A 72,089-nucleotide genomic window follows, 5' to 3' on the forward strand; every position below is an offset into this window, starting at 1 on the left:
CATACTCCAATCGCAATCCGTTGAAAGACATTGCCACGTTGATACTAAGAAAACACTACTACAAATTCGAATTCCACTAGCTCAAAACTCACCCGCCTCTGATCTAGAATTCGTGAGAACAAAGTATTTCTCGTACAGAGATTGACTGTATGGGCTCTTACCAGATATCTCACCTTCCAAAGGACGGATGAATCTAGAGGCTACCTAGCCCGATTACAGACTCTGCCTAAAGAAATAAAATGTAAACACTTTCTGAATAATAGATTTGATGATCAACACTGCTCGGATACCATGTAGAAATTTTCCTACAAAATTCTTTACAAATCTAGCTCTGATACCATGTAGAAATTTTGAATAATATAACACTTATTCAATAGAGATTATCTCTATCATGCACTATTGCGGAATACATGCACAATACATAAGCTCCTCTACATTGATCATCTATTTAGCAGCATCAAAAACAATGAAACATCAATAGCATGCACACATTAACACAGTATCTAACCCGGGGAAAGCTTATAGCTGAAAACCCCACAATATCTGTATATTAATGATTGAGAACATGTAACAATACATAGTACAATACTCCTCACTAGTACTCAGTACTATCTCCACCTGTTACACACAAAACTAGCTCAGATCTTATCAATCACTGCTCAAATCTCCTCCACGGCTTTGTCTGCCTCCACTGCACAACCCTGTAAGAGAATGAATGATGAATGGTTGATCCAAACTCCTATTTACCTTGTGAAAATCACTCACACTAGAAATCACGTGAGCACAGGCTATTCTACTGGGCATATGTTGTGCAATTATCATGGGCATACTCAATACATTGCTTATGCAAGATCTCATGCACAACTATAGTCACAACTGATAGCAATCTCAACCTCTAACACCTATCCCTGTTGAACTGTACATGCACTGAGTTAACTGATGTATTCTTCAGTTGCATTATGAGTTAATAATTAGTGAATTAATTTAATCAATTAATTCACATCACTCATCACTAGTCTATTTGCAGTTAGACTAATTACAACTAGTTTAACAAAGTCAAACTGAACACAACTCCATCAACTCCACATCCAACTCCACAGAACTCACATGCATTATTTCTAACTGATGTCCTGCATGAAATAGCTCAACTGACTCATAAGAAAAGTGTATTTCCTTCTGACAGCTGCATGTGCGACATCTGTAGCTCAAACTGAAGTGCTCCAAGAGGATAAGGTAATGTTTATGGTCTAAATATTATTATGAGACAATAATATTTGACTTTTCTATTTTTGACTATCAGTCTAAAAATAGACTCTGATCACTCCTACTGTGATCCAAAAATAGAAGTCCATCTATTTTTCCCAACATGACCAATCATCCATAAACAACATCCTGCAACTCATAGACCATGATCCATATGTCTAAAAATAGACATAGTCTAAAAATAGACTTTGCGCCATAATTTGCCTGCAGGCCCACTTAATGAAGGCGACTCCTTTCCACTAAGATCCATCATCTTGTTGCATTTTCAATAGGATTCAACTCAACCCATGTAAGGTTTAGGCAATCATTGACATGCCTCCGCCTTCAAATTTGCTTCAGATTCAGAAACTCCAAGGGAAAGCAAACTTTCTAAGGAGGTTCATTCCAAATTATGCCGAACTTGCTAAAGGTTATACGCATCTTTTGAAAAAAGAAGTGCCCTTTAACTGGGATTAGGTCGCGCAAGCTTCCTTTGATGCTCTAAAGGAATCCCTAATAAAATCATCATTAATGTACACTCCTTACTATCAAAAAGACTTTAACCTGTATTTTGCTGCAGCAGATACAACCATCGCAATGGTTTTAGTTCAAGAAGACAATGGAATCGAACATCCTGTCTACTATTTAAGTCAAAACTTAAATGATATAGAAAGCAAGTACTCCTATGTTGAAAAGCTGGCACTTGCTGCTGTTCAAGCAATACATAGATTTCGACACTATATCCTCTTTCGTAAAACTACCATTTTGTCACATTGCAACCCTATGACTTACATTCTGTCGTGTCAGTTACTTGGGGGCAAATATTCAAAATGGATAGCCATTTTGTAAGAGTTTGATCTGGAATTCATAAAATCCAAATCGAAAAAATCTCTAGTATTCGCGGAGTTACTATGCGACTTACCATCATCGTCCAACGATTCAACATCTAAAGCATCAATCATGGATGAATCTTTGTTTCTGATATCGTCAAGCGATCCATGGTATGGAGATATATTAATCTATCTCCAAACCCAAACAGTTAGGCCTAATACCTCTCGCTCCGAACAATGATGTGCTCGATACCAAGCAAAAGACTACATGATCGTCAGTGATACACTTTACCGTCGTGGTATCGATACAGTTCAGCAAAGGTGCCTCACCCATGAGGAGGCCGAAAAAGTCCTAAATGATTTCCATTCGGGTGCGTGTGGGGGCCATCAATCTGGTTACGCTATGGTGCAAAAGATCTTACGAGCAGGTTACTTCTGGCCTACTATGTTCACAAATTGCATAATCGCAGTCAAAAGTTGCCATATTTTTCAAATCTTCGACCATAAAACCATACTACCACCCACACCTATGCATCCAGTAGTTGTTGTTCATCCATTCGCCAAATGGGGCATAGATTTCATGAAATTTAACCCCACCTCGACCGAGGGGCATGGGTATATCATAGTCACAGTTGACTATTTTACAAAATGGGTTGAGGCAATGCCTACATTAAACAACAACAGCGAAATGGTTTCTCTTTTCTTTTTCAATCATGTAGTCTCTAGGTTCAGTGTTCCATAGGCTATAGTCACAGATCATGTATCACATTTTTGCAATCACATGATGGTTGAATGATTGCCAAATTAGGACTGTCCCACCACAGTTCTACTCCATATTATCTACAGACTAATGGACAAGTTGAAGCGATCAACAAAGTCCTCAAGTGCATGCTGCAGAGAATGATTGGAGCCCACAAATGGGATTGGCATTTAATATTGTACTCAGCTCTATGGGCATATAGAACCTCGGTGAGAAATGCGACCGGGTTTACACCCTTTCAGTTGGTGTATGGCCTGGAAGCGGTCTTACCAGTTCAGTGTGAAATTTCATCTCTCAAGCTCGCAGTCGACCTACTCCATGAAACTTCAGAGGGAGAGGCTCATTTCTTGGAACTAATCTGCTTGGATGAAACCTGTCGTGACACCGCCTTGGCTAACGAGGCTCATAAAAAACGAGTCAAGGCGCAATTTGACAAAATTGTCAAACCCTGTGTCTTCTCAAAGGTGACCTGGTCTTACTTTACGATCATGAATCCTATTGGGAGAAGGTAAGTTCCAATCATTTTGGATGGGTCGCCACATTTTTAAGTGAGTATTAGCAAAAGGAGCCTACGAGCTATTAGATTACGATGGGATTCCACTATCGCAACCCCGAAACGGGTTGTACCTTAATCGTTACTATGCTTGACTAAGTATAGTAATCTCTTTATATGCTTTTGTTACGTTTTTGTTTTCGTCAAGATTGATCATTTTGGTTAGGTAAACCACTTTTTCATTTGTTGCATATGTCGAACCTATTGGAATCATTTGTTGGATATGCCAACGGAGCTAGTCGTAGTACGCAGAACCTATCTTCGGCAGCCTAGGCCATTTTTTATCCAAGCAGTGAGTTAGTGAGTTTCAGATGGGTATGTATTGGTCAGTCAACAAACAACATCAATGAATACAGAGTGTTGATAGAGCCTCTCTCTGATGCCATCGCACATGGCATATGTCAACTTGTTGTCAGGCTAGACTCACAACTCGTCATCCTACAGCTTACTGGCATCTATTCCGTTTGGAATCTAGCTATATATCGTATGTTCCTAAGGGTCAGGATTTTGGAAAGGTAGTTTGATTCTATTCAATATCAACACATTTCCAGAAAATTAAACACATTAGCTGATTCATTAGAAAATTATGTGTTAGATAGACATTTGCAACATTTATAAAAGAAAAAGCATGTCAATCAACATTTGCATCAGGATCATATAACTTAACCAAAATAAAGCTTCGAAAATCAAGAATATATATAACTGTTTATAGTATTTTACAAAATGTTCTGTGTCCAGGACAAGATCAGTCATACAACCCAAAAACTGAAAAATGCAAGGAAGCACCCTAGACTAATGGTGCTGGTGATAACAAATCATCGCTTGTGCGATCATACGTAAGAGCCTAGTCCACCGAATCGGCACGCCAGTGGGATGGCGATGTAATCTCAGAGGTAACTCGTCGGTCCTCACATCCTGAATACCAACGGTGAGACCCTCTATCTGATCCTACAATACTGCAAGGGTCTCTGCTATGTCCAAATTGCAAAGGGTAGCCCTCCCTACAGCCTCTCCTGCTGGAACGACAGCTGCTACCCTCGAGGGCGTTGCTGGTCACACTGGTCCAATATCTGCACAAATATATGGGTTTTATTAGTCTTGATAACATTTAAAACACACAAGAACATTATAAAAGAAAGAAGCAGAGATATGGTCAAATCGTTTTACCTATAACACCCCATTTGCCAGCCGGCAGCACGAAATCTGGGTCACCTCGGAAATGCATCCCAACATATGGGTACTCAGCAAAGACCATCTCCTGACGGTCGAACCACTCAAATAAGGCATCAGAGAATGAAATCTGTGACTGACCAGCATGTCTGGCCATGAGATCAACCCATCTCTACATCCGTGGTTCCCTCGGCGCTGGCAGTCCAAGTGAAATGTACTGTGGTTGCATCAGTGGTATCCTCTCCAAAGTGAAAGCGGTCAAAATGGAACCATAACCAAAGTTCTTGGATCTTTCGTTCTTCACCTTGGAAAGTTGTTCTTTTATAAGTGGAAGTACTACATCACACCAGTTGAATACCTTTGGTTCAAGGCATTCCCAGAGCATACTGCATATAGGACCTGTTGGCCAAATGAAGAGACGCACTACTAACCAATCTAGTGAAGGTGAATAAGATAGTCCTCAAGGACCGGTCAGTGACATCTCGAATACTGATCTTGCTGTCCCTGCTCGACTAAGATCCATCTCTACAGAACTGGTGAATATAATCCCTGACGAATTCACCCCCACGGGTGGATCCTGATAGTGAGAGAGGGGCACCACGCCTCGATAAACCGGTTAAGAAGTAGATATCCTCAACTGTCAATGGGATAGATTTACCTCAAATCTAGAACACTTGGCTGGTAGGATCCCATGCATCGAGAAAATATTGCAACAAATTGATTTGTTACCTCATGCTGGATATACGGAAGAATTTGAGCAAGCCACAGTTCCGCAATGCAGTCACCATACCCGGATCATGTAAGGAAATCATATCCTCTTCTTCATGCTCATGTTCATGCCATGTAATGACCATCTTGATCCGATGAATCTCTAAAAAACAAACAAGAGAAGAATTAGGATCCTGATTTGGGAAAAAACAGGAAAAATTTCCATGAAAAAACAGTGCATAAACTTTCCTCCTTGCACCCATCGCACCCTAGCTGTGTACTGGGTGGGATGCATACTAACTGGCCAATGGCTAGCTCAGTATGCATCGCACTTTTCGATGTATACTAGGTGCGATGGGGAGAGAATGAATTTTTCAAACCCTTGAGGCCCAGAAAAACAGGAAAAGATACTCAGAATCAGAAAAGGAAAGAATGCAATTGAAGAGCTTAGGGTTAGCTCCTACCTGGTCCAGACGGCGCCGAAAATAGTCCACTGAATCTCCCAGAATCAGCTGATGAAAATCGAGGGGGAAAATACCTCCAAAGCTCCAACAATCCCAAATTTGAATGAAATGGTAAAAATGAGAGGTAAAAACTACTTTTATGTTACTATTCACGTAATTCAAGTAAGATGTTGGTTTTTAACTCATTTTTCAAGCATGTATTTACATTTCTAATCAATTTGATGGAGCAATTGAACAGGTAGTATGACCATCAAGAGAACATAGTGTTAATGGTGAATTGAACATCTCTAACTATTATCAACGAGCACGTTTCTGCAAGTTCAAGCTCATTAAAAAATGAACCCACCTTCAATAAATAACCTTTGTGATTGCATTGCTATCAGCTTTTGAGCCTTGGTCGTGTTTTTACCATCACCTCCACCTTTTTAGCCAATCATATGCCTCCACTTGATTGTTTACCCTTTTGAGGAATAGCTGTGATGAGTGATTCTATTAGCCACCTTCTTTACACTGCCATGATTGAAAAGTCCCAAACTTACCTGGAACCAGTTGCTATTTGAAAGCAACACTCGTTCCTCAAAAATGAGTCTCCCTTAAGCTCTTTTTAGATTCGTAAAATATAAAAATATTGTCGAGCAATTGGCCTCTCCAGATCGTTAAAGTGATTGGAAGTGCCATCCCTCCTCTATATTTTAATCTTTTTGGACCTGAGGGATCATTACACAAAAATATTGAGCGCTTATCTTTTTCGGCTCGCTAAAGTGATCGGAAAAGTCATCCCTTTCGTATTATTTTATATTTTTTCAGACTTAAGGGATTATACTATGAAAAATGACTACTGGAGTTTCCTTTCCGTCTCTTTTTAGACTCTCTAAAACTAAAATGGATCGAGTTATCTTTGTCATTAAACTCGTTAAAACAATAGTGACAAACTTGTCCATACGAACAAGAGCGAGTTTCACTATCTCTAGGCTCGCTAAAACATAGCAACAGGTTTGCCCGAAGGGAAACTTATAGAAAAAGCATATGTTATCCTCCTCAAGCTTGACAAAAATAAAAAGGTACTGGTCAACAATGACTAGGGAAAAAGGGAAGAAAACTTGAAGAACTTCATTGGTAGCAGGTCGCTTTTGAACATGACACTTTCACTCCATCACCATGATTGAGTCGGGTTGGTTTATTCCGTTCACTGGTCATATCACCATTGGTCCTCCGTACCATCCATTTTGGGGTTGATGCTACCAATCCATTCCAGTGTCGCCGATATGTTCAAGAGAAGTCACTCAGAGAATTCACCAACCCAGCTAACACGTCATCGGCTGCAATACCTTCGCGCTCCATTTTTCATGACTGCCACCCTGAACCTTGCATCATCAAATCATTTTCACTTCCACAAAATCATTTTCTCCGTTCCGTGTCATAGATGCGGGATTCATTAATGCCCTCCTATGACGGGTCACTTCTTGTTGACATCAACTCATTATCCAAGAAGTTGACTTAGGAACAACCCTTTTAGTACTTTGAAGCTTGCATGCCTCAATGGCAAGTTTCTCACTTCCGGTGACAGGTTTACATCAAAGGCCTTCAACCGAAAGATTTTACATGGTGTTTAACATCGACTCATGTATTAACACCACATGAATTGTATTGCAGTACCTTGAGGATCATTATCATTATCGGTGATTCCTCTCGCACCTGTTAACAACTTACATCACTGGCTGGTAATTAGGCGATGTCTTTCCATGTTCGACACCAGAACATTTTTTCACATAGATCGACTTGTACATTGGGCGAAGATTGAACGAGTTTGAAGACCCTGGATCTAGTTTCATCCATCCAGGCTGCGATATATTCAGGAAAATAAAAACATCAGGTGTACTCCATAGCTGCACAGATAATAACCCAAGCTAAGGGATGATGGCTCTACCAGAATCATCAGTCTGCCACACAGACAGTTGTTTGTCTTATGTACATCAAAATGAATTTATAAAGCTGAGCATGGGAATGCCTGCCTTAGCTAGATCATGAAAATATTATGAAGATAATGTATTGTATTGTATCTTATTACAAGTCACCTTCTAGTTCGAAAAACCTCGGATCCTCATGATAAAGCATTTCACCCGACATCAAAAGATTTACGACCTCATGCTTTAGGGGGCAACTGTTATAGACATATTTGGGCACTGAAAACCCAATCACATATGTCAATAAACCAAGGGCTCTCAAACCCCTAAAAGTGTTGTTTCATACCCTAAAGGATCAAGGTCAACTAATTACATCATTTCCCAGAAGTTCTCCCTGAAAAACTACTTAGAACTGGTCAAAACTGGACCATATAGACTGTTCCATGCTGAGGGTGCGATCCATCTAACCTGCTACACACAAAGGGTGCAATGCATACTGAAAATCCCTTCTGTAGGGTGTGATGAGCGAGAGCAGACAAATGGTAGAGGCAGTTTTCTAGGTGGAAACTCAAAGAATCTTCTAGAAGTTGCTCATATGACACTTGCCTCTCTGAATTCGCCTAGGGATGAGTAAGAGATCATGAAATCTCCAAGTGGAACCAAGAAGTATCTGTGAAATGACACTAATAAAAATCCCAGAAGCTGACTCACCCCCCTGCAAATATCTATATATGGATCCCTCATCCTAGAGATCCAAAGGCTGGAATTTTGTAATTTGTAAGGAAGTGTTGTTGGTTTCTCTTTGAGACATTGTATTGTTGGGTGATCTTTCTTTTCATGAGGTGAAGATGGCTTTCATGCTGGGAGGATGGTGCTGGATCAGACAACTAGGTTGTAATCCTCTCTTATACTACTTCTATCAATAAAGCTATTTGAGTTTTCCTCCATATACTTGTATATTTCTGAATCTTGTATTTGTGTATGCATTTGTATGGTTAATGTACATCTGATTCTACATTTTTATAGTTATAGATCTCTATGCTTTGATGGTATTTTTCTCCTTTGACTCTACAGGTGTTCTTTGAAGCGGGACAAGTGTGAAAGGAGTGGTGAAGCTCTATCAAAGGAGAGAGGAAACAAGCAAGGAGCCAAGCGAAAGACTGAGGTTGGTATTCTCTGCTTCTCTCTCATCTATCTCTCATAAAGGAAAACGCAAGTTACTTTGAATTGTTTGTTTCTAAGATAGCTACCTATCTTAATGGGACTAGCAGCTCTAGATGGACACTAGTTTTCCTGGAAACACCCCCCCACACCGTTATCTCGTAATATACCGAGGGGGTGCGAAGAGGCTTCCCCGTCGTTGATCTGGATGGGGAGGCGAATCACCATCAGTTCTTGCTTGAACTTTATCACTTGCCAACAAACCTTTTTTTCATATTTGACTTTGGTTAAAGAGAATATAAACATATTTATTTACAAATGAATTACTCACCCTTTAAAAAGGTAATTAAGTCATAATTAAGGATTAATCTATTTTGGGTGCGTTTAAACTAGCAGCCCCTATTTAACTTTTTTACTAATTTAAACCTAATCTAATATAACTTAGGCCAAATTTTGAGCCTGTTAGGACTTTTATTTGTCCTAATCTATCCTAATTTCTTGTGTTCAACCAAGATTAAACTGTTTGATTGAACTTATTATCTAATCTAAAACAAAAATTTAAATGATCTGACCAAGATTAAACAATTTGATTCAGATCAGAAGAAAATGTTGTGGCATAAAAACAAGCTGCACATAGACCTTTATTTATTACAAATGGAATTTATTCATGAAGTGGCATTTAAAAAAGCACACCTATACAATTTTTTTTATTTTCTTTTAATGGGGTTTTATTTCATATCTTCTTTTTTTATTTTCTGTCTTTTCATATTTCCATTTTTTCTTTATTTTTTGATACCCTCTTTTATAAACAAAAACTAACTTATCAAAAATAAAGCATGTTACAACAACGCATATAGTTGGTGATGATAGTCATAACATTCCTAGGATTTATGCATATGTGGACAACATGCAAGTGGATCATCAATCATCCATAGTTGCGATGAACAGTAAGCTTTGTGATCAAGTTGTTTCTATTTTGATTGATCCTGAATCTAACTATAGTTATATTAATCTTGACCTGGTGGATAAGTATGGTTTTAGAAAAGAAGTGCATGAAAAATCTTCATTGGTACAGTTGGCTACAGGTACAAAGAAGCGATTTCACCATTGGGTAATAGCTTGTGCATTTGAGTTAAATCGTATGCCTACAACGGTGCATTTGAATGTATTTTCATTGGGATCGTATAGTATGCATTTGGGTATGGATTGGTTATATCTTCATAAAATGAAAGTGGATTGCTTCAATAAGGCCATTGAGTGTGTGGATGATATAGGGGGAAACAGGACCTTGAAGAGAAAGAAGAATCCTACATCAATGTGGATGGTTACCACTATGCAGGCTAAGCGTAGTTGCAGAAAAGGTTGTGTGATGTTTGCAGTACACATTTCTATTGATAAAGGTAAGGAAGTTGAGGATGTCAATGTGTTAAGCTGATACCCAATTTTCTAGTAGTTTCAAGATGTATTCCCTTAGAACATTACAGAGGTTCCACCTCATAGGGAGGTAGACTTTTATATTGAGTTAGTTCTAGGGGCAACTCCAACATTGAAAGCACCTTACAGGATGGGCACACCTGAGTTGGTAGAGTTGAAGTTGCAGCTAAAGGAAATGTTGGACAAAGGATACATGAAACCAGTGCATCAACTTGAGGCGCACTAGTGTTGTTCTTAAAGAAGAAAGATGGTGCTCTCATATTTTGCATTGATTACAGGAAGCTGAATAAGATAACGATCAAGAACAGGTACCCATTGCTGAGGATTGATGATTTGTTTGATAAGCTAAAGCGAGCAGCAATGTTCTCTAGATCAACTTGAAATTGGGATACCATCAAGGAAGAGGATATCTTGAACACTACATTCAAGACCATCTATGGGCATTATGAGTTTGTTGTTGTTCCATTTGGTTTGACTAATGCTCCAGCTAAATTCATGTGTTTGATGAATAGTGTGTTGTGTCCTTATTTGGACAAGTTTTTTATTGTATTCATTGATGACATACTGGTATATTCTAAGAATGTGGAAGAACATTCCAAACATTTAGTAGCAGTCTTGATATTTCTAAGAGAGCATCAGTTGTGTGCTAATATTAGCAAGTGAAAATTCTTTCAGACTAAGTTACACTACATGGGACATGTTGTCTCTAGGGAAGGCGTAGTAGTAGATCCATAAAAGATAAGGAACAATATGAAATGGGCAATTCCTAAGAATGTATATGAGGTGATATCATTAATGAGATTGACAAGTTACTATAGGAGTTTCATTATGAAATTCTCATGCATTTCCTATCCTATCACATCATTACATCGAAAAGTTAAGAAGTTTGAATGGAAGGTGGAATGTGATGATAGTTTTGAGCAACTTAAGTAGTTGTTGACACATGCACAAGTGCTAAATATTGAGGATCTAGACAAAGAGTTTGTAATGTACAGAGATGCTTTCAAGAGGGGACTTGGTAGAATTCTTGTGCATTAAGGATAAGTAGTGTGCTATGAGTCACGAAAACTAAATGAGCACAAGCAGAACTATCCAACACATGATCTTGAGCTAGCAGCAATTATACATGCATTGAATATGTGGAGACATTATCTTCTGGCAAATAGGTTTACATTGATGAGTGATCATAGTGGGTTAAGGTATTTGTTTGGCCAACTGAATCTAAATGCCAAGAAAGCTAGCTGGTTGGCTACCCTTAGTGATTTTGAATTTGATTTTAGATACATGAAAGGGAAGGAGAAGTAGGTTACAGATGCTCTTAGCAGGAAGGTACAGGTAAATCATATAGTAGCTATAATCTCCTATGGGACATAGTTACAATATAGGATCTTGTAGGCAAGAAAACGGGATGACAAATACATGGAGATTATGCACAAGTTACAGTAGATTACAAGCACAGGTTCAGGTTTAGGTGCAGGTATAGGTACATGGAATCAAGATGCAAACTATCACCTCACAGTAGATGGCTTGATGAGGTTTTGAGACAGGATCTATGTGCTAAATTGCAGTGAGCTAAAGAAGCTTATCTTGAGAGAGTTTCATGTGAAATTGTATTCGGGTCATCCAAGATATTAGAAGACATTGACAGCGCTGAAGAAGTTTTACTATTGGCCAAATCTAAAGAAGGAAGTGGAAAATTTTGTGGCTAGATGTTTAAAATGTTAGCAAGTAAAGGCAGAATGCAAGCATCCAGGTGGCCTACTACAACCTATTGTGATTCCGGAATGGAAATGAGAGGTCATTTCCATGGATTTCATCACAGGTCTTCCGAGGACAGTAAAGCAACATGATTCTATTATGGTCGTGGTTGACAAGTTGAGCAAGGTAGGTCACTTCATTCCACTAAAGACTACATATTTAGCCAGTGAGGTAGCACAGGTTTTCATCAGAGAGATAGTAAGACTATATGGTGTTCCAAAAAAGATTGTGTTAGACAAAGATGCAAAGTTCACTTCTAAGTTTTGGAAGGAGTTATTTGCAGGCTTTGGTACAAAATTGTCCTTCAGTACAGCTTATCATCTACAGACAGATGGTCAGACAAAGAGGGTCAATAGGATCTTGGAAGATATGTTGAGGATGTATGTGATGCACCGACAAAGGAAATGGGAGTATCTTCCATTAGTTGAGTTTGGATACAATAATGGTTATCAGAAATGCTTGAGCATGAGTCCTTTCAAGGCATTGTATGGACGAAGTTGTAAAACTCCCATCAGCTAGAGTGATCCAATGAATAGCGTAGTTATTGGACCAGACATGTTGATAGACATGGAGTAGGAAATGCAGGTTATAAAGAAGAATCTAAAGGTTGCATAGGATAGACAGAAGAGTTATGCAGATCAACATAAGGTGTTCAAAGAGTTTCAAGTTCGGGAGCATGTGTATTTGTGCATCAATCTCAAGAGAAGTTCTTTGAGGATTGGTTCATGTGCCAAGTTGGAACCACAATATTGTGGACCTTTTGAGATCCTTAAGAGGATTGGACCAATGGCATATCGACTTGCACTTCCTCCAACAGTGAAATTCCATTATTTTTTCCATATTTCATTTCTTAAGAAGTACATAAAGGATTTTGATCGTGTTATTGATTGATCTGTATCGTAGTTGGATCGAGAAGGGGAGTTCTAGCCAGAGCCTCAACGCATATTGCAACGGAAGCATATCAGACTCAGGGCCATAGCCATAGATCAAGTTAAAGTGTAGTAGAATTACTTTGGGCCTGAAGAAGCTACATGGGAGATGGTGGATCAGATGCGAGCCCTATATCCTTCATTACTTGTCAGTTGAGGCAAAGCAATTTTGGTTTGATGTTGGTTTATGTTTGGAATATATTTTGTTGATGTTTTGATATTAGTATATATATGTATATATGGATGTAAATACCATCGTGAGCTAAGTTATAAAGCTCCAATATGCGGTACAGTTATTATCTTGTCATGTTGTCATGATGTTTTGCTTTTGAGTAGGTCCTTCATTGTAAATACTGCAACGCGCTAAGTTATAAAGCTCCATAGGAAATATGTTTTTTTTTAGTGGTTTTTTTGACGTCTTGGTGTGGTTTAACAATGACGACAATGTTCCCCAAGGGGGAGGGTTCTGTAACATCCTTGGTGAAAAGTTCATGTAATAGAATTTAATAAAAGAAAAATAACACCATGGTTAAGGGAAACTTATTCCAAGTTGAATGTTGGGAAAATATATCTTAGTGGGCTTCACTGGATGTGTGTTTTGCCTAAGGAAAATTGGCAAAGGCTAAGGCTAAGGAATTAAAATGAAAAAAGGCATTTCTGGCACATTTATTTATGAAAATAAAGGAAATTTGGAGAAAAGGAAGGTAAAAGGTCACAGATTGCATGTGAGGAGGAAATTGAAGGAAAATAATGGAAAATGAAGAAAATAGAGGCCTCATTGATAAAAAGGCTTCTGAGGATTAGTTGGCAAGCTTTTGTCAGTTCAAGTTTGGAGCTCTCGCATTATTCTCTCTCTCACACTCTTCATCACTTAGAGTTTTCTTGGAGCACTCTAGTTTGGAGCAAAAGAAAGGAAAGTAAGGAAAGGAAAGGAAAAGAAAGCAATGATTAAGGAAAGGAAAGAAGGACTCAATAAACTTCAGCAGAAATACTTGCAAGTAACCTTTTGCATGTGTGATTTCCTAGCTGGTTTGGACATGCATGGATTTTCATGTTGGTGTATGGTTCTCTTGTTGTTGATGGCATGGTTTTGTCGAGTTATGACAGTGGATTTCAGCCTAGCCTAGCCTTTTTCTGGATGTCATGGTATGTTTGGATGTTTATTTTGGCTTTGAGCTTTGGTTTTCTAAATGGATTTCGGAATCCGAGGCAAAGGTGGTCTCAAGGTTCATTCCCAAAGGCCTAGGAATCCCTTGACCGGTTTTGGCGGGATATGTGGTAAAGCCTGAGGTCTCAAGGATAGTGATGGATTCCAGATGGCATTCCAAGTTTGGTTTGGTTATGATCAAAGCACCGTTTTTTGTGTGATCATGGTGTGGTGAGGGTGGAGGTGATTTAACCTTTGGATTCCCTTGGTTGTTCTTGGATTGGTTGTTATATGAGATCCCACATTCATGCTTGGAATATGGCACAGGGGTGATTGGTTGAAAGAGAGAGTTTTCCAACCATGTCTGTGGTCGGGTGGTACGTGGAAGCCCTAAACCCAGTCGGATTTACCTATGATTAATAAAAGCTAAGTTCTCTTACTTTTGCACTGATTTATATGTGGATTTAATGGTTGTCATATCCCTTATATTTATATGGTTTTATGTTGGTTATAAACATGGTTGAATGACTAGTTTATGTCATGGTTATGTTATATATTTACTTATAACTGTTAAATGGATGGATGCAAGACCTAAATGATGATGTAGTAGTTCAATGGAGAAGGAGGTGATCCTTTTGGTTATGTTTCATAAGTCGTTTCAGTCCTTTATGCTCTGTCTTGTATCCTAGACCTATAGATTGCATTGATGTCAAGTGTTTGATAGAATATCAATCCTGATTGCAAATTCTTTGGCCTAGTCCTAAGGGTGATTTTTTATTAATCAACATTATTATCATGATTTTAATGAATTATGGAAGTTACAACAAGTTCTAGGCAGAGGCTAGGATTCTAGACTATAAAATTGGCTTAAATCCCGGGGTCATTGGCATATAACTAGCAATTTTGGTCCATAGTCCTTGGCAGGCAAGCGTGTGAAAGAGACTTTGGGTTTCCACTCCCTTACCCATAGCATGAGAGCGACTATGGCTTAAGAGCTACATAATAGTAGTGGGACCCAGGGACAGGCTTTCTGAGTGGTTTAATTCTCTCCTGATGGTTTTGTTGATGATGTTGGATGAATGTATGTGATGTTCCATCAATTCCACTTCCTGAAGGTGACATAGGAGGTCAAATTTGATCATAGTAGCATCTCTTCTCATGTTTACCCCGATTAGCATGGTTACTTTGGGTAGACCTGGGAGGGGGTGTTACACAAATAATCATACTGTCTATGGATCTTTATACATCAAGTTTGATAAAGTATTTACAGTAATAAACACATATACACATATGCACATTTTCTCAACCGAAAAATAAAAGGATATGATGCCTGCATCTGCAACAAGGTAATCTAGAGGCTCACACCTCCACCCTAAAATTAATACTAGGATTCACCTCCTTCCCAAGAAGTCTAGAATCTACTACAAGGTCAAATATGCATCCAATGTCCAGTGCTACAATCCAGCACCATTTTTCCTCTCAGTGAACAGTTACAGATGTTATCGCCTAGATTGACCTCAAGCTGAAGGGAGGCAATTCTAGGGTAACCACAAACCAAGCTTAACCTAGTAGCTAGCTCTACCAGGCCAGGAGAGGGCTCTCTCCTTATGAATCTCAGTCAAGATGACTAGATCAAGAGCAAGATTTTATGCTAGGTATAGTAGCTCGAGGATTTTGATTGATTTTGTTAGTGTTTTTTCCAGATCAGGAGGAGCTGGGCAATTTTGGGTCTGGGAAACTAAAGTAAAATTGCAAGGGATTCTATGGAGCAAGGTAGGTATGATCTTCAGCACCTTAAAGCTTGATGTAGTGAAAGGCTACACTGGTGAGGAGCTAAGAAGGGCTTGAGCAAGTCAAGAATCCTTCCTAAACAGATGAAAACATAAAATACTGGTGTTTTCCCAAAGCAGAGCATTAAAACCTAATGTATTCCACCTATCTGACTTAAAAACAACCAATTAGAAGAGATTACATGAAAGAGGCATACATAAAAAACATGTGAACAAATTAACACAAGAAGAAACACATGCTAAAGGCCATAGCATAGGAATCCCATAAAAATCGCTGCAACTTTATTAGCTTCCTGCCAAAACTGCTACAAAATGATAAGTGTTCAGAACATGTGCATCCAGCTGAATCCAACCCTTGCAAATGAGAAATAAAATACATGATATAGACATTGCAATCCCTCGTCCTAACCATTAGGGGTTGAAAGCATGAGAAGATGAGTTGTTTCAACCATTTCCAAACAAGGACCAGGAATATAGGCAGTCAAACAACTTGCCTCTAAAAGAAGGGAGCTGATTCATTTGCTTCAAAACCACCTCTAACTAATGAATCTACCCTCTAAAACTATTTTACCATTAAATTTACATGCCATGTCATCAATTACATCACTGAAATCATCCATGAGGAGAGATAAATCAAATTCACAGTCAAAACAGGTGAATTTTGGTTTTTTGAGAAAAATGGTCATAAGCACAACGCCATTGGTCCTAAGTGCATCGCCACTTTCCACCTGATTTTGGAGGCCTTCCCTTAGCCAAATTGAGCCTGTGATAAGTCATTAGAAAGGTCTTCAAGTCTTGTTTCTGTAACACCTAGAATTTTTTAATTTGGAGGTCATTTTCCCCCTCAAATATTGAATCTTCCAAGACTGCTTCTGTGTGTCCAAAAAGAGGCAGAGATATCATTTTTAGTAGTTTTTGGACCTTTTGGTGGACCAGATTCGCTCTAAAACTTCTGAAACTTTCCATAGTGCATGTACTAATCATTATGAATCTAAAAATGCCAACGTTTTCTCTATCTGATGCCCAAGGAAAAAGCGTAGCGCCAGTGGCGTTGCGCTTCTTGGAAAATTTTCTATGTTGTGAATTTCAAAAATGTGAAAATGCAAAAACTTCTCAAAATTTTCCCAAATTTGGCATGGAACACCACCATCAACTTATTTGATGGGATAGGGAGGCTTCAACCAACATCTTCAATCTATCTTGCTCCTTTTTTCCTTTTAAATCTCTCCTTAGCCTAGCTTTTAACTTTCTAATCCTCATATTACAAATTTTATTGCAGGTCATGTAATGGTAGGCCATGTGCCAGAGCATTTTCTTATCCCTGTTGGCCTACTCAATAAGTCCTTCAAGATGTATGTTGAACCTCTCAAGCCTAGTTTCCCTATCATTTTCAATCTCTTGCTCAATAGGAGTCAATTTGACATGGGCCTCTTTAGCCATTTGCCTGTTTACTTTGATCATTTCCAGCTCCATGAGGACTTTCTTGTCACTCAACTGTTTATTTTCCTATTCCAAATATCTGATGATGAACTTGTCTCTCTCTAAGCTGTTCGCTAAAGGTTGTATTTGAGCTTCCCTTTCTTGTATGATGATGTCTTTGATTGTTTTTTCGTCCTGAGCCTCCAAGTCGATGATGCCAACTCCAGGATGAGTATAGTGCTATTGTGGCTCCTCATGTTCAATCAAGCCAAAACCTCTTTCCTCCTCATCACCAAAATCTTCCTCCTACACTTTTTCCTTGCCTTTGCTCAACTGCTCAACCTATACCTCTTTTGTTGATTTAGAAGGCAAAGCCCCTTCCATGCCTTGTGGAGATAACATTTTCCTATGGACTGATGAGGAAGGAAAGGTCCCTTCCACACCTTGTGGAGAAAACACTTGCTTAGCAGCTACAAAAATCTCCTTGTGCCTCTCTAATATGTCAAGTACAATGGCATCTCAGCATTTTTGGTTTCCTTGACCTCTTTTCTTGTTTCCCCATGGCTAGAAGGCCCACCTTCTTCTTGATGCACTGGTGAAGGGATCTGTGGACCTTTGAACATCTCATGAGCAATGAAAGTCTCCCAAGGAATGTTAAGAAGACTAAGATGGTGAAGAACAATGATTTGATCAAAGAGTAATGATAGATGTTGTTCAACTGTTGAGGGTGTGGTTTCTTCTACACAAGGTAAGCTATTTTGTCAATGTTTCTAAACAAGAAATATGGGAGATTCATCATCTTTACCTTGGCGAAGTGCATAAGGAGTTTGATATGGTAAGCATACAACTGGGAGAATCTACCTTCACAAGTGAAATATTTGATGATAATCCTCATCAAAGGAACATACCTACACTCCAAAAATTTAAAGGGGAAAAGCCTCTTCACCTAGTTTATGTACTAAGGCTTGATGTAAGGCTCATAGTAATCCTCATCAAGGTCCTGACCCTTGTAGCACTTCTCACCAACATTAGGGATTCTAGTGGCCTCTAAAATGATAGCTGGTGATATTGTGAAGGTTACTCCAGCAAGTGTCACCTCATGATTATGTAAATGGGCTACAAAAATTCTGGCTAACTCATGGTGAAACTGAGCTCTTTCTACTAGTTCACAGAAATCAAAACATCCTTGGTGTCTGAAACAAGAAACTGCAAGTGGGTAAGCCTATAATTCTCTTAGACTGGTGGGATCCTCTCTTATGACTTTTCCTCCCTTGTGAGGATTTCTTTGCCTATGTCTCTCTACAGAACTGTCACTGGCTGTCTCCTCCTCATACTCAAAATCACTACCTTTATCCATGATTTAGCTGACTCTCTTAGTTTGCACAGTTTTAACAATGTATGGGATGGGTAGTATCTGCAATGCTTGGAGGAATGGATGTAAGTGAAGCTATGGGAAAAACATGAGAGAGAGGGTTTGGGGAGTAATAAATAGGTGGTAGAAGGTGATAATGGTGGTGGCGATAAGGGTTTAGTTTATGAGGTGAGTGGTAGGGAGAATTAGACAAACTAGGGTTTATAGTAGAGAATAGGGTTTTATATTTGAGAGAGAAAAACCATAAAATTCTTCACATATGCAAACTAAATAGCAATAGGAGCAATGATACTTACTTGCCAAATATTAAATAGGAGGAAATTTGACATAAATCGGAGGCTGGGAGCTTTTTTTGGCTTGGCTAGCCTAAGCGTAGTGCCACAACCCAAGAGCGCAGCGCCCATTATAATTTACACTATGAAATCGGCCTCTAAGCTTAGCGTCAGTCTGTAAGTGCAGCACCACTTCCCAGGAGCGCAACGTTTGGCCAAAATTTCCAGAAGCGCATTGCCTTTTCCTCTAAGTGCAGAGCCACCCCTGTTTTGCTCAAGAATGCTTAGAAAACTGATTTTTCTTCTCTCCTTGGCTCTTTTGATTTTCAAAATGACACAATGGCATGAAAATAAAAGAGAATGAGTTTATATATGAACTTCCCTTTTTAATTTTTTCTTTTGAAAAACCCATTTTTGCAATGTCTCTTTGTCCTTTTAAATCCTCTGTTTTTTTAGTTTTATTCTCTTTTTCTCTGACAGGTGGACTGATGCTCTAGATAACCTGATTTTTTCAGTGGCAGGTGCTTGGAAACATCACAAGATTAGGAGCAGCTAGGAACAAATATTACATATGAGAAGATAAAATTACATCATAAATGAAGATAAAAACAAAATACTCTGTTTTCACCTCAAAACAAGTTTTGAGGTGAGAACTAAATTCAGCTCTCAAACTGATAAATTATGACTTTACCAATCATTATTGGCCTCCTCATGTCCTTGTTGATCATTATTGGCATATAATCACTGAATTTGACCATGATGGGACCCTAAAACCTAATGAGACCAAACCCTAAAACCTAATGAAATAAACTGCACAGTGAACATGAGCCATGACTAAAATATATGAAAGAGGATCAAAAAGTACAGATCATGAGGGAAAAACTGAAGTAAAACCTACCATTAGTGAATCAATGACCTAATGGAATGCAAACTTATCAGTATGGGACTCCTACTATGAAATGCAAAAGAGCAGATTTTCATCACTGATGGCAATGTGAAGACACTGACACGAACAATCGGCTCATTATTCTAGGGCACACTCCCAATGTGCATATGATTGCATTTGAAAATGATAATGGCAAAAACAAATCCATCCCCGACCTTCCCTTCTTTGCTACATAGTCCATCGAGCAATCTGATCACCTCCTTTCGTGCAATCACGCACCTTCCAAGTTCCGCTAGCACCCCCCTCCTGAGGAAGTCCATCCCTTGGCAAGGCTTCTTTGCATCATAAGATACAAAAAACAAGGCATATCCGTACCTTAAAACCATCATACCGGTCATAGCATTCTCATGGAAATAAATGGATAGTATTGGGTACTAATGTCCCACAATGGCCAATCTCCTGAAGTGTTTTACCAGCATACTACTACATGTTTCCATTCCTTTCACTAACATTTCTATTCAACCACCCAAATAGGCATTTTTTTGCTTCCTGAACCAAGCACATAACTTCCATTAGAGTTAAAATAAATTGAACTAACTTCAAATCATACCTCATTAGTGGCCCATTAACAAGGAACTCTTGCAATTCTATTTACTTCCTGTCACAACAATTCAAACTAACCATTTGATCAAATCATCATGGATAAACATATCACATCCAGTTAGTTGAGACTCAACATCATAAATTAAAATTATGAATCACATGAAATCATCATAAACCATCATCATAAATCACATGTAACCATCACTAGTCAAAGTTATATATCACATGTAATCATCATAGACTATAATCATAAATCACATGCATAATAAAACTAAAATAAAATATCGATACTTATCCTTCATTAATCCTTAATTCTACCATTTTTCTTTCTATGCACACTCCAGATCAATGTCCACACCCAAAAAACACCCAATTCCTTCTCCTTAACCATGTGCACATACACATAGTGTACATATCACACATACAACAACACATGACATAAAACAACATGAAATACATGCACCCACACCTGAGATACGACACATACACCTACACCTAGTGTATAACATAATACAATACATACTCCTACATCCGGTGTACCACACAACACAACACATACACATAGTACAACACAATGAATGCATGTCACAATACCACGACTACATAATGCACATACATAGTACCGCATGCCCGCAAAACTACATGTACGACATGCACTGATCCGAATTGGATCCTCAAACTATTCCATGATTGTTAATAATGAATGACAAACTTCAATAAATCTTATAGCTATCAAAAATAACCTCTGAATAATTGTAATTTGTAGCCAGCACGGACCAACGAGGACCTTCGGTCAAAGCGCACTGACCGTTGGCCCATGGAGACTGTGCATGGTGCAAAAATGGCAGTTGGGAATCTCAACCCCAGAAATGGAGGTTGTTTCTGATATGCAATTAATGCATCGTGTATCGCTAGGAAAAACCTCTTGAGAAGGAAAATCCCCGAGCGCTTGGTCACAAGGGAAACCAAAAAACCATGGGAAAGCGCTAAAACCGATTAGCAGGTTGGACGCTCAAAACTGACGGAATTTTGGAGGCATTTCAGGTGGTAAGTGAGTTTGGCTAGAGACCCAACGATTCCATACACCGAGTGACACGTGTATGACAGGGAGACAGAAAAATCGCTTACATCGTAGACTAACAGTTGAGCAACTCAACCACGCGATATAAGTGAAGACTATAGGATCTAGGGGCTCTAGATCAAACGGCGGAGGTTCAACCTGATGGATGACCTGACCTGAGGGAGAAATAAGCTACGACACATAAATATTTAAATTCCAATTTGACCGATGAGTCAACAGAAGGATCCGTTTCGTAGGCATCTAGGAAATAACGAAAAAAACGACCGTTAAGGAAGAACTGACACTCAGTTTGCAAGGAGACAGGTGGCCACCTCTCTGCAAAGCATTATGCGATGATGCAGAGCTAAGGAGTCCTAGCGAACATAGGCAGGAAATCCAGAGAGCCGGGAAGATGAAGCGAAAAGTCAAAGAAACGAACTGTCTTTAAAGCCACGAGCTGACAGAGACAAGACAAAGAGACAGTGAGGTAGAGAAGTAATGAAGAAGCCGAAGGCCGAGAGACACAAAAAGAAAGGCAAAATTTTAGAGAGCAAAGAAGCCGAGCTGACCATCAGAGTAAGGGAAGCATCAAGTAGACAGAGACCAATTGAGGTGGAAATTCAGTAATGGGAGTCTGTGAACTCTAAGGACTTGGGAATTCCAACTGCCATCCTACTAATCATCCTCTGCCAAGTGAGACTCAAATTGAGCTCCTTATTGTAAGACTCTACTTTAAAAACATAACAAAAAGGCCACCACTAAAATATGGACTAGGAGACGTAGCCCAGGAGGATTGGGTGAACTCCTTATTAAATTTTGTTGTGTTTCTATTTTGCTTACTATGATATCTTACTATTTCAAGTCTCTGTTTATTTTGCAATCTTATCGATCTGTTGCCTAAGATAACATAGACACACACACCAGTACATGAGTCTATAATACCTTCATTAATTTCCTGAGGTCTCCTAGGGTTGATTTTAGATCAAGTGGTATCAGAGCTATAGGTTGTTAAGGTTAGATAAGCTTGTGTTGGATTCAACTGTTGAATGCTAACTAGATCAAAGCTCAAATTAGGAGAACGAGAGTTGGTCGAAACTAATCCTGAAATTGGAAGAGTCTATCCTCAGAAGACAATGTCGGAGGAAGATTGTGGGGCCAGACCCTCAATTTATAGATAGTTTCCTAGCTATAAGGTCCATGGTAGAGGAAATGTATAAGGACTTTAGAAAACATAAAGATGAAGACTCATCAGGCTCCAGACAAGATAAAGGAGAAGAAGAGTCTCTCCTCCATGACCACTCAAAAGGCAAAGGGAAAGAAGAAAACTTTCTCACACCTCCTAATATCCTTGAACATAAAAAGAAGACATCTTTGATTAAACTAGATGTTAAATTTGATTTACCAATATATGATGGAGAGTTGAATGCAGAAAAGTTGGACAATTGGATCAGACTAATTGATGTTTATAGTAGAGTGCAGAGTATCAATTCAGACAAGAGCAAGATTCAGCTGGCCAGCCTACGCCTTGGAGGAACTGCCTTGGTTTGGCGTGAAGGCAGGACCCAAGCTGACATGAAGAGGCATGGTAAGACTGTTATTGGGAAAACTAGTGTCTATTCAGAGTTGCTAGTCCCACTAAGACGAGTAGCTATCTTAGAAACAAACAGATTAAAGTTACTTGTGTTTTCCTTTATGAAACATAGATGAGAGACAAGCATAGAGTACCAACCTCAGTCTTTCTCTTGGCTCCTTGCTTGTTTCCTCCCTCCTTTGACAGAGATTCACCACTCCTTCCTTACTTATCCCGCTTCAAAGAACACCTGTAGAGTCAACGTAGCATAATACCATCAAAGCATAGAGATCTATAACCATAAACAATATAGGATCAGATGTATATTAACCATACAAATGTATATATCAATACAAGATTTAGAGATATACAAGAATATGGAGGAAAACTCAAATAGCTTTATTGATAGAAGTAGTAGAAGAGAGGATTACAACCCATTGGTCTAACCTAGTGCCATCCTCCCAGCATGAAATCCCTCTTCACCTCATACAAATCAAGATCACCCAACAATGTCTTCAAAGAGAAACCAACAACACTTCCTTGCAAATTACAAAATTCCAGCCTCTAGATCTCTTGGATGAGGGATCCATATATAGATGTTTATAGGAGAGTGAGTCAGCTCTAGGATTTTGATTAGTGTCATTTCATTGATAGTTCTTGGTTCCACTTGGATATTTCAGATCTCTTACTCATCCCTGGGCGAATTCAGAGAGGCAAGTGTCATATGAGCAGTTTTTAGAAGATTCTCTGGGTTTCCACCTAGCACACTGCTTCTGCAATTTGTCTGCTCTTTCTCATCGTACCCTACAAAATGGCTTTCCAGTATGCATTGCACCCCCCATGTGTAATAGGTGAGATCTATCGCACCCTATGCATGGAGCAGTCTATATGGTCCTATTTTGACCAGTTCTGAGTAGTTTTTCATGGAGAACTTCTGGGAGATGATGTAATCAGTTGACCTTGTTCCTTTAGGGTATGAAACAACACTTTTAGGGGTTTAGAAGCCCTTGGTTTATGGACATATGTGATTGGGGTTGTAGTGCCCAAATATGTCTATAACAGTTGCCCCTAAAGCATGAGGTCATAAATCCTTTTGATGTCGGGTGAAATGCTTTATAATGAGGATCCGAGGTTTTTCAAACTAGAAGGTGACCGGTAATAAGATACAATACAATACATTAGTTTCACAATATTTTCATGATCTAGCTGAGGCAAGCATTCCCATGCTTAGCTTTATAAATTCATATTCATGTACATAAGACAGAAAATCGTCTGTGTGGCAGACTGATGATTCTGGTAGAGCCATCATCCTTTAGTTTGGATGATTATCTGTGCAGCTATGATGTACATTTGATGTCTTTATTTTCCTGAATATATCGCAGCCCGAATGGATGAAACTAGATCCAGGGTCTTCAAACTCGTTCAATCTTCACCCGAAGTACAAGTCGATCCATGTGAAAAGATGTTCTGATGTCGAACACGGAAAGACATCACCTGATTACCAACCAATGATGTAAGTTGTTAACAGGCGCGAGAGGAATCACCGATAATGATGATGACCCTCAAGGTACTACAGTACAATTCATGTGGTGTGAATACATGAGCTGATATCAAACACCACGTAAAATCTTTTGTTCGAAGGCCATTAACGTAAACTTGTCACCGGAAGTGAGAAACTTGCCATTGAGTCATGCAAGCTTCAAAGTACTAAAAGGGTTGTCCCTAATTCAACTTCTTGGATAATGAGCTGATGTCGACAAGAAGTGACCCGTCGTAGGAGGGCCTTAATGAATCCCACATCTACGACACGGAACGGAGCAAATGATTTTGCAGAGGTGAAAACAATCTGATGATACAAGGTTTAGGGTGGCGGTCATGAAAAATGGAGACTGAAGGTATTGTAGCGGATGAGACGTTGGCTAGGTTGGTGAATTCTCTGAGCGACTTCTCTTGAACATACCGGCAACACTGAAATGGATTAGTAGCATTAACCCCAAGGTGGATGGTACGGTGGACCAATGGTCATATAACCGGTGAACGGAATAACCCAACCCAACTCAATCATGGTGACGGAGTGAAAGTGTCATGTTCAAGAGCGACCTACTACCAATGAAGTTGTTCAAGTTTTCCCTTTTTCCCCAATCATTGCTGACTAGTACCTCTTTATTTTTGTCAAGCTTGAGGAGGATAACATATGCTTGTTCTATAATTTTCCCTTCGAGCAAACCCATTGCTATGTTTTAACGAGCCTAGCAACAGTGAAACTCAATCTTGTCTGCATGGACAAGTTTGTCACTATTATTTTAATGAGTTTAATGACAAAGATAAATCGGTCCTTTTCAATTTTAGAGAGTCTAAAAAGGGATGTAAAGGCAACTCCAGTGGTTCTTTTTCGTAATGTAATCCCTTAAGTCCGAAAAAGTGTAAAATAATACGAAAGGGATGACTTTTCGATAGTTTTAACAAGCCGAACAAGACAAGCACTCGATCTTTTTGTGTAATAATCCCTCAGGTCCAAAAAGATTAAAATCTAGAGGAGGGATAGCACTTCCAGTCACTTTAACGAGCTAGAGAGGCCAATTGCTTGGCAATCTTTTCATATTTTATGAATCAGATGAAAAGAGCTTAAAGGAGACTCATTTTTTGAGGAACGAGTGATGTTTTTGGATAGCAACTGGTTCTAGGTAAGGTTTGGAACATTCCAATCATGGTAGTGGTAAGAGGGTGGCTAATAGAATCACTCGTCACAGTTGTTCCTCAAAAGGGTAAACAATCAAATGGAGGTGTATTATCGGCTAAAAAAGAGTGGAGGTGATGGTAAGAACATGACCAAGGTTCAAAGGTTGATAGTCATGCGATCAAAATGGTTATTTACCAAAGGTGGGGTTCATTTTTTAATGAGATTGAACTCTATGGAAACATTTTCTCATTGCTAGGTTTATTTTTTAACGAGCTTGAACTTGGTGTAAAACTGCTCATGCCGAGGTTTATTTTTTAACGAACTTGAACTTTGCGTAAAACTGCTCATGCCAGTCATATAATAAAGATGTCTCATTGATAGGTTCATTTTTTAGGGAGCTTGCCCCATTCGAAACTTTGCTCCTGGAGCCTTTTGTTATGCAAGCTAAGAATGACCAACCTACGAGTTTAAAGGGTTAATAGCCTAAAAACTAAGAAAATAAATGGTCACTTTTCACTTGCATGAAAAAAGGTTTGCATGCCCCCAAGTATAAAGTAGAGTTTCCAGGTCACCATATGGAAGTTCTTGCATTAGAAAGATTGTTCCATCTACGTCGCAGAAAAAACCTTCCTTAGCAATGTCCATCGAAATGGACAAAGGTGACTGTTGTTAGTGCCAATCACACAACCTTTGACGGGGGAATCCTTTTCCAGTTTGATCCATTTTCCTAAATGGACAGGATTGCCAAACTATTCATATTCCTACCCGGAAACCTACCTTATATCTGGGGTTTTCCTGTCGAGGCAGACCAGGGCGCATGCCTCCTGGGTTTCAGTCATAATCACCGAATCACTTGCGATCATCAGGTGGACAGACTGGAGATTGATGAGACATTCCTTGTGTGAAAAGACCAGTTAGGGATGGCATTTGACTAATAGCTATGTTTGAAGTAGGGAATTAAAGCTGGTCAACGAGCTAGACCACTCTGCCTTCATGTGGAAAACACATCACTCGAAAGAGTCAGGAGACGATGGATCCCATGCTATAAATGTAGTCACGCCCAAGGAGTAGATTATAATCTAAAGGTCCTTGGACTACCATCACGTTTAGATGAGCGTTTTTCCTTCTCAAAGTTATAGGTAAATTTGGAAGAATCCCTAACAGTCGACTGGTTCCTTTGTTGAAGCCTGTCAGATTTCGAATCTCAGGCAGAAGCGATTGCAAACCAAGCACTTTCCAAGCAGTTGAGGAAAAGATACTCACAGAAGCCCCTTCATCTATGATAGTGCCAACCATGATCATTCTGTAAGCTTGTACTATGATTCGAAATGGTACATTAGATGGTAGATGGGTTCTTCCTAGTAGATTCCGATCGAAGGAAATGACTAGGTTGCTTGGAGGTGGGACCGAATAAACAGCCGAATAAATCTCTGATGAACTTCCTTCCTGTGGTAAAGGAATGGGTAGATTTCCCCCATGTTCATCGGAGTTTGTGTTTACGAAGAGAATTTGAACGGTTTCGTTCTCATTCTCTTTGGTGATGGTATCATCTGAAGGTGGACCCTCTGAAGGCAAGATTGGGTCAACTGCCATCTCGACCTGTTGACTTTGGTCCAGTGTGGACTCAGAGGGTTTATCTTCAATGATAGGTGCTTCGACCAACAACAACAGTGTGTCAGTCAAATGTTCAACTAGCGATGGACTCGGCAAGAGTTTCTTGTATGCAGGAGGAAGTTGCTGTGGTAACACAGGATGGTTATCCAAGACTCTTTTTGCTTCGTCTAGGAAGGGACAATGGTGGAGGGCATGATTTCCTTCACACAGTCTACAAAGAAATTTGGATCTTCCTTTTTGTCCATTGGCTTCATTTTCACTAGTTGATGGTGTGCTCTCAACATGATCGTCAGCAGTTGAAGACACCGGATTGTGCAAGCAGGGAGACCAGTCCCTCAAGATCCGTGGGATGCAGGGACAATCTCGATGATAGTGGTCTCCCTTCCAAATGACACATGGAGATTTAGGTTTGGAAGGTACAGTGTGTGGATTTTTTCCAAATGATGCACGGTTGCACCCTTTCATGGTTGGATTCTTCTTCTTCTTCTCCTTCCCTTTCTTCTTCTTCTCAACTACTTGGTTTTTAGTGTTACTAGCTTCACCAAGTGAAGAGGAAGAAGGAGAGGGAAAAACAAACGAAGTAGAAGGTGGGGGAGCAACTTCATCTGGTTTCTAATTTGATTACTGAGGAATTGTGGTGTTTTGAATGACTGAGGTCGAGAAAATCCATACGGGCAGGCCAATTGTGAGTCCTGGAAGGGACAATGTGGCCATGTGTGGAGCACCAACATCCCCCCAAGAGGAGAAGGGACTAGTATTTCCCCCAAGGGGAAATCCTTGATTGGTAGACTCAATTTCTCAACCTAAAGACCAACGAGGGAATAGTGACGTTATTCCGATTAAAATAAATTTTATGACGCTTTAAGACAACTTTCTTTTTCAATTTTTAAGAGTCGAGAAAAAGCTAAAGATGACTCTAGTCGCCTTCGATTTTTAATGAGCCTGAAGTGACAAGTGCTCAGATGGACCTTTTCTTTTAAGGAGTTTGAAAAGGAGGGAAAGTGACTACTCTGGAAATCTAGATAGAGGGATTACCAAAGCAATCGCAAAACTGCAGAATACCTTTTACGGTATGACAGTCAATCTTCCTGAATGTTGTGTTCAATGCATTGCAATCGATAGGGCAGTAGACACAGCTTCCTAAGGATAAAGGATTTAGCCTATTGTGGTCCCCCAATATATACTTGACGGTACGTGGGAGCACAAGTCCATACTAGCACTTGTCATCTCAAAGAGGAGGAATCACCCAACCTACGATGAAAGCAATAGTTACTAGGCTTTATGACGTCAGAATACGTCTCTAGCCTAGACGTCTAAATGTTGTGCGTTAGGTTCCAAAGCATTTTTATGTTCATTGACATTTATTTTACAGTTGATATTTCTTAAGAAGTTTTCCTTTAAGGTTTACCGCATGATGTAGATATACAATTCCTAAATATGCAATCTAAGATGATAAACAGTCATTTACTTTCTTTTTGCACTAACTACTAAGGAAAGAGAAATGAAATTCTTTCAACATAGAGCAGAGAGCACACACTAGATACACTTTTCCTAAATCAACTTCAGCATGCAATCTTAATGCAAATGCACATGCATGTATTTTTTTACATCTTTCTTAATGTATGAATGACAAAAAGAATGCTAAGTACAGATCTGAACTATTCTTCTTTCAAAGCGACAGTACTAACAATTTTCTTTTCAAAAAACGAAAGTAAAGCCAAGAAGACACTTTGCAATTTTGAATTTAAACTGCTTTCGACACTTGAAATACTAATGATTCAAATCAAATACAATGGAAAAAGTGTAATCAACTGTCTAAAATAGAAATGCTTTGTAATACTTTTTTTCTTGACTGAAAACGACACTTGCGACACTTTCAAATCAAAAGAAGACAGTTCGATTAAGCTACTATTTTCAGAGGAGAACTGTAAATGATGAAAAAATACATAACAAACATTCACAATTCCTTCTGATGGTGGCTGAATAATGCAAAGGAAGATGGTTTCAACAGAGATATACTGATCATAGACAGCAAAACTACTGAATAAAGCTAAAGACAATGAAGAAAAAACCAAAATCTGGAGGCCGAAACAGTCTCATCTGATCATCGCACCTGTAACACAGGGAAACAGAGATGCATCTCACCTGTTAGTTTCAGCCTTTGTAGCCTTCCTCCAGTGATCAAATATGCTCATACAAAGTGATTTTAAGGTGTCAAGGTCAATTTTGTCATTTCAAAGAGTCTTCAAGCAAAATTTGGTCACTAGGCATTAGGTCTAGGGTTTGTTTTCACTCTTTTCAAAGTTGTCCAAATGGCAGTCCATGTCATCATTCAGCTGAGTGTATCATCATTTAGAGGGTTTTCATCATCATGTCAAGTTCCATTGGGTCATTTTACAACTTATTCATGCTTCCGTTGTGCCTTGGTAAGGTCCATTTCCCTCTCCTAGGGTTTTGGAGGTAATTTCTCTTGGATGGTCAAATCATTGAAAAAAATTGTATCATGATGTTCATACACCTCCCCCTATCATTAATGTACCTTATTAAACACTTCCCATCACTGAGATTCCCCAAATTCCTCATTTTTCCACAAACCCTAGTTTCTTGCCACAACTTGGCAATTTTCTAGGCTAGGCCTGTGTTTTGCCCTTTTGGACCCCTTCCCCTCACTCGATCTCTAAGATTCCACTTTCCCCTGCTTCCTAACATCCCTCCCTACTCCCAAAAATTTCCCCAAGAATTTAGAAGCCCCTTATCCCCTTCATTTCGCTTCATTTCGACAAAATCCCTTGTTTCACACATCGGGATAGGTTTCACTCAAATGATGTTTCAGAGAAATAAAAGATGAATTTTGGAAAACTAAGAGAGGTTTTTGTTCACAGCATGCCAAGGAAGAAAAACCCCTTCAATTTTTACACAAGTCTAATGGTTTTGGAGAAATGTCAAGAATATCGTTGCCTCAGGAGAATTGATGCACCTGCTGGAAGTAGTGTTGGGAGATTTGATTTCTGATAGGGTAAATGAACTCCAAATTGAACAATTCCACTTGGGTTGGAAAGTAGACTCCAAGAGCTTTCCAACGAGCTATCACATGCCTAATTTGGAGACTAGGAAAGCCTCCTACCTCCTGCAAAATACACTATGTGGCACGCTACGCATATAAAAGTGTGCGCTATGCATATAGCCCCAAGGCTGGAAAACAACAGTTCATCACCCAAATTCTCATAAAACCACTTCATTTTCTGCAAGTAAGTTATTTACGCTTACTCAGTGATTCATGGATTTGTTATGGTGTTTTGAATGTGAAGAAAAAAGTGTTTGATATGGTGAACATCAAACCCTACCTTATACCAAATCTGCTCCTAGGGTTATGCATAAAGTTTGAAGATTGTGTTGGTGCTAAATTCTTGCCATTTTTCAACCTTTTCTTTGTATTCCATCACTTCTGTCACTATCATGTGATCATATCGTTGTCCCTTCCCCATATTCATTATCCTCATATCCCTTTATACTTTTGGTTCCCATGTGAAATCCCAAACCCTGTTACTTACTACTACATTCCTCCATTGATAAAAGCCTAATCTCCATAACATTTAAAGGCTATTTCTTTGTCCTCGATTCCACTTGACTCACTGATATGTTGCCATTTCATTTCACTCCTGTCCTTAAAAACTACCCCCCATCACCATATCCCATTCCTATCTCACTTATAGGTGTTCTCAATCCCTCATTCCCCTTTGGCACGCATTTGGTGATTGGAAACAAAGACACCAAGGTCTCATTTCTCATTTTCAACAAGCTGAACATACACGTTGCAACACCATGATTGACAACAACACATCATACAACCAAGACAGAGATTGCACCACTGAACTGCATACACCAGGAGGACACTGAAGCACCGTGAAACACCTGATCCAGTCTGGATTTTTGGCCGAGGCTTCGTTGGCTGGGCATGATACATGATGGAGGGTCTTCGCTCTAAATTTGTCATTTTGAAATTTTTTGGTCCCAAAACAAATTTTTCAGCTATACGAGTAGCGCGTCGACGCACTCGCTTTTGATTGGGACACTTGCTGGAGGGAAACTTTATATTTTTTAGTTTGTCATGGTAAGTTATGCATGCTCAAGTATTTCCGAAGCATTTCATCAAGTTTTGGATGATCAAAAGGCCCAAAAACACCATGAAAACCACCTTGCTGCCACCTTTTGCACCAGCAGGAAGTACTTTTGGGAGAATGAAGTTTTGGAGGGGCAAATGAGCTTCAATTTGAGAAATTCCACTTGCGTTGGATAGCCAACATCCAGGGCTTTCCAACGAGCTATCATGAGCTCAATTTGGATGCTGGGAAGTGTCCCAAAAACAGGTTGAAAGTTGCGCTACGCATACAGATTTTGGCCAATTTTTCACTTTCCAGCTCAGAATTTTGGCCAATTATGACCAGTTTCACCTCTTGATGTGATTTTTGACCCAAATTGATATAATTTGATGTATATGATGTAAACTTGGCACTTATTTACCATATTCTAGATTATTCATTCACAAAATAGCAAAAATTTAATGTAATGAATCAGTTTCCTTCTTTTTAGAGGCAGGTTGTTTTGGTCATCCAGATTCTTGCTCCATATTTAGAATTGGTTCAAACTACTCCTAGAAGGAGGAGCTTTACCCCTAGAGGTTAGGGAATGGGTTGGCTTGGTCTATATTATGTAAATTTTCAATCAGTAGCAAGGGTTGGACTCTTGGGAAGATTTTGGCACACTATTGTACATATTTTTCATATTTTGGCTAAGGAAAGATCAGAGATTTTGTAGCACCTGTTGGGATTCTTGTGGCTTTCAGTTCTTGATGGTGTTATCTCTCAGTTTATTGTAAGTTCATTCATGTTTAATGTATGCCATTCCCTTCTTATGCTTCTGAAACTAAATGAATGAGTAAATGAGGTTGTATCCATTGTTTACAGTGCTCTGCCTTTAAATTTGTTTACTTTTACATGTTTTCGCCAGTTTGGAGAGGATCCATGTTCTCCCTTTCCCTCTTCAGCTCCTTATCGTTCTGATCCATCCATACACCTAATCAAAGGCATCAAGACTACTGCCTACCTCGCCCCAACTCGAATTCTGCAAAGATCTGGCCTTATCCCCAGACCCAAAATTGTTTTTTCCCATTTCTCCAACAAAAACCCAAAAAAATCTAAATCAAAATTTCCTACCTCTTTACTAGCCTAAAATCTGTATTAATTTTGAGTCATCTCAGCCCTTTTGAAGACCTTTTTCCGAGATAGACCCGGAGAGAGCCCTCTCCTGTCCTCGTAGGGCTAGCTACAAGGCTAAGCGTGGTTTGATGTGGCCTCGAGTTTTGCCCTCCTTAGCCTAAGGCAGATTTGAGCGCTAACATCACCTACATCACATGGGAGGTGCGATGCATCCAGGCTACCAAGAAGAGATAGTGCGATGGTCCAGGGACGAGACTGAGCTTGGTTTTTTATCACAGTTTGTAGCTAAGTTCAGGGATTTAGGTTGAGCTAATGATTGTCAGTAAAGACAAAGCATAGGGGTTGACCTAATGAGGTTATTTGAGCTACCACCAGGGCACTTAGGATGTTTGCAAGTTAGTTGTTCAGTTCATAAACAAACCCAGAGATTGACTGAAGCAACGTTGATCTACTTTGCACTTGCATAGCAAATGCAGTTTGAAGGCTAGCTAGCTTAACTTAAGGCTCCGTCTGTAGTTTATGAAGCAAACAAATAGAGACAATAAATCAAACTATTCACTCCCCATCGGAGTCGCCATTTTGTTATCGGGAAAAGTAGTGTCTATTCAAAGCTTCTAGTCCCACTAAGATGGGTAGCTATCTTAGAAACAAACAGATTAAAGTTACTTGTGTTTTCCTTTATGAGAGATAGATGAGAGAGAAGCATAGAGTACCAACCTCAGTCTTTCGCTTGGCTCCTTGCTTGTTTCCTCCCTCCTTTGACAGAGATTCACCACTCCTTCCTTACTTGTCCCGCTTCAAATAACACCTGTAGAGTCAAAGCAACATAATACCATCAAAGCATACGGATCTATAACCATAAAAAATATAGGATCAGATGTATATTAACCATACAAATGCATATATCAATAAAAGATTCAGAGATATACAAGAATATGGAGGAAAACTCAAATAGCTTTATTGATAGAAGTAGTAGAAGAGAGGGTTACAACCCATTGGTTTGACCCAGTGCCATCCTCCCAGCATGAAAGCCCTCTTCACCTCATAGAAAGCAAGATCACCCAACAATGTCTTCAAAGAGAAACCAATAGCACTTCCTTGCAAATTACAAAATTCCAGCCTCTAGATCTCTTGGATGAGGGATCCCTATATAGATGTTTATAGGAGAGTGAGTCAGCTTCTGGGATTTTGATTAGTGTCATTTCACTGATAGTTCTTGGTTCCACTGGGAGATTTTAGATCTCTTACTCATCCCTGGGTGAATTTAGAGAGGCAAGTGTCATATGAGCAGTTTTTAGAAGATTCTCTGGGTTTCCACCTAGCACACTACTTTTTCCATTTGTCTGCTCTCGCTCATCGCACCCTAAAAAAGGGCTTTCCAGTATGCATCGCACCCCCCGTGTGTAATAGGTGAGATGCATCGCACCCTATGCATGGAGTAGTCTGTATGGTCCTATTTTGACCAATTCTGAGTAGTTTTTCATGGAGAACTTCTGGGAGATGATGTAATCAGCTGACCTTCTTCCTTTAGGGTATGAAACAAAACTTTTAGGGGTTTAGAAGCCCGTGGTTTATGGACATATTTGATTGGGGTTGCAGTGCCCAAATATGTCTATAAAAAGGACTCTTTCTGTCTGGAGTGAATTTGTTTCTGCAATCAAAAAGCAGTTCTATCCACTAGCCTACATGCAGCAAGCAATGATGAGCTGGCAAACTCTTCGACAATTGAAAGGGAAAAGTGTACAAGGTTACACCTAAGAATTTAGGAAGAGAACTTTGATTCTAGGAATCTCACTAGACTCACCTAAGACTCTATTGAAGTACATCGGTGGTCTACACAGCTACATGAGGCACACTATCCTCATGTTTAATCCCACTAGCATAGATGAGGTATCTGTTCAAGCTACACATCTAGAAGCTAGAGGAAAGAATGGGAACCCAGAAGTTGGGGGATCATCCCAACCCACTGCAAGTAAGAATAAGGAGAAAAGTAAACAGAAATGGAAAGCAAGGAAGGCCAACACTGCACAGAAAAGCAAGCCTTCATGCACTCACTGTAAGAAGGATGGGCATGATGATGAGCACTGTTGGATTCTTCATCCGCAGCTAAGACCTAAGAAGTTCAAGGGCAAGAAGAAGAAGACTACTTCAACTATTGAGAAAGATTTGGGGTTGGACTTAGGAGATGAAACAACCATTGCGGCCACATGTATAAAAGGTAAGAATTCTTAAGCATCTACTAGTAATTTGCACAATCTACTATTGATGAAGAAAATGAGAGTAAAAGACATGAGCTTTTCCATATTCGAGTTATTTCCAAACATCAAAAGATTGATACTTTGTTTGATAGTGGCTCACAAGTAAATTTAATTTCTGAAGAAATTGTAAAGAAGTTGGGATTACTAACTACACCTCACAAGAAACCATACCCATTAGGATGGTTAAGTGATAAAGCACAACTACAAGTGACTAGACAATGAAAACTTAAGTTTTCTTTTGGGTCAGCATTTGTAGATGAGGTTGAGTTAGACATAATTCCTTTTGATATATGTGGAATTGTTTTAGGAAGTCCTTACTTGTATGACAGAAAAGCTATCTTCTATAGAGCTGAGAACAAGTATCTACTCATTAAAGATGGAATCGAATACTTTGTAAGAGCTCATAAGCTCAAGAATAATTACACTCTCATAAACTCAGGGTAGATGAAACGAATTATAAATTCATGCAAACAATTTTCACTGATGGTTGTAAAGGAAAAGCAACCTAATAAAACCAATGTATTTGAGGGCTGTGATGCTAAACAACAAGCTGATTTAGAAAAAGTTGTTTCAGAGTATGATATCTTGTTTCAAGAACCTAAAGGTCTGCCACCCAAAAAGGAAATAGCGCATGATATTAATTTGCAGCAGGATGCTCCATTGCCTAACATTGGAATGTACAGGTTGTCCGCTTTAGAGAATGCAGAAATAAAGAAGCAGGTGCAGGAGTTGCTCGAGAAGGGGTTCATCAGACCTAGCACATCACCATGTGCATCTCCAATCATTTTGGTGAGAAATAAAGATGGCTCGTGGAGAATGTGCATTGATTACCGAGCACTGAATAAGATAACAATCAAAAATCGTTATCCCCTTCCTTGCATAGATAATCTATTAGATCAATTGAAAGAAGCTATTTATTTTTCCAAGTTCAACTTGCATAGTGGATATCATCAGGTCAAAGTTGTAGAACAAGATGCATGGAAGACTGATTTCAAAACAAAGTAGGGATTGTATGAGTGGCTGGTTATGCCTTTTGGCTTAACTAATGCTTCTGCTACTTTCATGAGAATAATGAATGATGTACTCAGACCTTTTCTTGATGATTTTGTTATTGTATATCTGGATGACATTCTGATATTCAGAAAGCATGGGAAGAACATTTAAAGCATGTTAAGCAGACACTAGATTTTTTGAAAAGAGAAAAACTTTATGTTAAACTCTCAAAATGTGAATTTGGAAAAACATCTTTGAATTAATTGGGACATATAGTAGGGGGTGGTGAATTGAAGATGGATCCCTATAAGGTGGCAGTCATTGTAAACTGGCCTATACCCAAATCTACTACAGAAGTTAGAAGCTTCTTAGGAGCAGCACAATATTGTAGAAAGTTCATTTCTAACTTTTCCTTAGTTGAAACTCCCTTACATGCTTTAACAGGATTGAACAAGGTGTTTCAGTGGGGAGGCAAACAGCAGAAACCCTTTGACACCTTTAAAGAAAATATTAGTGCAACACCAGTACTAGCACTGCCAAATCTTCAAAGACCGTTTGAGATCCAAATGGATGCCAGTGACTATGCCATGGGATTAGTGTTGATACAGCACGGTAAACCCATATGTTATCATTCTGAGACATTTAATTCTGTAGTAGTTAACTATCCCACATATGATAAAGAATTGTATGCATTAGTATAGAGTGTGAAAAAGTGGAAACATTACTTAATCGGCAAAGAAATAGTTGTACATACTGATCATCAACCACTTCAATATCTACACTCCCAAACTAAGTTGCAGAAATCAAGGCACTATAGATGTATGGGTTTTCTACAACAGTTTCATTTAGTCATCAGATATAAAAGGGGCATACGCAATAAAGTTGCAGATATGTTATCTAGACCCATTATAAATGCATCTACTATACTTAAGCATAATTTTGTGTTACATGAGAGCTACATTGAACAATATTCTCAAGATATAGACTTTAAAGATGTATATGCAACTTTAAGTCAAGGCAAATGAGTAGAATAATTGGATTATCATATTAAGGACTGACTCCTATATCATTGTGGGAAGTTATGCATTCCACAAACTGAAAGAGTAAAGATAATTTGAGAAGCACACACTTCTATAATATCAAGTCACTTTGGGGTAAGTAAAACAATTGCACAGCTGCAAATATTTTGTTATTGGCCAAAAAAGAACAAGACAGTTTCTAGATATGTAAGAGGGTGTACTATGTGTGCTAAAAGCAAGCCCAGCAATAGAAAACTAGACTTGTACACTCCATTGCTAGTTCCTTCTCATCCTTGGGAAAGTGTTTCCATGGACTTTGTTGGAGGACTACCTAAATCTAGGAAAGGTCATGATTATCTGTATGTTGTTGTGGATAGGTTCAGCAAAATGTGTATTTTGATACCTTGTAATAAACAGATTACAGCTGAACAAACTGCAAAACTGTTCTTTCAACATGTATGGGTTCATTTTGGATTACCCACTTCCATTATATCTGATCGAGACACCTGATTTGTGGGAAAGTTTTGGTCAAGTCTATGGGAACTGATAGACACCAAACTGAAGAAAAGCACAACTTTCCATCCATAAACTGATGGCCAGACAGAAGTAGTCAATAGGACAGTGATCTAGTTTCTCAGGGGATATTGCACCAAGCATCCCAAGCTTTGGGATGAACATTTGTGTTATGTGCAGCATGCTTACAACCGAGCCAAACATTCTTCCACACAGAGATCTCCTTTTGAGACCTGTTTTGGTTTCACACCAAGGTATCCCTTGGATTTTGTCTTTGGTAAGGACACAACAGTTGATGGACAGAGTGATGTGGACAAGGAAACTAGGTTCATTGAACAAATCCAAGAGATCCATCATGCAGTACAGGAATAGCTGGAAAAGAGCTAGGCCAAATACAAGGTAAGGCATGACAAGCATCGGATGGAGCATAGTTTCCATGTTGGTGATCAAGTTTGGCTACATATCAGCAAGGACAGGATGCAAGGTGAAGGTAAAAAACTGAAACCAATAAGGTATGGACCTTTCAAAATCCTTGAGAAAATTGGTGAGAATGATTTTCACCTTGATTTGCCAACTTATATGCACATCTACTCAGTCATCAATGCAGACAACTTGAGACTATTTGAACCTTTGTTAATTGAAGACCCTGAAGAATAGAGTCAATTGCCTTCTATTGATGACCTACTACCTGAATATCTTAATGAATTGCAGGAAGACACAGTTCTAGATAGGAAGGTGAGAAATATGCGCAAGAGAGATGTTGAGTACCTCAGAATTGGGCTCAGGGGTTCAAAGCCAAGCAGTGCAAAATGGATAGAGATTGGACAGGTGAGAAAGTTGTATCCTCACTTAGTCGATGCTTGAAAACCAACTTTTGGTGGTCCAAAATCTTTTTCAGTGGGAAGGCCGTGATCCGAATTGGATCCTCAAACAATTCCATGATTGTTAAGAATGAATGACAGACTTCAAGAAATCTTATAGCTATCAGAAATAACCTCTGAATAATGGTAATTTGTAGCCAGCACAGAGCAACAATGACCTTCGGTCAAAGTGTGTTGACCGTTGGCCCATGGAGACTGTGCATGGTGCAAAAATGGCAGTTGGGAAGCTCAAACCTAGAAACAGAGGTTGTTTCTGATACGTGATTAGCGCAGGAAAAACCCCTCGAGAAGGAAAAGCCCTGAGCGCTCGGTCACAAGGGAAACCAGAAAACCGTGGGAAAGCGCTAAAACTGATAGGCGGGTCCTGCGCTCAAAACCGGTGGAATATCGGAGGCATTTTGAGTGGTAAGTGGGTTTGGCCAAAGACCCATCGATTCCATACACCGAGTGACACGTGTCTAGCGAGGAGAGAGAAAAACTTCTTACATCGCGGACTAACGATCGAGCAACTCAACTGCGTGATATAAGCGAAGACCGTAGGATCTATGGGCTCCAGATTAAATGGCGTAGGTTCAACCCAATGGATGACCAGACCCAAGGGAGAAATAAGCTACGACGCATAAAGATTTGAAGTCCGATTTGACCGATGAGTCGACAGAAGGATCCGTTTCGCGAGCATCTGGGAAATAATGGAAAAAACACCATTCAAGAAGAACTGACACTCAGTTTGCAAGGAGACAGGCGGCCACCTCTCTGCGAAGCGTTATGCAACAACAATGATGGAGGGTAGAGGAGTCCCAGCAAACAGAGGTAGGCAATCCAAAGAGCTAGGAAGATGAAGAGAACAGTCGAAGAAACGAACTAGCTTTAAAGACACAAGCTAACAGAGACAAGACAGAGAAACAGTGAGGCAGAGAAGCAGTGAAGAAGTCGAAGGCCGAGAGGCACAGAAAGAAAGGAAAATTGCAGAGAACAAAGAAGCTGAGCTGACCATCAGAATAAGGGCAGCATCGAGCAGACAGAGACCAATTGAGGTTGAAATTCAGTAAGGGGAGTCTTGAACTCTAAGGACTTAAGAATTCCAAGTGCCATCCTACTGATCATCCTATATCATGTGAGACACAGATTGAGCTCCTTATTGTAAGACTCTGCTTTAAAAACATAATAAAAAGGCCACCACTGAAAGCTGGACCAAGAGACGTAGCCTAGGAGGATTGGGTGAACTCCTTATTAAATTTTTTTGTGTTTGTGTTTTGCTTACTGTGATCTCCTACTGTTTCAGGTGTCTGTTTATTTTTCAATCTTATCGATCCATTTCCTAAGATAACATAGACACACACACTAGCACATGAGTCTGCAATACCTTCATTAATTTCCTGAGGTCACCTAGGGATGATTTCAGGTCATGCACACAATACCACATGCACACCAGTACCATATGTACAACATGTACAACATGTACATAGTTACCACCTATACACAACACCACCTGCACAACGTGTACACAACATCACATATGCACGACACCACCTGCCCAACCTGTACACAATGCCACACTTACATTGTACCACTTGTACAACATGTACATAATACCACATGTACACAGCACCACATGCATGACATGTACATGACACCACTTTTACACAATGCCATATGCATGATAGGTACACAGCACCATCTGTACCCAGAACCACATGTACAACATGTACGTGACACCACATGCCCACAACACCACTTGTACAATCATGTACACAACACCATATGTACATAGCACCACATGTACGACTTGCACACAACACCATATGTACATAGTACTGCATATACAACATGTACATAGAACCCTATGTACATAGCACTGCATATCCAACATGTGCACAACACCATATGCACACAACACCTCATATTCATCATGCACACAGTATAATATGTACACAACATCACATATCCAACACATACATAGCACCATCTATACCCATCACTACATTGTAATATTCACATAACAATATCTGTACCACCCTATACATAAAATTGCATAAAAAACATGTACACACACTATATATACACAACACCGCATGAGCACAACATCACAAATGCAACATGCACAAAATATACAACATATGCGCAATAGTAGTACCACAAATCCAAAACCACATTATCTCTACCAAGCAACCTTGATTTTGGCGTCTTATCCATGCTTGTCGCAAACCACGCTGCTTTCATTTCACTTATGTATCCCTCGACCTATCCTATCCATAACATAAACATACTATAGTAACATAATATCAATTCATATCCACATGATCTTGACCTCATAGATTTGTCAGGACTACTCTTCCTACTTGATTCCTCATGAACCAAGGACGTCTTCATGGCATTCACATGCGTAAGAAACATTCCTTCACAAGAATGATTCCTAACAACATTGTGAGAAAGCAACATACATACATACATATATATACATATAAATATTATCATTAAACAAACATGATATTGTCATACAACGATATACATACATACATATATGCATATAAACATTATCATAAAAAAAATCATGATCGATGATGACCCTATCGGACATGACATACATACATATATACATGTATACATATATAGACATCAACATAATCATTATCACAACATAATTACCAAATATCATAAGGTCGAGGTTAACATAACTCCTTTTATCTGTTCACAGCATGCACCACATTGACAACAATGATTCCCAACATAGCCAAGGACTCTGACACCTCAAGTCCATTTACTTTACCTTTTCTAATTACTTTTCTCATTATTATCCTTTAATTGGCCATTTACACCAATGGACCCAACCAATCCAACTAGATATCATAATCTTTCCTTCAACTGCCCTTATGCATGCACCAGCTTCATCTGAGTCTTACATTGCTTACTAGATTTCATTCATCTCTCCCCAATCTCCACTAACTTTACTCTTTTCCCAACCAATTCCCAAGACTCTCAAAACATAAAACAAAATACCAAGAAGCAAGTAAGAGAAAACAAAAAACAATATGACACCATAAACAAAGCAGTATGGCCATACACCAAACATAGACAAAGCTACAATCAAACACAACAAATCACAAAAGACCAAAAGCACAAGACTAGCAACAAACACCATGACTCAATCCCCATGGTTTCCAAATCCTCCAAGGGAAAGCCCAAGATGAGCCTTCTTCATGACTTCATGGTATTTTGCTTTTCCATGTAGTCCCTTGCATCATAGTGCCATCAACACATAACTGTCAGTGCATAAATAAACATAACAATACGTTGGATACCTTATCTTGTTGTGCCAAGCACGTTGCCTTGTAAACGAACACACCTGTGTCATGTCTCAAGGGACTCCAATTCACTTGACAAATCTAGCTATAACTATACATCAATTGTTATGCCTATCAAATACATGTCCATGAGTATAGCACATACCCACATAATTTCAGATGAAATCAATGTTAAGAAGACTTCATGTATGCAAAGCACCCATTCATTTTCAATTAGGGTTTCTAAACATAGCCAAAGGAATTATTTCCCAATTCCTTTCTTTTACCTTTTTACCTTGTTGGAATCGAAGCTTACTATGCACTTTCACATCATCCAACTGTTAGTTATATAAACACATCAATTGTTACCTTGTCACACTAATACCAAACATGGTTCCTGCAACTGTTTACACATTTCGATCACATGTTCCAAGATCAAGGCAACATCTCTACTAATTTGAAATCAACCTTTACCAAGGCTAACAATCATGTCATAACTATAGTCAACTCATAGTCGTTAGACATAACGCTACAACTATCACCTACTTACACTCAAGTACATATCAGTTATCTCAACACATATGTGTTAGTACAATCATCTTAAAACAAGATCATTTTGGCACGAAATCTTATAGACATGTACTCATATAATTCAAGTAATAGAAAATTCAGACAACAAATAGATGACATAATAGGCACCAAACACTCAAACACCAAATAAATGACATAGTCAAACATTCAAACACCAAATAGAAGACATAAGAAAACTCATACCTTAATGTATCTCAAGGGAGGATATATTGTCTTCACAATCAATCTAGTTAGCACGATATAACTTCACAACACATCAGCTCAAACAAAAATATTATCATGATATCGATAATATTCACTAACTAACAATTTCACATCATAAACTCATAAACAATTATCATTCATACATAATAATCACATTTGCACGGTCATTGTAGATTAGTATGACAAAATATCACAACATATTAACTCATACCTAAATGTCATAACCCTAACCATTTGCATAGACCAAGCCAATTTAGCATGATACATATAACATCAAGATATTAATGCTATAACCCTATTCATCAAGTTAACTAACATATAACACCAATAAGTTAACATATAACATGGTCATCAACAACATATAACATAATCATCAAGCTAACTATCTTATAGCAAAAACAAGTTAACCTATAACATACTCATCAAAAACATATAACATAATCATCAGGTTAACTAATGTAAAACAACAATAGTAATGCATACAACCATAGGTTACTATCATTCATGACTATCCAACACATGTGCATATGACTACACTAATCAACTAACATCTATCATGTATGTAACCATAACATCAATAGAATGAAAGGCATTCAAATAACCATAATGCATATAACAATCCTTAACCTACATACCTGCATGCCCAACATACAAACATGTATGATGACATGCTCCTCCCTTCAGGTCCAATGTTGCAACTTCGCTCTGATGGTCTACATCTCCTGCTCTATCTCAACCAACACATCAGCATCATAACATACCAACAACATCACGATGACCTAATTGCGTATAATGACATCACAATGCATGCAGAACAACATATAGACACTGAAATGTATAACAGATGCATATAAAACCATACACTCATGATGACACATCCCACAACAACACCATCAACCTTCACATGGTGACATCGCTACAACCATGATCAAAACCATACAAATGCAACAAGCATATGGACTACAAACATAAGGAACACATATGCAACTGACATGAATGCATGACCAACACACTCCCCATCCAGTCTAAGGGGTGAACCATGCTCTAATACCAATTTGTAACACCCTCCTCCCACATCTACCCAAGTAACCGACCAACCGAGGTAAACATGTGATGAGAAGTTACTATGATATGATTCGACCTCCTAAGTCACCTTATGGAAGTGGAACCATGGAAACACACTATACATACCTTCCACATCAGCAACAAGACTTTGAGGAACGATCCCAACCTCTCAGGTAACCAACCCCTGAGTCCCACTAAGTGTTTTTACTAATTAAGCCCCATACACTCACATGATATGGACATGCATGCATCAAGAGGGCTCTGGACACTCCCACAACATGGTATGCCAGTGTCCAGGGACTATTCTGCTCAGTTTTGTGCCATCATCCTTGGGATTTGAGCCACTTTTTTAGGCCCAAAGACTAGGTCACTGCCCAAAATTAAATGACACCTTCAGAAAATAAATATAACAATAGAATGATGATGAAAATAATATTACTTGAACAAGCCCTTTACTGGACCCCTACTAGCCATGACAGGCATTTCATCAAACATGTCACAAATATGTAATCTACAGGTGTAAACAACAGATCTAAGCATAGGGGTCTCATACTTATCTAAGAAACACTAAGAAGCATCCTTCCCTTATATCATTAGCTACATTATCATCTATTAGGTCATAGATACATTATTCATTAATTTACAAATCAAAACATGAGGAGAGACATCCATCATCACTGTCATAATACATGCTTATAACCGTCATAATAACAACAAAAATATCAAGGAAACTACATCCATATAATCCACATATAAACTAGTATAATACTCAAGAATTAACAAGGAGAAATATCTTCATATTAATGATGAAAAATCCAACCAGGTATGGGGCTAACACGTTCCACCCGACCATAGAATGGTTGAGCCAATACTCTCTTCATACATTCACCCCCATGCCATATTCCAAGCAGGAATGTGGGATCTCATAAACACATCAATCAAAACCATCCAGGTCTTCTAGAGGCCAAACCACCTCAACTCATCAAACAGTGATTCCACCTCTCGGTCAGACATCACAACCATCACTAGATTGGTCTCTACCCAAGCCTTCCAAGGCTCTAGATCATTTGTTCCAACCAAGGCTTCTAGGACTAGTAACTCGATCCACATCTTAATCTAGAGCGTTTTTCCAACTAGGGCTTCCAATCCTAGTAACTCAACCCACCAAGGGCTTCTAGAGCGTTTGTCCAACCAAAGCTTCCAGGACTAGTAACTCAACCCACGAAGGGCTTCCAAAGAATTTTTCCAACAAATGCTTCCAGGACTAGTAACTCAACCCAAACTATTACATGTCTTCCAAAGAATTTGTCCAACCAAGGCTCAAGGACTAATAAATCAACCCAAGCTGTTACAGGGATTCCAGAGCATTTGCCCAACCAAGGCTCTAGGAACTAGTAACTCCACCCAAGCTAAAATAAACATGAGAACCAACTAGAAAGTAAATAAATGAACCCACAACACCATGGCTATCCATGAAATGGAAAGGCTAAGAAAATCCACTATCAATCCAGGCAATCCTCCATTATAGTGACATATCATGAAAATTAAACCACATGCATATTCCATGTGTTAGCACCTAAATCTGCCTTAGGCTGAAGGAAGGCAAAATTCAGGGTAATCACAAACCACACTCAGTCTGGTAGCTAGCCCTACCGAGACAGGAGAGGGCTCTCTCCGAGTCACGCTCAGTGAATAAGTAAACGGAATGGTCTGAGATGACTAACAGTGAAATATTGATCTTAGGCTAGTAAGTAAATATGGATACAAGAAGCAATTTTTTATGAATGACTGAGTTTCTGGGATGGTATGGGACCAACGGACAGCAATGAGCAGAGAATTTAATACAAAGGCACAGATTACTTCGTGAGGCAAGAAAGGCGGAAAGTATAGCAATTTAGTTTGAAATAATGTGGAATGAAGGAATTGTTTAGGAGGGTGAAAAGGGCATAAGTACATGAATCCTTTTCAACAGAAGAAGAACACTAAACATGAAATTTTCCCACAGGCAGAGCAATAAAAATGAATTCTACCTTATCTAACTTAGAAAATTTCACTGGAAATGAATATGTAATGAACTGTGAAACATTACGAAATACATATGAAACATAAGAGACACATTTGCTACACTCACAACCATATGAATCTCATGAAATAGAATCGTTGCCTTTCATTAATCCTCTGCCAAAATATACAATGCAGAACTGAGTTTCTCTCCCACAATCTCCCAGAAATTACAAGCCAACCAACCCTTTGCAAATAGTTTTCATACAATATATAGAATGTGCCATGAAGAGATATAACGCCCAAGGGTTGAGGAGTTACTCGAATCATTACAAAATGGAGGTGGAAAGCCAACCATTAGCTACAGGTGCAGCATTGCAAACATGAAAAATGGCTTGGGTGACTGTTTGCCTTCCTTTGCCACTTGGGTAGAAGCCAATCTGGAGTGAAAATACTTTAAATGCTTCCTTAGGTGCCGAAAAAGTGAAGTGTAGATGAGAGGGCCCACTTGTGAAAAGTCGCGAATCGAAATTTCGCGAAACGGAGGTGAAATTGACCTTTTTTCCTATATGCACCATGCCATTTTGGAGGCTGTTTTGAGGTACTTGTAGGAGTTCAAATAGTGCCCAAGAGTGCTTTTTGGAAAGCCTAGCCTGTCTACTTTCCAACTCGAGTGGAATTTCTGAAATTGGTGCTCATTTGCCCCTCCAAATCTTCATTCTCCCAAGAGTGCTTCCTGTGTGTCAAAATAGGGGCAGAGAGGTCATTTTTTGAGTGTTTTTGACCTCCTGGAGACTCAAATCATGCCCAAATTTCTTTTCCAAACACCAGTAGTCGTGATTTTGCATGCTGAATCCAAAAATGCAAACCATTTGTGATTTGGAGCTCCCAATCCTAAGCGTCGCGCCAGTGGCGCGGCGCACACGGAGAAAAAACCTGTGTTGTGCCCAAAAATTTGTCATGTGACCAAAATTGTCCCAAATTTCTTGAAATTTGGGCTGGAGATCCTCTATGAAGTTCTATGCTGGGCCAAAGAGTCTTTGTTCAATATCTGAAGTCGATTGAGCTCTTGTTGCCTCTTTTGCTTCTTGATTTCCTTCCTCAATTTAGCCTTCAAATTCCTGATTCGGGCCTTGCATACTTTGTTTCGTGCCATGTAGTGGAAAGCCATGGGTCTCAACAGTGCATGGTCCTTGTCAGCCTTGTCTAGTAGCCTCTCCAAGTGCATGTTAACTCTATCGAGGTTGGCCTCCCAATCCTCATTAATCTCTTACTCCAATGACGTGAGCTCAACTCTTCTCCTTTGCACAGCTTGGCGATGCTCACGAATGTTTTGTAGCTCCATGATCGCTTGCTGATCCGCCAGCTATTTGTTCCTTTACCCCAGATATTTTGTTCACCTGATGGCTCACCTGAAGGCCCCTCATCATGCATTGGCTCTTTACCTCTGTCCTGTACCTGTAGTGCTGATGTCGGAAGCGAGGCCCCTTCCACCCCGGGTGGAGATAACACTCGCTTTGCTGCCGCAAACAAATGTCTAGCACCCCTCTGATATGTGATGAAAACCGGCACACTAGCAGTCTCATGATGCTCATACTGACGAGAAGGTTCACCCTCATGCTTAACCTCTGATAATACCTGTGAAGTGCTGAAGAGGTCACGGGAGATGAAATCATCCCAAGTAATGCCCTGTGATCCTAGCTGATGATCCACCAACATCTTAATAAGTGAAAAATGATAAACACTGTTAAGTTGCTGCTGAGGGGTCTTGTGTTGCATGAAGGTGTTCATCCTCTCTATGTTCCTACAAATGAAAAATGGGAGGTTCATCATCCGAACCCTGGTAAAGTGCATGAGAAACCTGATGTGATAGGCATATAGACGAGAGAACCTCCCCTCACAGCTGAAGTACTTCATGATCAACTTCATGAGTGGAGCATATTCATCTTTCAAATATCTGAATGGAAAGACTCTTGTGAGGTGCCTCAAGCAACTGGCCTTAATGTAAGGCTCATAATGCTGTCGAACAATTTTCTGTTTCTTGTGCCATGGTTCTCCAACATTCGTTATACCGGTTGCTAATGAGACAGTTTTGGGTGTTAGTGTAAAGGTGACCCCGACCAAGATAGAATGATCTCCATGTAGGTGAAGCACAAAAATGCGGGCCAACTCATGATGAACTCGAACATTAGCCACTCTTTGACAAAACTCAAAACATGCTAGGTGCTAGAAACATGACATAGCAAGAGGACATGCCTACAATTCAGTGAGGGTAGAGGGCTCATCCCTAACATGTTTGCCACTCTTGTGATGTCTCCTGGGAGCCTGCTCTTCCGAGGATGAGTCACTTTGTGTCTCCATCTCATACTCTGATGAATGTTGTGATGCCATGACTGCTGTGTGTACTGTATTTAGGCTGCCCTTTGATGATGGTGTGAAGCTGGGTGCTTTTGTGATATCTACCACCAAGGGGAATGATGAAACAAAAGGGAGTATTAGGAGGGGAATAATGTGATGGGAATAGGGGTTATGGGGAGAAGTTTGTTTAGGGATATGTAGGGGGTTTGGGTATTTGATAGGGTAGGGTTTTAGGGTGCTATGTTGACAAATAAGAGGAGGGGAAAGAGAATAGGGTTTGGTAGTGTTTTAGGGTAGGGATAATAGGAAAAATGAGACAGGGAGGATAGGAAAAAATGTTAGGTGAGGGAAAAATCGTGGGTGAAAATGGAACCTTGGCCTCAATACCACAACTATGATACCCTAGCAACAATGGCTTTGGTGTTTTCTAGTGGTTGGTTTTATGAATTTTAGTTGCCACTATAACTAGCCATGGACCACCATAACCTTCACAAAAATACATGAGCCATCGAGATTTAGAGCCTACCTATCGATTTGAGGGGCTTCACAAGAAATTTGAGGAAATTTGGCACGGTTCTGGCCCTTTGTGGGTGTGCACCGTGCGCAAAACCCAGTGCGCCGCGCCCTGGGTGTGCGCCGCGCCCTGGGTGTGCGCCGCGCCCTGGGTGTGTGCCGCGCCCTGGGTGTGTGCCGCGCCCGTTGAAAAATTACACTGAGGGGTGGCTTTGTGTGCGTCGTGCCCTTTGTGTGCGTCGCACCCCTGTGTATATGCGTTGTTCCCTTAAAACTGCCTCCAAACTTGCTCCAAACACACACGATGCACACTCAAACACTTTGCAATGTTTCCCTATGCACTTGATTCGCACAATGACTTTGATTTTGGTGGAAACTTGTATATAAAGACTTGGAAGTCATGGGTTAAATTTTTGCCTCTTCAAAAACCCATTTTCTAATGTTATGTTTTGACACTTTTTCACTGACTTACAGCAACACTAATTTTCACTTTCCCTTTGAAATTTTAGCTCAAATGATGAAATTTTTGGCACTTTTTGCAAGGATTGCATGACAGGACATTTGGCAACTAAAACCATATCTGCATCTGAAGAAATCAATTGGCGACCTTTTGAAAATTTTATCACAAATGACACTGTTTAACTTTTCTTTAAAACAGAGTTTTGAAGAACAGTCAAAGTTTATCAATATGACGATGAAACTCTCTGAATCATTACTTTGTAAGGGCCTCACTCTAGCCTGCATGGCTTTACTGGACATATTTAAAGACCAAATTGATTAATCCCTAGACCTAATGATCGAAAATGACTTTTGTCCATTAAAGGACCAGACCTTGACTGTCATGGACTTTGGTGATCATTGACAAAAGACCTAAGCCAGCAGGAGCCAGACATGGGGGGAAATGACTAGCATGAACTTTTCCATCAGATTATGGCATGCCCCTAGCGGAATGCAGCTGAGTGAATGGAGAGGGACTCCTAAAAATGAAATGCATAAAGAGTTTTGATCTCTGATGGAGGACTGACCAGACCGACTCTAACATTGGCTCCAATGGGGGATGGTAGCTCCTTGGAGGTGCCAATAACAGCAGATCTCTGGAAGAGCTAGACAGTGCCTTCATCCATTGGGCTATGGAGTCATCATTTCGGCAAACAACACAGGACTTTGACTCATTTATGAAACTAAAATGACCAAAAAATTAACTCAAACTTGACATTGAAATGACTTGAAGACTAACTTGACAAACTCAAACCAAACTGAAATAAAATGGTATTTACAATGACAGTGGAAGCAGCGTTAATAACTCAGAAATGGTACCACTTGAGCAGCTGACCGTTGATCGGCCCTCCTGGACAATCTTCCCCATTCATTTCCTTCAGAAGAAAGGCATTCTGACCCCGATATGCTGCAATTTTAAAGGACTTTTCCAAAGATTCTCGAACTTACAGTGCTTACCTTTTTCCTCATTCCTTGCATCCCACTTCAGCACCACATCATCCAACTGAAATTTTTCCACCTTGGCCTTTCTATCATAAATTTTCTTTATTTTCTCCTGCAATTTGGATGTGTTCTTGAAAACTTCTTCTCTGGTTTGCTTCAAGTGGACCATTTGATTCAATCTTCTCTGCATGGGATCTTCTTCACTGCCGGCCTCCTGAAGAAGTTTGACTACCGGGGAAGCGAGAGAGGTAGGAAATACTGTATCAACTCCATAAACAAGCTCAAACAGTGACGTACCAATCAATTTCTTCTGGCTAACCCGATCTGCCCAAAGTGGATTGACCAACCTCTTATGCCAGCTCTTCTTATTTATTTCCAGCAGCTTCTTGATGATGTTGACCAATGATTTGTTCGAAGACTCTGCAATCCATTGCCTTGCGGATGATAGACAATTGAGTGACCCAAAATGATGTTATATTTATGACAAAACTCTACCATCCTTTTTTATTTGAAAGCTGTTGCGTTATCAGTGATTAACTTATTCGGGCAACCAAAGCGAGACAATATGTTATTTTCAAGGAATGAAATGATTGCCGCATCAGTAGATTGTCTAGTGGGAATTGCCTCGATCCATTTCGTGAAATAATCTGTCACTGTGAGGATCCATCTATGCTGAATGGAAGAAGTGGGATGTATTTCACCAATGAAGTCCAATCCCCATTGTTGAAAAGGGGCACTCACCTCAATAGGCTTAAGTGGCAAAGGCTGTAACTTCTGCTTTCCTTCGAAATTCTGAAACTTATGACAGCGCTTGACCATCTTGTATACATTAGCGAACAATGTCAACCAATAGTACCCTGCTCTCAGAATTTTGTTAGCTGTTGACTTCCAAAAAAGGTGACCACCACAGTCTCCTTGGTGGCAGTCCTCCATGACCTTCTTTGCTTCTTCTTCCACCAAACAATTCAAAAGAACGCCACCGGGATCTTTCCAATAAAGTGCAGAATTGAGAATGCAAAACTTGGCAGCTTTCAACTTGAGTGTTCTCGCTTTGTTTCTAGTCATGTCGAGTGGTGGTGACAAATTTTTAAGCACATATATGATATTTGAATACCACGGAGAGAGAGCAAACATTTCAGACCTGAATTGATGATGCTTCCTCATTCTCATCGGACATAGCAGCGATCAGATTTATGTCCAAGGTGTGCAAGTTTGATTGGGCCATTAACTTTGCCAATCCCTGTCCTTTAACCAGCTTTGTGGGCTTTATTACCACATCATATTCCAGCAAGGCTACAATCCATTTGCCTCGTCTTCCTTCCGGATCGGTCTGCACTAAAACATCTTTGACAGCAGCGTTAGGAACATAGGCCAAAATATGAGAATGTAAAATATATCCCTGGAAATCTTTCAATGCCTTCACAAGTGCAAGGGCTTGCTTCTCAATGATGTTGTATTTTAAGGTTGCATCTCTTATAGCTCTGTTGAAGAATGCAATGGGCCTTTCATGATCATCTCTTTTCTGCAATAACACAACTGCCATAGTGTGCTCCGAAGCAAATGAAAATAATATGAAATCCTGAGTGTAGTCCGGGCTGACTAGAACGGGAGCTGAAGAAAGAGCCAATTTGACTAAATTGAAAGATTTTATAGCCTCCTCTGTCCACTTCACTTGGATGTCCTTCTTAAGCATGTTTGTCATCTCTCTTAGGTGCTCAACAAGATTAGGTACAAAGCGGCATAAAAAATTCATTTTACCATTGAACGATTGAATTTCCTTCTTATTCCGGGGCAGATCGATTTGCTAAATTGCTTGCACGCGTGCTGGGTCAATACGAATGCCATATTTTGAGATAATGTGCTCGAGTAATTTTCCTTCCTCCATGGCAAACAAGCTCTTTTTCGGATTCAGCAACAAGCCATATTTTCTCCACTTTTGAAAGACAGTTTTTAGATGGTACATGTGCTCTTCATCAAATTTGGAAAACACCGTCAAATCGTCCAGGTACAAAACCAAAAAGACATCCTTCTCATTTGCAAAAGCCAAGTCCATTGCACGCTGAAATGTGGCACCTGCATTCTTTAAACCGAAAGGCATTTTAGCATAATGAAAGGTTCCCCATGGAGTGGTGAACGCTGTCTTGTCTCGATCATCTTCATGGACAGAAACTTGGTTATATCTGGAATAACCATCAAGTAGTGACATACGAGATGCTCCCACTACTCGCTGAAGTATATGGTCCATTTTAGGCAGTGGATAATTATCTTTCAACGAAACTTTATTGAGATTTCTAAAATCAATGCATAAGCGAATCTCACCTAATTTCTTTCGTACGGGCACCAAATTAGAGATCCAATCTGAAAATATGATGGGAACAATGATCCCTGATTTGTACAACCTGTTTATCTCCTTTTCAATAGATGGCAGCAACTTTGGATTTAGCCTTCTCAACTTCTGTCTAAATGGTTTTTGATTGGGCTTGATGGGTATAGTGTGCTGAATTATGTTGGTATCATATGTCTTTAAGTCAGAATAGTCCCAAGCAAACACATCTGCAAATGAAGACAGCAAACTGATATATTTGTCCTTGATCTTTGGTGGCAATGCTTTGGACAATTTTAACAACTTAGGATTAGTAGGTGTTCTGATGTTGACCTCTTCTACACCCTTCTCTGTTGGCTGCAATGTTGGCTTGCGAGCTACTTCATCTTGATCAAAAAGTTCCTCTAAAGGTATCAAGCCTTTAGGAATAACGTTATTCTTCAGCTGCAACACGTCCATTTCATTGATCTGCACCTCATCTGTACCATTACCTTCACCATCATCATTTTCTACATCAATTGAGGTCTCTTTGAACTTGCCTTTGTTTTGCAGAAAATCATCAATCTCCTCATCATCTTGGAACACTTGCCAATATCTCTGATTGTCTGGAACGGTTGGATGATGCTTGACATGGATTTCGAATTTCTTGCTAGAGTTCATTTGGATCTTCAAACTACTTGCTTCCTTAGCAAGAGCGTCAACAATACTATTTTGTATACAAGGTACACATGTCAAGGTGTATTCTGAAAATAATTTTAGGATGTCTAGAACTGCATTACGGTAAGCCCGCATCCTAGGATGCTTTGCTTGATACTCGCCTCTGCCCTGCGTAATTACCAATTCGGAGTCGCCATATACTGAAATCCTTTTAGCATTCAGCTTCCTTAGAATCTTTAGGCCAGCAACCAGAGCTTCATACTCAGCTTCATTGTTTGAACACTCAAAAGCCAACTTGTAAGAGCATACCCACACATTACTAGGCACTTTGTTCGAGGTAGAGAAAGGACTGCGTACCCAAATTCCAATTCCAGCGCCATCATTTCCCACTGATCCATCGAAATCCATGGTCCACAAACCTTCTTCTTCCTCTTGCAAGTGCTGGAAATCTGTTTGCTATGCCTTGTCTACTTGCTGTCCATTACTTTCAGCTGATTTCCCAACAGTGTTCTGTTGTTCTTGTCCTTCTTTCTTTAAAATTTCTCTAAAATTTTCTGTTATTTCTAGAATATCATCTGCTTCAACTAACTAACTATCTATATCATTGAAACTATCTGAATACAAAACAAAAGACTCTAAATCTGTATGTACATAGTTAATTGGATGATTTATTGGTTTCTCCTTGCTTGTGATCATGTATTTCATTTTTTATTCCCGATACAATTTCCTCATTTGTCCAAACATTGGAATAATCGCATAGGAGAAATCTAGCTGTAGTGTCCCTTTCAATTTCGCTACCCAATACCTGGAAATAAGCATGCCAAACCTGGGAGGAATATCTGCTACAACAACATCCATCAAAACATTCTTCATTGGGAGTTGATCCAGACTCACAACCAAGTCTTTGATGAGTCCTATACATCTTACTCTGCTGGAATCAAATGAATAGAGATCATGGTATTTCCGGGTGATGTCCAGACCAAGCTTATCCATGATAGCCTTGGGCATGAGATTGTGAGAAGCTCCGGAATCGAACATGGCGTTATGTAACACAAAATCATGCAATCTTAAACTGATATAAAAAGGTGGTACATCACTATCAGGAGACTCACCATTCGATGCTGGCCCAAAAATCATTTCAGGTTGATCATCTTCAACATTCACCATGTCAGACATTGGGTCCAAATTCAACATTTTAGATACTTTCCCTCTATAACTGTTGTTCCTCATTATTTCAGTCAAGGGAATGGATACTTTCAATTTAGAAATCTCGTTCTCTAAACTAAAAGCGGGGATCTTTTCTACCTCTTTGACTGGGATTTCTTTCCTTTCCTTTTCTTTTGAGGCAACTTGCTGATGTGATTGTTCTGTTGATGGTGATTTGCTGCTCTCCGGACCAACCGCCTCCTTTCCTTTCCTTTGTGTAACTGATGAATCGTTCTTTGATGCCTCAACATCCTTCCTTTTCTGAATTGGTTTGACCAGCACATCTCTATTTCTAAGTGAATATCGCTACTACTGGGAGGACAGAGCATTCATATAGCCGCTTTGGTACTCATCTGATTCTTCCTCCAAGACGGTGTCATTGGCTAGAATGAAATCTACATCTTTGTGTACAGCCAAACCTTCTGCATACTCCTCCTCCTCAGTGAGATAAATAGGCAAATCATCAGGAGTAAAGAGGTGGTTTTCTTCACCTATTACATTCCCGTCCTCATCTGATTCCGGTCCATGCACAAAATTTTGCTGCAAAGGTGGTTGCACTGGCTGTTGTGTTGTCTGCTCTTGGGCTCGTTGATCTCTCTGTCTTATTCTATATTGTGGTTGTTGCTGACCACGAAAGTTAGGATTTCTAACTTGTGGCTCCGGTTTGTCAAGTTTCACCCTTTCAAGCATCTGCTCTACCTTCTTGAGTAATTGATCCATTGAGGAAGACTCTTCCTTGACTGTGACCTTCTTTTCTGCTTTCGCTCTAGCTCTTTTGGACAACAGATTTGCTTCAACGCTGACCGCTATCTTCTGCATGTCTTCCATTGTGGCCGGTTCTCTCTCTCTTAATTGATAAGCCATATTAGCATCAAAACCATCCGGGAACTTCACCATGGCTAGTCCCACAGGTGGCCTTAGATGATCTGGAATTTCGTTATAAACTGAATTGAATCTAACGCAATAGTCTTGGACCGACTCACTAGCGTTTCGTTTGATTTTCTCATATTCAGTCAGAATTTGAAGAGGATTCTTTTTCACTTCCCATCGTTTAAAAATTGTCTTTGTAGGTCGGCCAAGGTAGTGATACTTGCTGCCGGCAAACCTCTGAACCATTTCCTCACTTCACCTACAAATGTCTGTACAAAGAGTCTCATTGCCACATTCTCCGCATAGATCTCATGAAGTTCATAGAAACTGCCATTCTGTCCACATGTTGCTGAGCAGTAATATTGTTAGGAGTGCCATCAAAAAACTGGATTTTTCTTTGATAATCTGCGGGCATATCATCTAGAACTTGAGGCAGAACCAGGGGTGCAAAACAGACAGCCATCACTCTTGGTGGATTTGGCCTTGGAGGTGTTGGAGGAGTGTGCATAGTTTGTAAGGGGCTAGCAATTGGAGTTTGAAGCTATGTCGCAATATAACTATCAATTGACCGGTTAGCCCTTTCAGTTTCTAGGTCTACAAGAAATTTTTGATCGGGGACAGTATAGTCAACAGCCCTTTCAGATTTGGTCTCGAACAATGATATTTCAAACCGCTCATCAAACTCAAGCTCTTCAAGATACTCAAAAATGTCAAGACATGAATGGGATTTGAACGCGGGAGTTATAGTGCTCTCTTGACACAGGAGTCTTGGAATCAAGTTGGGGTTTTCGTAAATATGAGGGGGATCTAGATCTGGATTGGCTCTGGTATATCGTCTCGAAGCTAGCGTGCTATTGAGAAAAATTAAAGGACACAACCAACCTACTCAGCCTATCCAATCCTAAACTTATCATCCGAAAGCTTAGAATTATAAAGAAGTAAGGGGATTAATTTGTCCCCAGTGGAGTCGCCACTATGTTAGCACTTAAATCTGCCTTAGGCTGAAGGAAGGCAAAATTTAGGGTAACCACAAACCACGCTCAGTCTAGTAGCTAGCCCTACCAGAACAGGAGAGGGCTCTCTCCGAGTCACGCTTAGTGAATAAGTAAATGGAATGGTCTGAGATGACTAACAGTGAAATATTGATCTTAGGCTAGTAAGTAAATATGGATACAAGAAGCAATTTTTTATGAATGACTGAGTTTATGGGATGGTATGGGACCAATGGACAGCAATGAGTAGATAATTTAATACAAAGGCATAGATTACTTCGTGAGGCAAGACCGGCGGAAAGTCTAGCAATTTAGTTTGAAATAACGCGGAATGAAGGAATTTTTTAGGAGGGTGAAAAGGGCATAAGTACATGAATCTTTTTCAACAGAAGAAGAACACTGAACATGAAATTTACCCACAGGCAGAGCAATAAAAATCTACCTTATCTAACTTAGAAAATTTCACTGGAAATGAATATGTAATGAACTGTGAAACATTACGAAATACATATAAAACATAAGAGACACATTTGCTACACTCACAACCATATGAATCTCATGAAATAGAGCCGTTGCCTTTCATTAATCCTCTGTCAAAATATACAATGCAGAACCGATTTTCTCTCCCACAGTCTCCCAGAAATTACAAGCCAACCAACCCTTTGCAAATGGTTTGCATACAATATATAGAATGTGCCATTAAGAGATAGAACGCCCAAGGGTTGGGGAGTTACTCGAATCATTACAAAATGGAGGTGAAAAGCCAACCATTAGCTACAGGTGCAGCGTTGCAAACATGAAAAATGGCTTGGGTGACTGTTTGCCTTCCTTTGCCACTTGGATAGAAGCCAATCTAGAGTGAAAATAATTTAAATGTTGCCTTAGCTGCTGAAAAAGTGAAGTGTAGATGAGAGGGCCCACTTGTGAAAAGTCGCGAATCGAAATTTCGCGAAACGGAGGTCAAATTGGCCTCTTTTCTTATATGCACCATGCCATTTTGGAGGCTGTTTTGAGATACCTGTAGGAGTCCAAATAGTGCCCAAGTGTGCTTTTTGGAAAGCCTGGCTTGTCTACTTTCCAACCCAAGTGGAATTTCTGAATTTGGTGCTCATTTGCCCCTCCACCTCCAAATATTCATTCTCCCAAGACTGCTTCCTGTGTGTCAAAATAGGCGCAGAGAGGTCATTTTTTAAGTGTTTTTGACCTCCTGGAGACTCAAATCATGCCCAAATTTCTTGTCCAAGCACCAGTAGTCATGATTTTGCATGTTGAATCCAAAAATGCAAACCATTTGTGATTTGGACGCATAGGGAGAAAAAACCTGTGTTGTGCCCAAAAATTTGTCACGTGACCAAACTTGTCCCAAATTTCTTGAAATTTGGGCTGGAGATCCTCTATGAAGTGTTATGCTAGGCCAAAGAGGCTTCGGTCAATATCTGAAGTCGATCAAGCTCCCTTTTCCTCTTTTTCTTCTTGATTTCCTTCCTCAATTTAGCCTTCAAATTCCTGATTCAGGCCTTGCATACTTTGTTTCGCGCCATGCAGTGGAAAGCCATGTGTCTTAGTAGTGCATGGTCCTTGTCGGCCTTGTCCAGCAGCCTCTCCAAGTGCATGTTAACTCTCTCGAGGTTGGCCTCCCGATTCTCATTAATCTCTTGCTCCAATGACGTGAGCTCAACTATTCTCCTTTGCGCAGCTTGGCGATGCTCACGAATGTTTTGTAGCTCCATGATCGCTTGTTGATCCTCCAACTGTTTGTTCCTCTACTCCAGATATTTCATGTTCCATTTAGCCCAATCAAGGGACAAGTCTTCGATCTCTGATTGCTGCTCCTGGATGATCTCTTTGAGCTGTGCACTTGTCGATTCTGTATCTGTATCATCATCATGAAGGAGAACAAATTTGGTCTCTCATTCACATGATAGCTCACCTAAAGGCCCCTCATCATGCATTGGCTCTTTACCTCTATCCTGTACCTGTAGTGCTGATGTCGAAAGCGAGGCCCCTTCCACCCCAGGTCGAGATAACACTTGCTTTGCTGTTGCAAACAAATGTCTAGCACCCCTCTGATATGTGATGAAAACCGGCACACTAGCAGTCTCATGGCACTCATACAAACGAGAAGGTTCACCCTCATGCTTAACCTTTGATAATACCTGTGAAGTGCTGAAGAGGTCACGAGAGATGAAATCATCCCAAGTAATGCCCTGTGATCCTAGCTGATGATCCACCAACATCTTAATAAGAGCAAAATGATAAACACTGTTAAGTTGCTGCTGAGGGGTCTTGTGCTACATGAAGGTGTTCATCCTCTCTATGTTCCTAAAAATGAAAAATGGGAGGTTCATCATCCGAACCCTGGTAAAGTGCATGAGCAACTTGATGTGATAGGCATATAGACAAGAGAATCTCCCCTCACAGCTGAAGTACTTCATGATCAACTTCATGAGTGGAGCATATTCATCTTTCAAATATCTGAATGGAAAGACTCTTGTGAGGTGCCTCAAGCAACTGGCCTTAATGTAAGGCTCATAATGCTGCCAATCAATTTTCTATTTCTTGTGCCATGGTTCTCCAACATTCGGTATACCGGTTGCTAATGAGACAGTTTCGCGTGTCAGTGTGAAGGTGACCCCAGCCAAGATAGAATGATCTCCATGTAGGTGAAGCACAAAAAGACGGTCCAACTCATGATGAACTCGAACATTAACCACTCTTTGACAAAACTCAAAACATGCTAGGAGTTGGAAACATGACATAGCAAGAGGACATGCCTACAATTCAGTGAGGGTAGTGGGCTCATCCCTAACATGTTTGCCACTCTTGTGATGTCTCCTGGGAGCCTGCTCTTCCGAGGATGAGTCAGTTTGTGTCTCCATCTCATACTCTGATGAATTTTGTGATGCCATGACTGCTGTGTGTACTGTATTTAGGCTGCCCTTTGATGATGGTGTGAAGATGGGTGCTTTTGTGATATCTGCCACCAAGGGGAACAATGAAACAAACGGGAGTATTAGGAGGGGAGTAATGTGATGGGAATAGGGTTATGGGGAGAAGTTTGCTTAGGGATATGTAGGCGGTTTGGGTATTTGATAGGGTAGGGTTTTGGGGTGCTATGTTGACAAATAAGAGGAGGGGAAATAGAATAGGGTTTGGTAGTGTTTTATGGTAGGGATGATAGGAAAAATGAGATAGGGAGGATAGGAAAAAATGGTAGGTGAGGGAAAAATGGTGGGTGAAAATGGAACCTTGGCCTCAATACCACAACTATGCAACCCTAGCAACAATGGATTTGGTGTTTTCTAGTGGTTGGTTTTATGAATTTTAGTTGCCACTATAACTAGCCATGGACCACCATAACCTTCACAAAAATACATGAGCCATCGAGATTTAGAGCCTACCTTTCGATTTGAGGGGCTTCACAAGAAGTTTGAGGAAATTTGGCACTGTTCTGGCCCTTTGTGGGTGTGCACCACGCGCAAAACCCAGTGCGCCGCACCCTGGGTGTGCGCCGCGCCTGTTGAAAAATTACACTGAGGGGTGGCTCTGTGTGCGCCGTGCCCTCTGTGTATATGCGCCGCGCCCTGAAAACTGCCTCCAACCTTGCTCCAAACACGCATGATGCACACTCAAACACTTTGCAATGTTTCCCTATGCACTTGATTCGCATAATGACTTTGATTTTGGTGGAAACTTGTATATAAAGACTTGGAAGTCATGGGTTAAATTTTGCCTCTTCAAAAACCCACTTTCTAATGTTATGTTTTGACACTTTTTCGCTAACTTACAACAACACTAATTTTCACTTTCCCTTTGAAATTTTAGCTCAAATGATGAAATTTTCGGCACTTTTTGCAGGGATTGCATGACAGGACATTTGGCCACTGAAACCATGTCTGCATCTGAAGAAATCAATTGGCGACATTTTGAAAATTTTATCACAAATGAAACTGTTTGACTTTTCTTCAAAACAGAGTTTTGAAGAACAGTCGAAGTTTATCAATATGACGATTAAACTCTCTGAATCATTACTTTGTAAGGGCCTCACTCTGGCCTGCATGGCTTTACTGGACATATTTAAAGACCAAATTGATTAATCCATAGACCTAATGATCGAAAATGACTTTTGTCCATTAAAGGACCAGACCTTGACTGTCATGGACTTTGGTGATCATTGACAAAAGACCTAAGCCAGCAGGAACCAAACATGGGGGGAAATGACTAGCATGACCTTTTCCGTCAGATTATGGCATGCCCCTAGCGAAATGCAGCTGAGTGAATGGAGTGGGAATCCTAAAAATGAAATGCATAAAGAGTTTTGATCTCTGACGGAGGACTGACTAGACCGACTCTAACACCATGCATGCAAAACTAGTGAGGAAAACATACATGCAACTCGATACCTACAAGCCAAATCCACTGAGTTGTTGATCCTAATGTCCTCTTGTGCTTTCCTACTCTTTCTTTTCCTTCTTTCTCCAAAACTCCAAGTATGCCACACCCTCCAAGAGTGCTCCAAGAAAACTCTAAGTGTCCAAGAATGAGAGAGAGAGAAAGAATAGAGAGAGAGCTCCAAAACTGAACTAACAAAAGTCTACACTGACCAAGCCTACCAACTGATCCTCATAAGCCTTTTTATTAATGAGGCCTCTATTTTCTTCATTTTCCATTATTTTCCTTCAATTTTCTCCTCACATGCAACCTACGACTTTTCACGTCCCTTTTCTCCTAATTTCCTCTATTTCCATAAATAAAATGCCAATAAATGCTCATGCCTTTCCAAATCCTTTTCCTTTACCTTTGCCAATTTCCTTAGCCATAATAAACCAAATGAACACCCACTAGGATGTTTTTCGCACCATTCAGCTTGGAATACATGCCCTATGACTGTGGTATTATATTTTTTACTTGGATTTTTATCCAGGTTCGTTGCACTAATCTCGAAACCTAGAATAGATTATTAACCAAGGGGGAAATCACACACATGGGTTAGTTTTCTATAATTCCAAACAATGCAACTATCTTTATAGGTATTTCCCCTTGAGTAGAGCTCATGCTTAATTATGTGAAAAAGGTATGAAGCACAAAATCTATGTGGGTAACTCACTCCCATATCTAAAGGTTATGAGGATTAGGGATCTTACTACCACTATATCCCTCAATGCATACTCCTAGTTGGTCAAGTGGTCTACTTTGAGTAGTGGTGCCCATATACAAGGATCTTACTACCACCGTCACCATTGGTGCACACTATCACACCCAACATTGGTATTGTACAGGACCAAAAAGAATAATACAAGTATCCAAGCATAATATGAGATTTAGTGTCCCATGGATACGAAATAGAATCCTAGCCTCTTAGTTCACACAAGCCATGTTAGAGAAAATAATAATATACTCTACCAAGTACACAAAACAAAACCATATGACTCTTATATAATTAATAAAATCTTAATCCATTTCCTCATGAACGAGCTAACACCTTTTTAAGAAAATAAATTTATTTTATAAGAGTAACAATTTTCCCAAGATTTGGCTCTTATCCTCCCCTTTCCCCTGTCATCTCATGCAAGGGAAAATAAGGGCTAATGAACCGATTTACAAGTATTAATAAGAGGGTAAAAAATGAATTCAACTCTCCCCTATTGCCTTTTTATGAAAGTTAACTTTAATATTCATTTTCCAAGTATTTTTCCATTTCTCATGCTTCCTCGGAAAGAGTATTAGTGGCTAATCCTCATTGAATATGACCCCCTTTCCACTTGGGCATTAATCAACATATTTTGTCAATTCCTTAATCCTATAGTAGGGTAGTATTTTCCTATAGTATAATCATTGTTCAACAAAAATAAGGGAGATCATCTTAACTATTTGCATAAGCCATCCTCTAAAATATTGACAACAACATCAAATAAGGATTACTTATCATAAACTATCAAGTTTCACACATGTCCAACTACATGTAATTATCAAACAAGGAGTTATCTAGGAGATGAGGATTCTAGAATCCCCTCTCTCATGCATCATCACAATGCTTATCCAAATAGCACAACTAGGACAAGGAACACAAATCCCACATAATGGAAGTCACACAATGTAAATCCTTAACAATAAGTAATGAGAGGAACTAATCACGTGCCATTAAATTATAATTTAGGATACTCGTTATGTCAGAATATATAATTCATCAATAAATGTTCAATAAGGAACACCACCCTTTATCTACCATGGGTTATACTCATAAGCATTGTCTATAACTTAACTAGTGGTTATTAATAATAATTCATAAGAAGGAAGCCATTCTTGATTAGTAATGAACATAAAGGTCTAATCATTTTTGAGCAATGCATATACAACAAGGGTTCTTCTGACCCATGCGTACACCTCTTCTAAATGTAAGTAATTGTTACACAAGTATAATGGGTCCATAAAAAATAAATAGAACCAAAACTCACATAATAATCAACATACACTAGGGGTTGTTATACCCTATATACAATGACTATCTTTTGTGAAATCAGAAGAGTAAGAACTAGATCAAGAACTAATACAAAATGGTCACATTTAACCAACCTCCTCACGTTGCATGAACTCTACTATGTTGGTTCAAAAGAAGGATGAGACATGGGAACTCCATATTTAACTATAAGGCCTCAAATAAAATCATAATTAAGAATTGGAACCCATCCCTTGGATTGATGATATTCTCAATCAACTCAAAGGAACAAAGTTTTCACAAATATTGATCATAAGTTAGGGTATGATCATAGGTAATTCTAGTCGAGAAATGTGTGGAAGATAACCATCAAGCCTAAGGAAGATCTCTTCCAGTGGTTGGTCATACCATTCAACTTAACTAATGTATCAATATTGCTCATAGGAATGATGGGTGATATTCTAAAACTATTCAACAATTCTTTTATGGTTTTACACTTTGATGACAATTTCATATTCAACATAACCTCGAAAGGTCATCTAAAGCACATTTAAGAAGAAAGGATCACCTTATCATGACATACACTAGATGCCAATAGAGAAGTGTTCACTCGATATACAATGATCTAATATATAGGGTGGTGCATCATGGATGAGTGTGGTGTGAATGTAGATGGAGTGAAGATCGAAGTGATCCACCACTAGGCCATCTTAAAGACACTAATAAAGCTTCAAAGCTTCTTGGGTCTCACCAACTTCTACTATAAGTTCATGTTGGAATTATCTCATCTTACTCAGTCTTTAACCCAAGTGACTAAGTGTGGAGCCAAGATTAAGTTTCTTTGGCCCAAGCACGATAGAAATCATTTGAGCCATTAAATCATTGTCTAGATATGACATTGTTCTTTGTTCTTCCATATCTGCAATAAGAATTCCAAATTGGCATAGACACTTTAGATTATTCCATTGGTACTATTACGGCCTAAATCTACCTTAGGCTGAGAAACGCAGGATCTAGGGTAACATCAAACCATGCTTAATCTCGTAGCTAGCCCTACCAGGTCGAGAGAGGGCTCTCTCCTTGTCAATCTCAGAAAATATGGCCAATGAAACTTGAGATGACTGATGTAATGACTGATTTTAGGCTAGGTATGTGTACAGAGGTGTTTGATTGAATTTAAGATGGGTTTGCTGGCTCAATTGTGAAAGGTAGATTTGGGTCCGGGAATGGACACAGTGTTGCAGAGATCTCTATGGGGCGATGTAGGCAAATGGTTTAGCACTTCAAATTGAGTGAGATAGAGAGCTTATAGACTGGTGAGGAGTTGGAGAGGGCATGAAAAACTCAGGGATCCTCTTCAGACAACTGGAAACATAGATAACTAAACAAACCCTAGGTAGAGCACTACAATTTCAGTGTATTCTACCTTTTATCCTTGTTTGATTTAGTTAAGATGAAATAAAGAGAGATAATGGCATACATAAAACACATATAAACTTTCAATTACAGAAGGAAACACAATACCAAAGCAAGATGCCTCAAGAATCCCATAAAGTGCTACAAACCCTGGTCAATTCCTTAGCCAAACTGTTGAAAAGTGTGTACAACAATGCTCAAAGCATTCACAAGAGTCCAACCTTTACAAATGACTGAAAAACTACTAGATATAGGCATCAAACAACTCATGCTAGGCTTTAGGGGTCAAGATCATGAGTTTAGGAGCTATTTCAACAAGATCTAAACTAAGAACTAAAAAGTAGGCAGTGGAACAACATGCCTTTAAAACCTAGGAAACTGATTCATTCAATTGCAAACTACTTTTTCATGATGAATCTACCTCTATGAGTGAAAATTTAGCATAATTACATCAAAATCCATCAAGTCACATTAAATTACATCATGATTTTGACTTTTAGAAAGAGAAAAGTGAAACTGTGAAGAAACTAGGCAAAAAACAGAGTTTTTTGGCAAAAATGAGCAAATTTCCTCCAATGCACCACGCTGATTTCCCAATGCGTAGTGCCTTATTACAACTAATTTTATAGGCCTTCCCGTTCACCAAATTTGCTCCAAGTGGGCTTGTTGGAAAGGTCAGCCTATATACTTTCTAGAACAAGTGGAAATTCTAAGTTTGGCCTCCATTTGCCCATCCAAAGTTGAGTTATCCCAACACTGCTTCTTGTGTGTCCAAAAAGGGGCAGAAAGGTCATTTTTGAGGTGTTTTTTACCTTTTTGGAAGCTCAAAACCTGTCAAAATTTCTTGGCCAAGTGAGGGAATTCATATTTTTCATGAAAAATCCAAAAATGCAAGCCATTTTTGCAAAATTCCTAGCCAAGTGAAGGCGTAGCGCCGGTGGCGTGGTGCATTGGGTAGAAAAATCTATTTTTTAGCCCAAAAATTCCAAAATTGCAAAAATTTTCCCAAATTTTTTGAAATTTGGGATGATTGTTCCTCATTAGGTAATGTGTTGGGCTAAGGAAGCCTCAACCAAGATCTGGAGTCAATTTGTCTCTTTTCTCTTCCTCATGGCTTTCTTCAACTTGGCCTTCAAATTCCTGATTCTTGTTTTGCGCACCATGTTTCTTGCCAAGTAGTGGTATGCCATGTTCCTCAACATGTTTTTTTCATTGTTGGCCTTCTCCAGCATCCTCTCTAGGTGCATGTTTGTCCTCTCAAGCCAAGACTCATGATAAGCTTGAATTTCTTAGTCAAGTGTGGTCAATTCGATTTTCCTCCTCTTGGCAGCTTACCATTTGCCCTTATGTTTTGGAGCTCCATGATAGTTTGTTAATCTTCTAGCTTCTTGTTCCTCTGCTCCAAATAATTAATAATCCACTTGGCTCTATCCAGGTTAAGAGACAAACGTTGAATGTCATCTTGCTGCTCGTAAATGATCTCTCTAAGCTTTGAGCTTTGTAAGCCCAAATCAGTGTCCTCATCCTGAATGAGGATGAAATTTGTCTCATTACCTCCTGAAGGTCCCTCATCATGTAAGGGTTGCTTACCCTTGTCCTGTACCTGCTCTGCTGATGAAAGAAACAAGACCCCTTCCACCCCAGCTGGAGATAGCACTCGTTTTGCTGCTGCAAACAACCTTCTAATGCCCTTTTGATATGTGATAAACACCGGCACACTAGCGGTTTGTGTCTCATGAATCTCCTGCTAATGTGAAGTCTCTCCTGCCTCATGAAAAACTGCTGGGGGTACTTGAGGACCTATAAATACCTCATGTGCAATGAAATCCTCCCATGAGATGTTCAGTAAACCAAGTTGATGCAAGACCATAATTTTCATTGGTGCAAGATGATATATGCTATTATATTGCTACTGAAGAGGCTTCTTTTGTACTAGGGTGGTCATCTTCTCAATGTTCCGACAAATGAAATAAGGGAGGTTCATCATCCTCACCCTAGTAAAGTGCATCAACAATCTGATATGATAGGCATATAGACGAGAAAATCTGCCCTCACAACTGAAATATCTAATTATGAGTTTCATCAAGGGAGCATATGTGTCCTGAAGATACTTGAAAGGAAAAACTCTGCTGATATGTCTCTGAAATCTAGCCTTGATGTAAGGCTCATAATAATCTCTGTCTATTAGCTGCCTCTTATACCATTGCTCACCTACATTTGGAATGCCGGTTGCTTGAGCAATAGTCTCAGGTGTCAAGGTGAATGTCACACCTGCCAAAGTGACTTGGCCATTATGAAGATGGAGCACAAACAATCTGGCCAACTCAAGGTGATACTTGACTCTCTCCACCATCTCACAGAACTGATAACAAGATTGGTGTTGAAAGCATGTGATAGCAAGAGGATAGGCCAACAACTCGACAAGTGAAGTAGGCTCCTCCCTTTTATGTTTTCCACCCTCGTGAGGCCTCCTTGGTGCATGCATTTGTCTAGAAGAATCACTGACTGTCTCCTCATCTCTGTCATAGGAGGATTTTGACTCCATGTCTGCCAATGTTTGAGTTTTCTTAGATGAGTATGAAGATATTTTATGGTGTCTCTAGGTTTTTTGCTGCCAAGGATATGAATGTGTGAGGGACTATAGAGGGAGTGTGTATGAGGGATTTTGGAATCTTGCTGACAGACTCTTGATGAATAGAAGGGTTTAGGGGATAATTTTTTAGAGTTTGGGAATAGTAATTAGGATTTTGGGATAATGGGATTAGGGTTTTAAGGTTAGAAATTTAGGGATATGGGGTTAAGGAATGGGTAGATGAAAATGTAAAGAAAGGGAGAAAATGATTAAGGGAATGAAGGAGTGAGGGAGTGGGAAACGGATAGGAGTGGAATTGGTAGCAAGAAATCCAATTCATAAACCTTATGCAATTGTATTTGACAAAAAATGCAAGGAGGTAGGTGTAGAGCTATAAAAAGGGTCTCTTTCACCTCTAGTTACCTCACATTAGAATGTCAATCCGGGAACGTCTTACTATTTCAAAAGAGTGTCTCAGTCTGAGGCTTAGCACTTGTCAGAGTAATGCTCGTAGTATAGCTACTTAAAGGCTACAAAAGTAAATGGTTGCATGTCTATAACTTAACTACTTCAAAAGGCTAAATCACACCAAGCATTGCATCAGTCAAAGGTTCGGTAGCAATAACCCATCCTTTTCATAACTGATGAGAACAAATCCGAGGTCTGGGAGCTAGGTAGCAAATGCTGGGGCTCACTACAGCCTGAGATTGTCCTTGACGAATATAAATGAAATGACAAGTAAAGGAAATAACGATGAAATAGAACAGCACTTCAGCCAAGGGTTTGGTGGCAATAACCTATCCCTTTCATAACTGATGGGAGCAAATCAGAGGTCTGGGAGCCAAATAGCAGAAGCTGACACTCACTACAGCCTAAGTCTGTTCTTAAGAAATGGCAAGTAAATGAAACAACAAATCAGCAATCTTGAAATAGACTAGCAATTGAAATGGAACAGCAATTCAGAAATGGAACAACAACTAAATGGAACAGCAATTCAGAAATGGAACAGCAACTAAATGGAACAGCAACTGGAATAAGCAATAACCAAGTTCATCAAGCTGTGATTCTATCTAACCACTCCAATCAAAACATCAATCCTGCAGTCTCAAAAGAATTACAACCCTAAAAACATGCTTCTGTTATTGATCTGAATAAACGCATGTGATTGCATCTCAAGATATAAACAGTAATATTCAATAATCATCTGAAATCAGACTTCTCAAGATAACTGTCATACTGCTAAAACACAACCACCATGAACTCTGTACTGGAGTGATAATATCCTGTAGAGATTAATCAACACTTTAATGAATTGGTAACATAACGCAGTGTCAATATAAAACTTCAATTTGCAGGAACATTAAACAAGTTAAACATCACAGAGCGTGCAATATAACGTTCACAACAAATTACCAGATTACGCCTATGAAAAAACCACACAGACACCACGCGTAATGGTATAAGAGCAAGTGTCCTCCAGGGCCAGGCCCTTAGCCTCCAGGGGTACACCGCTTAAAGTTGATCCAGGATCAAAGATAAAAGAGTAACCAAGTCTGTATTAATGCATGAAATAAACTTACAGCAAATCGAGTCTTAACAGAACATAAATATCATAGTTTCGATCTGGTAAAAAGGAATTACAACAGAACCTCCCCTTATAGCCAACAATGTTATCTCTTATATAAGGATGATGACGGAGATATCTAGATACAAAAATAGATAGAATAGCGATCACTCGGGATCTAAGATCCTGAAGGATTCGCAGAACCATTAACCCTGAGTCACTTCTTTCCTTTTCTGCTCCGAACTGGTATCTCTGCTTCCTCTTCTGGGTTGGTCCGTTTTGATCTGGTCTGTTTGCGGTTCCCCGTCAAAGTGACAACAGTTAGCTCCTCTTTGTCTTTCCCTTTGAGATGGCTAATTTCTGCTTTTCCTCCTTCCTGCACGTAAGAACGACAATTATCAGTTTTGCCTATTAACCTCATGTGTCTCGTTATTATCTAAGTTTAAAATGTAGAAAGGCTTATATATCCTAATGAAAAAGATACTGAAATAACCATCAAAACATACCTTCTTTGAGACTCTACAGTAGGGTTTTAATTTTTCACCACTAAATCACCATAAGCACCAAGAGAAATTCATTCATTTGTCATGGAGGGATGTTGACTTACTTGAACAAGTGAGGATTTGGCAAATTTGTGAATTTGGAAGAGATTGGGAGTGATTTCGGGCCTTGACCCCTGTGCGTCGCGCCGCCTCACAGGTGTTCCACGCCTTCTAAGTGCACCACACCCATTACAAGTTTGCACTGCAAAACGCAACCCAATGTGCCGCGCCTTCTGAATCCACTGCGTCCACGACCCAGTGCGTCGCGCCCTGATTTTTCTCTTGCCTTTGGCACAAACTCACTCTCTTGGCACTTGGAAGACCAATACACTTGCTCTCTTTCTCTTGAGGATACAAATGAACTTTTTGAACATGAAAAATGTTTATATACATATAGCTTTGATTTTTCATTTACAAAAACCCACTTTTCTAATGTTTGCTTTTGACTTGCTTTAAAAACTTTGTTTTTGGGCAGTTTGCTTTATTTTTTCCTTTGATGGACTGAATGCTTTGATTTTTTGTTTTGCTTTTCAGGTGGTGAAGTTGCAGAGGCTTGGCAAGGTGACCTGGGCTGCCTCTAAAGTTATTACATATGGAACAAATGAAATTGTTAGGATATTCCGACACATAGGATATAGTTAAGTTCAACTTGGTCTAGTATAGAGTTAGGTTAGAGTTAGGTAAAGTGTGTTTCTTTACCGTTGTACATTTTGTAACTTACAATCCGACGGTCACGATATGTAGTGATCCGACGGTTCACTCTCACCTCGGTATTACCGACACTTGATCCGTGGCTTGACACCCGATTGGTCCATGAGTTCTATTTAAAGCGCATGGAGGGTCATTGTTCGGGTAATCCGTGCATGAGAGAAGCTTATGTAAATTTTCATTCTTTGATTAATAAATTGTCTGTACCCACGTTGGGACAGGCCGTGGACTGTTTCCCTCCTTGCACTCTGAGGGTTTTAACCACGTCAAAAATACTGGTGTATTGATTTGAGATCTGGTTGTGAGCGGTGTCCTCTTGGTATTCTTTCTGAGGAACTTACCCTGTAAATTCCTACATGGTATCAGAGGTATTTGAGGGCCGCGTCCGTTGGTGATCCAAATCTGAAGCCGGTAGAACTGCATGCGGCTGTCGTTTCCTAGATCTGCTGTTTCTGACTGCTTTCGGGCCGAGAGGACTGCTCTGTTGCGTTCAGAGCATCTGTTTCAGTGAGGAACCCCTTTCGTTTCACGCGAAAAGGTTTCCGGTAGCCCTAGCTGCGTCATTTTTCAGATCGGGAGGTATACAGTGTTTTTTTTTGCAGTTTACTGTCATTTTCTCTCTGCTTATTTCGGTTTCGGTTTATTTAGCCTTTTTTTTTTCCGGATCTATACCTTTCATTTCTGCGTATGCTCTTTGCCCTGCGACTCTGTGCGATCTGGGCAAATCAGAAACAGAAAGAAAGGATTTTTCTCATGCGTATGCTCTTTTCCCTGCACCTTAGTGTGATCTCGGAAAATCAGAAACATTGAGAAAAATATTTAGTTTTTCGGCTAAAAGCTAACTTTGAGATTTTTTTTAAAAATTTCTAGTTTTTTGGCTAAAGCTAACTTCGAGCCGTAAGGTTCGTTTTTCTTTGGATATTCGTGTTGGGTTTTGTGTTTTGTGTTTTGTAGGGGAAAAGAGTCTTCCCAAGGCAAGCACGCAAATCGAGCCCCCCCCCCCCCCCCCCCCTCTCTCTCTCTCTCTCTCTCTCTCTCTCTCTCTCAAATATTTTGTATAGATCAATTGGTTCAAAGACCTTTTAAGAAAGTAGAGGTCTTGGGTTCAAGTCTCCATTTTGTGGGGGCGGATTTTTTCATTCCCGCACATTCGCGCACTTTGCCGGCAACGTCAACAATTTTTTTTCAAAAAGCCATAACTTTTTCATCCGGAAGCCTTTTTCAGAGCCGTTTTTTTTAAAACCGCCTATTTTTTCGAGATCTATCCATTGGACCACTTACTTTCAGCATCTTCAGCTTCAGTTGTTTTTCAAAAAATGGAAAGTCCATGCCAAGTCATTCTTGACAGCACTAACTACTTCCAATGGGTAGCCTACATGGGAGATTTACTTAGAAGTAAAGGTCTCTTCAGAATAGCCACAGACCAAGAGAAGAAACCCAAAGATGAAGACAAGGCCGAAAAATGGGAAAATCGACAAGATCAAGCACGTGGTTTGATAGGAATGTCTGTTTCTCCTGATCTTAGATTCCACATTGCAGAAATTGAAACTCCTCATGAAGCATTAGAAAAACTTGCTAAAGTTTTTGGGATTAAAAATGAAATTAGAGCCCATCAACTTGAGAATGAGTTGCTTACTTTGGATCCTAATAATTTTTCTTGCATTGAAGATTTCTTGTCCAAATTCAAGACCCTTAGATATCTCTTGGAAGGTGTTAAAGTTAAGAAAGAAGATGGTAACCTTATTTATTCCATCCTTACTAAGTTGGGACCAGCCTACTCTATATTTGTTTCCACTTTCCATTCTACCAGGGAAGCTTTCATTTGTCAAGGCAAAGACTACAAGCCCCCTTCCTTTGACTCCTTTTGTGATTCCTTAATAAGAGAACAAGAAAAACTCTTACACCTTGGTCTTCTTAATCTTGGAAACTCTTCCTCGAAAGCGTTAGCCGCCCAGCAGCAACCAAATTCAAATAATCCTAAGAAGTCTTATCCTCAAAGGAATGGTCCTAAACCAACTCAGCCTCAAGATGAAAGATCATTTCAGCAATATGACAAGACCAATAAAAACAAATGGAAGAAGACTGACAGACATTGTAACTTTTGTAATCGAGATGGCCACTTAGAATCTAAATGCTTTAAGAAGATGGAAGCCTTGGAAGCCGCAATGAAGAAACATAACATCCATCTGGAGCCTACTTCAACTTCAACTTCCGGAACGACATTTTCTGCATGTCATCGTCAATCATCTCAGTCTGGTTATGCATTAAATGTATCTTCTTCTTCTTCTCATTCTCATGAGTGGCTCATTGATTCTGGAGCCTCTTGTCACATGGCCAAAAACCAAGCCATGTTTTCTTCTTTAAATGATTGTAACACCAAAAATATATATGTTGGTGATGATAGATCTCTTAATGTTGTAGGGACTGGAACTGTTCATCTAGACAATGGTCAGTTCAATGATGTATTATGTGTTCCAAACTTATCCTGCAACCTTCTATCTGTCTATCAGATAACTCATTCAGGTGAAGGTAAAATTGTTGAATTTTCACCTCATGATGTTGTAATCAAGGATCTAAAAGATCCTAAACAGATTCTAGCTACTGGTCTTGCTGATGATTACAAAAGGTTGTATAAGTTTCACAACTTTGGGTCATCCCATCTTCCCTCAGTATTTGTTGCTCATAATGATGAAGTGAGCAAACTTTGGCATGAGCGGTATGGTCACTTAAACTATCGCTCCCTTCAGCATCTATGTAAAGAAAACATGGTGACAAGTCTTCCTATGGTATCTTGCAAAGATGGTGTTTGTTCCGGATGTGTACTCGGAAAACATCATCGGGACAGTTTTGACAAACGTGCCTCTTGGCACGCCTCAGCCCCTTTACAGCTTGTGCACAGTGATTTATGTGGTCCTCTTCCTGTTGCTTCATTCTCTGGCTGCAAGTACTTCTTAACTTTCATTGATGATTTCTCCAGACGCACTTGGGTATACTTCTTAAAACTCAAGAGCGAAGTATTTACCACCTTTTTGGCCTTCAAAGCATTCGTTGAAAAACAATCTGGACATCAAATTCTTAAGCTAAGAACTGATAATGGTGGAGAATATGTTAAAAATGCATTCATCAACTTTTGCACCGAAAATG

Source organism: Pinus tabuliformis, chromosome X (genome assembly GCF_031772625.1).
Source record: "Pinus tabuliformis cultivar Carrire ecotype Pingquan chromosome X, CPIR1, whole genome shotgun sequence".
Classification (NCBI taxonomy): Eukaryota; Viridiplantae; Streptophyta; class Pinopsida; order Pinales; family Pinaceae; genus Pinus; species Pinus tabuliformis.